Source organism: Neofelis nebulosa, chromosome 13 (genome assembly GCF_028018385.1).
Source record: "Neofelis nebulosa isolate mNeoNeb1 chromosome 13, mNeoNeb1.pri, whole genome shotgun sequence".
Taxonomy (NCBI): Eukaryota; Metazoa; Chordata; class Mammalia; order Carnivora; family Felidae; genus Neofelis; species Neofelis nebulosa.
Genome location: NC_080794.1, coordinates 22068892 through 22139965, shown reverse-complemented (window position 1 = coordinate 22139965; position 71074 = coordinate 22068892). Strand labels below are relative to the sequence as shown.

General features: G+C 49.6%; 1 protein-coding gene and 1 long non-coding RNA gene across 2 annotated transcripts; both read left to right on the top strand.

The window, feature by feature from the left end:
• Positions 1-15620: 15620 nt before the first annotated feature.
• On the top strand, positions 15621-30615 carry LOC131492392 (liprin-alpha-1-like). The gene is given in 12 exon segments (XM_058696020.1): positions 15621-15702; positions 17190-17389; positions 17661-17825; positions 18213-18551; positions 20078-20224; positions 21795-21968; positions 23160-23201; positions 23486-23569; positions 25789-25920; positions 27214-27276; positions 28506-28585; positions 30366-30615. Coding segments are annotated over 12 exon segments (1758 nt in total).
• Positions 30616-35219: 4604 nt separating this feature from the next.
• On the top strand, positions 35220-44053 carry LOC131492650 (uncharacterized). The gene is made up of 3 exons (XR_009252211.1): positions 35220-35367; positions 36036-36208; positions 43517-44053. It is a non-coding gene; the product is annotated as an uncharacterized LOC131492650 (long non-coding RNA).
• The last annotated feature ends 27021 nt before the right edge of the window (positions 44054-71074 follow it).

Below are 71074 nucleotides of genomic sequence, written 5' to 3'. Positions count from 1 at the left end.
ATATGACACTTGCCGTGGCGTTACTCGTAGATAGTTGTGTCAAAACATGAAAATTCTCCTCTGTTTTTAGTTTGCTCTGATATTTTAACAATCATCAAAGAAAGAATAATACTAAATTTTCTGAAATGTGTTTTGTGCATCTTTGGGGACAAGTGATTTGTGTAATGTTGTGGTTTAACTTAAAACAACTTTTGCCTTCTAGATTAATCCAAACCTGATGTCTATGCATTCTCTTTGCACTGGATTCCATTTGTAAATAGTGTGCTTTACATTCTTGCATGTGTATTCAAGAGAGAGGTGGGTGTTCCCTTGCACCCTCTTGTGCCGTCCTTGCTGGGGTTTGGGTTTAAGGTCGTGCTGGCCTCCTAAAACAACGTAGGAAGAAGCACATCTTGTGCTTTCCCAGAAAAGTTTTTGTGTGTGTTCTTTTCTTTTGGGAAGAAGTGCTAGGCCAACAGCTGGTGTAAGGTTTTCCTTGTGAGAAGGGTTTTCATTGCAGATTCCTTTCTTAAGGGGAAATAGGATTTTTCTGATTTCCCATATCTTCTTGTGTCTATTTAGATAAGGCATTTTGTTTTCTAGGAGTTTGCTCTGACCTCCCAAACTTTCCAAGGAGTAAGTGTCAACTGGTTTCTAATATCCCTCCTATCTGCAGCATCTGGTGTGATAGTTGCTTTAGAACTTCTTGATATTGGTACTTTGTGCTTTGTTTCTTTTTCATAGAACCAACTTGGGCTTTTTTGATTTCTGTCATTTACTATTTGTTTCCTGCAGCACTGATTTCTGCCCTTTTGTTTTCCATCTACTTGGTGATTGTTTGCTGTCCCATCTGGTAGTTCTTGAACTAAATCCTTCATTTGATTTTTAGCCTTTGTTCCTTTCCAGTATGTGTATTGTATTTACTTGCTTATTAGTGTGTTGATTCATTTCAGAAGGAGAGCATGAGCAGGGCAGAGGGTCAGAGGGAGAGAGAGAGAGAGAGAGAGACAGAGAGAGACAGAGAGAGAGAGAGAGAGAGAAAGAGAGAGAGTCTCGAGCAGGCTCCTCACTCCGTGTGGAGCCAGGCTGGGGATCGATCTTGTGGCCGTGGGATCATACCCTGAGCCAAAATCAAGAGTTGGTCACCAAGCAACTGAGCTATCCTATGATATATGTATTCTAAAGCTATGAGTCTCCCTTTAAGCACACCTTTCCTGATCTCACAAGTTTTGATAAGCCAAATGTTTATTATCTTTATGTGAAACTATTTCCTAACTTTCATTGTGGCATCTTTTTCTTAATTCATCACAATGTTTAGGAGCATAACACATCTTGATGTTTCGGGGGATTTTCTCGTTCTCTTTGTGCAGATTTCTAGCTTAATTCCATGAAGGTATCTGTCTCAGTGTTTTGGGGTGGTTGTAACAAAATACCATAGACTGGCTGCCTAATAAGAAACAGAAACTTCTTTCCTATAGTTGAGGAGACTGGGAAGTTCTCAAGATCAAGGCATCTGCAGATTCCAAGTCAGGTGAGAGTCAGCTTCCTGGTTCATCGACAGCCTGCTTCTCCCTGTCCTCCTGTGGTGGCAGGGGTGACGGTGCTCTCTCAGCCGCCCATGACTGGTCATTACCAGAAGTCTCCCTGTCTTCATCCCATCATTTTGGGCGTGATAAATTGTTGGGGGAATTGAACTGTGAATCTAATGCAATCTGTCAATATGCCCTGCAGTATTTCAGTCCTCTGAGATGAGCTGACTTTCCTAATGGCCTGGCATATGTTCGTTTTCATGAACTGTTCCTTGGGCACGTGAAAATAATGTGTATTGGGGGAATGCAGTAGTCTCTATTTATAGGTTAGATGAAGTTTGTTAATGACAGAATTCAGATTTTAGTAACCACTTGAAACCAAGTAAGGAATAGGCGAGAATGAGTTTAATAATATAACTAACAGGCATATCCAAAATATCATTTCAGTGTATAGCCGGCGTGAGAAAAAATTATGAATGATTTTGCATTCTCTTCTATCACGTTGTCTTTAAAATGTGGTGTGCATTTTATACTTTGCACACGTCACACTTTGAGGAGCCGCGCGCGGTTCAAGTACTTGCAGTAAAGCACGTGACCCCATATTGGACAGCCCCGTCACACTGCCTTGAGTTTTCTGTTGTCGTCAGTTCTGTCAGATACTGAGAGATGTATCGTCAAGTCTCCCATCGTGCTTATGGATGTGGCTCTTTTTCCTTTTCTATGTTTGTCAACTTTTCTGTATTTTGAGATTGCGTTATTATATGCAAGTTTAGAAGTCTTGTTCTCTTGGTAGATGGAACTTCCATCGCGAAATGTTCCTCTTTGTCTCTAGTAGAGCTTTTTGCTATAGAGGTTACTTTATTGGAGGGTCCTAGCGGCCACATCAGTTTTCTGTTCGGTAGGGTTTGCCTGGGGATCTTTTACTTCCACCTGTCTGTGATCTTACGTTTTAAGGTGTACCTTTGTGACCAGCGTAGGCTTAGTTTCCTTCTAACGCATTTGAGAGTCAACCTTTTGCTTGCAGTATTTGTGCACATGTAATGACTGATATGTTAGTTTACACGTACCGTATTATTAGTTTCTTCTTTGTCCCAGCTGTTCTGTGTTCTTTTGGTCTCTAGCCTTCCTTTAGAAGTAGGAGGGAGTTTTTATCTGTACACTGAGTTGTTAGGTAATTGGAATATATCTATTTCTAGAGGCAAGTGCATTTTAAACTGACCCCTGCCTGATTCAGGACTTGTACTGCTTCCCTGACACTGCTCTCTCCTTTTATCTTTTCTTTGTTTTAAGATTTATTTGTTTTTTGAGGGAGACATAATATAATCGGGTGAGGGGCAGAGCAGAAAGGGAGACCCAGAATCTGAAGCAGGCTCCAGGCTCTGAGTCATCAGCACACAGTCTGATGCGGGTCTCCTTCTCACAAACCGTGAGATCTTGACCTGAGTCAAAGTCGGACACTCAACTGACTGAGCTACCCAGGCGCCCCTGCTCTTTTCTTTGACACTTGAACCACAGTGAACTCCTCTTCACCTTTCGTTGGCTAATATTTTTACGTTTTAGATGGATTTTCCCCTGGTTGTCATTCTTTCGTGCACTTAATACTTGTTAAGGTTTGTTCTCATAGTTACCCTTTCTGTTGTCACGTTGTTCTGCAAGCCTTGTTTTTTTATATTTCTTTCAGAGACTACATTTCTTTTCTGCAACAAGCTGCTTTAATATTGATTTTAGTTTGTGTCTGTAGTTGATGTGTAGTCATGGTTTGTGTGTGTGAGTGTGTGTGTGTGTGTGTTGTTTTTGTTTGTTGTTCAGTTTTTATTTTTGTTTTTGCTTCTGTTTTGCCTGAAAAACATCTTTACTTTGCCTTCACTGTGAAGAATGTTTCTGTTAGGTAAAGACTTCCAGGTTGGTGGCTATTTTAGTTCACCTTTCATACATGCCAATCCATCATCTGGCTTCATTTGCTTTTCTTGAAGAGTCAGCTGGTAGTGTTGTTGTTGTTGTCCCATGGAAGGCGGTCTCTTTGTCCTCTCATGACTGTTAACATCTTTTTGCCTGAGGTGTTCCTTGTGGAGTCACTCTCATGGTTCTTTTATCAGTTTTGATTCTTGTCTTTGTAGTGAAGTGGTACTACCCATTCTGTGTTTCCTCTACTTTGTGGGTTCCTATTGGACCTTTGTACCATATCTTCTGTGTCTTTTGGGCTTGTGTATTTTCTTGACGTTTCCTCTGTGTATGGTCTAGATATATTTTTACCTACCCATCTTTCAGTTCACTGAGGTTATTCACCTGTGTCTAGTCTGATGTGAAGCCCACGGACTGAGTTCTTAATGCCATTGACAAGATTTTTTAGTCTTTTAATTATGTTGGAGAGCTAGACAGTGGGAGTAAGGGAAGAATAGAGAGAGAGGGAGACATAGATGCCAAAGCAGGCTATAGGCTCTGCACTGTCAATACGGAGCCCAACGCGGGGCTCAAACTCCCGAATCACGAGATCATGACCCGAGCTAAAGTCAGATGCTGAGCCACTGAGCCACTCAGGCACCTGGAGCCACTCAGGCACCTGGAGTGAGTCACTGAGCCACTCAGGCACCTGGAGATCTTAATTTTAGCTCTGATAATTTGCAGTTTGAGAATCTGTTTTGAGTCTCTGAAAATTTCCCATTTGTCAAGAATGGTTTTTGGACAGTTGACTTTTGCATCCAATCACTCCAGTCTATGTGTCTCCTCTTGGTCTGTTTCTCTTCTTTCTTCTTTGGGTCGATATGATGTAAAACTTTTTTTTTTTTTATGTTTATCTATTTATTTTGAGGGAGAAAGAAAGTGAGAGCAGCGGTGGGGGTAGAGGACGGGGGAGAGAGAGACACTGTTGAGGAGAGGCTCTTTTCTGTCAGTAGAGAGCCCAACACAGGGCTCAAACTCACAAACGTGAGCCGAACCCAAGTGTTGGTCACTTAAACGAGTAGGCTGAGCTATCCAGGTGCCTCTCTTTTTTTGTTTGATTGTTTGTTTCTTTCCTTTTCTTATTAAAAGAATTTTTTTTGTTAATATAATTTACTTTTGAGAGAGGGAGAGAGAGGTAGAGACAAAACTTGAGCAGGGGAGGGGGAGACAAAGTGGGAGACACATAATCCAAAGCAGGCTCCAGGCTCTTCACTGTCACCACAGAGCCCGACGTGGGACTCAAACCATAAAGCGTCAGATCATGACATGAACCAAAGTGGGATGCTTCCCCGACTGAGCCACCCAGGCATTCCTTTCATTTCCTTGCCTTGCTTTGCCTTTCCTTTCCTTGCCTTTCCTTTCCTTTCCTTTCCTTTCCTTTCCTTTCCTTTCGTTTCCCTTCATTTCGTTTCCTTTTCATTTTTTTCTTTTCTTTTCTTTTCTTTTCTTTTCTCCTCTTTTTTCTTGTTTTTTTCTTTTCTTTTCTTTTCTTTTCTGTCTTTTTTTTTGTCTTGTCTTATCTTGTCTTTTCATTTCTTCTTTGTTTTTATTTTTGTGCTGGACTGTATGGAGAAGCATAGAGGCTCTTCGTGTGCTTATATTCCTTCAGCATTTCATCCCACACACCCCGAGTGCGGCGGTTATTGGGCCCACTCAGGGGTGAGTGAGTTGAGACTGGGGCTCAGTCTTTGTAAGGTGCAGTGTGAGCTGGGCTAACGCTGTCCCCCACCCCCGTGTAGACCTCCAGGATCTCCATTTGGAGGCTGGAGTATTTCTGAGGACCCGTCCTTGATGCTAGGTCCCAAAGCCCAGTTATTTTCTCCACAGCACAATGAGATGATGGAAGAGTCAGCTTCTCAGGCGTGCTTGCCGAGTGCCGGGCTCATTTTCTGTGCCTCCCTGTGCTGTCCAGAGCTCGGTTCGCTGCGACTTTCTGCTTGCCTTTCTGTTAGGTTTCCTTTGCAGCTCGTTGGTATATTGCCTGCAATCCCTGAGGAAATTCAGAATCCTCACATGTCTTGAGGGAGAGAGAGGACTCTGAACATTAGAGTTGGCTCAGCGGGCTTCCCTTTTGTTGGGGTCTCAGTCCTTCCAGTTGTGACTGCCTCAGGGTCTCCTTGATGCCTTCAAACATGCTTCAAATTGAATTCATCTTTCCTAGTTCATGATGTGTTGATTAACAGGCTACTCACATGTATAAGAGTAAGCCAGGGAAGACTGAGAAGTCATAGTAAACATTTTGGTCATCAGCATTTGTTACAGGAGAAAACGAAACCCAGTAGTCCTTGCCTAGTACCCGTCGTTCTTCTAAAATGACCATCCAGTTTGCGCACGCTCAGCCAGCGTCCATGGAGTGGTGATGGTGTCAGCCTCCCAGCTCCCTATCCCCCACTGCCATGGCCGCCCTCCTCCCCCGTCAGGTGCCTGCCCAGGGCAGGCTTTGTGGTGACGGGCTGGCTATGACAGGGCAACTAGACGAAGTGGATTGCTTAAGTGACACTTATCTGGGAGTGTTTGATCAGTGTTGTTTGTTTTCTACTTTTCGTAATGTTTATTGACTGTTTAGAGAGACAGAGAGTGTGGCCAGGGGAGGGGCAGACAGAGGGAGACCCGGAATCTGAAGTAGGCTGGGGGTGGGGTTTGCCTCAAGTGTACAGGGTAGCCCCCACAAAAAGGGCTTCTGTGTTGGTGCACCCGAGTCATCTGCAGAGACACAACCACCCACGCTTGTTGAGCCCTTTTGTGACTCTGCACCATTGTGGTCACCAGGCTCTGGCTGCTGTGCTCCTCGGAGACGGTGGTGGAGGCCCATCTGAGAAGAGTGTATCTGGACGAGTGAAGGGGTTAGGAGGAAATGTTGCTTACTTGCGCACTGTGGTTCCGGAACGGCCTTTTCCGGAGAGGTGGCTCGGGAGCTGAGGCTGACCGAGCACTCTCCCAGCAGTCTGACTCCGAGGCCGAAGGCCGGGGTCAAGGAGGAGCTTGGCTTTGTTGTGAGCGATGGAAGCGGAAGCGGAGCCAGGTGAGGCACCAGGCAGCTGGTGTTGGGACAGAACCTACCCCGTGAGGAGTTGGGTTTTCAGATAAGGGCCTGGGGTCATTGTGTCCTCAGGGGGAAGGACTGGCATCATGTTGTTGAATATTTTATGTTTATTTTTTTTTTTCAATATATGAAATTTATTGTCAAATTGGTTTCCATACAACACCCAGTGCTCATCCCAAAAGGTGCCCTCCTCAATACCCATCACCCACCCTCCCCTCCCTCCCACCCCCCATCAACCCCGTTTGTTCTCAGTTTTGAAGAGTCTCTTATGCTTTTGCTCTCTCCCACTCTAACCTCCTTTTTTTTTTTTCTTCCTCTCCCCTAGAGGTTTCTGTTAAGTTTCTCAGGATCCACCTAAGAGTGAAACCATATGGTATCTGTCTTCTCTGTATGGCTTATTTCACTTAGCATCACACTCTCCAGTTCCATCCATGTTGTTACAAAGGGCCATATTTCATTCTTTCTCATTGCCACGTAGTACTCCATTGTGGATATAAACCACAATTTCTTTATCCATTCATCAGTTGAGGGACATTTACGCTCTTTCCATCATTTGGCTATTGTTGAGAGTGCTGCTATAAATATTGGGGTACAAGTGCCCCTATGCGTCAGTACTCCTGTATCCCTTGGGCAAATTCCTAGCAGTGCTATTGCTGGGTGATAGGGTAGGTGTATTTTTAATATTTTGAGGAACCTCCACACTGTTTTCCAGAGTGGCTGTACCAATTTGCATTCCCACCAACAGTGCAAGAGAGTTCCCGTTTCTGCACATCCTCTCCAGCATCTATAGTCTCTTGATTTGTTCATTTGGGCCACTCTGACTGGCGTGAGGTGATATCTGAGTGTGGTTTTGATTTGTATTTCCCTGATGGGGAGCGACGTTGAGCATCTTTACATGTGCCTGTTGGGCATCCGGATGTCTTCTTTAGAGAAGTGTCTATTCATGTTTTCTGCCCATTTCTTCACTGGGTGATTTGTTTTTTGGGTGTGGCGTTTGGTGAGCGCTTTATAGATTTTGGATACTAGCCCTTTGTCAGATATGTCATTGGGAAATATCTTTTCCCATTCCGTTGGTTGCCTTTTAGTTTTGTTGGTTGTTTCCTTTGCTGTGCAGAAGCTTTTTATCTTCATAAGGTCCCAGTAATTCATTTTTGCTTTGAATTCCCTTGCCTTTGGGGATGTGTCGAGTAAGAGATAGCTACGGCTGAGGTCAGAGAGGTCTTTTCCTGCTTTCTCCTCTAGGGTTTGGATGGTTTCCTGTCTCACATTCAGGTCCTTTATCCATTTTGAATTTATTTTTGTGAATGGTGTGAGAAAGTGGTCTAGTTTCAACCTTCTGCATGTTGCTGTCCAGTTCTCCCAGCACCATTTGTTAAAGAGACTGTCTTTTTTCCATTGGATGTTCTTTCCTGCTTTGTCAAAGATGAGTTGGCCATACGTTTGTGGGTCTAGTTCTGGGGTTTCTATTCTATTCCATGGGTCTATGTGTCTGTTTTTGTGCGCACACCATGCTGTCTTCATGATGACAGCTTTGTAGTCGAGGCTAAAGTCTGGGATTGTGATGCCTCCTGCTTTGGTCTTCTTCTTCAAAATTACTTTGGCCATTCGGGGCCTTTTGTGGTTCCATATGAATTTTAGGATTGCTTGTTCTAGTTTCGAGAAGAATGCTGGTGCAATTTTGATTGGGATTGCATTGAATGTGTAGATAGCTTTGGGTAGTATTGACATTTTGACAATATTAATTCTTCCAATCCATGAGCACGGAATGTCTTTCCATTTCTTCATATCTTCTTCAATTACCTTCATAAGCTTTCTATAGTTTTCAGCATACAGATCTTTTCCATCTTTGGTTAGAGTTATTCCTAGGTATTTTATGCTTCTTGGTGCAATTGTGAATGGGATCAGTTTCTTTATTTGTCTTTCTGTTGCTTCATTGTTAGTGTATAAGAATGCAACGGATTTCTGTACATTGATTTTGTATCCTGCCACTTTGCTGAATTCATGTATCAGTCCTAGCAGACTTTTGGGGGAGTCTATCAGATTTTCCAGGTATAGTGTCATGTCATCTGCAAAAAGTGAAAGCTTGACTTCATCTTTGCCAATGGGGATGCCTTTGATTTCCTTTTGTTGTCTGATGGCTGATGCTAGAACTTCCAACACTAGGTTAAACAACAGCGGTGAGAGTGGGCATCCCCGTCGCGTTCCTGATCTCAGGGAAAAAGCTCTCAGGTTTTCCCCATTGAGGATGATGTTAGCGGTGGGCTTTTCATAAATGGCTTTTATGATCTTTAAATATGTTCCTTCTATCCCGACTTTCTCAAGGGTTTTTATTAAGAAAGGGTGCTGAACTTTGTCAAAGGCCTTTTCTGCATCGATTGACAGGCTCAGATGGTTCTTATCTTTTCTTTTCTTACTGTGATGTATCACGGTGATTGATTTGTGAATGTTGAACCAGCCCTGCATCCCAGGAATGAATCCCACTTGATCGTGGTGGGTAATTCTTTTTATATGCTGTTGAATTCGATTTGCTAGTATCTTATTGAGAATTTTTGCATCCATATTCATCAGGGATATTGGCCTGTAGTTCTCCTTTTTTACTGGGTCTCTGCCTGGTTTAGGAATGAAAGTAATACTGGCTTCATAGAATGAGTCTGGAAGTTTTCCTTCCCTTTCTATTTCTTGGAATAGCTTGAGAAGGATAGGTATTATCTCTGCTTTACACGTCTGGTGGAACTCCCCTGGGAAGCCATCTGGTCCTGGACTCTTATTTGTTGGGAGATTTTTGATAACCGATTCAATTTCTTCGCTGGTGATGGGTCTGTTCAAGCTTTCTATTTCCTCCTGATTGAGTTTTGGAAGAGTGTGCGTGTTTAGGAATTTGTCCATTTCTTCCAGGTTGTCCAATTTGTTGGCATATAATTTTTCATAGTATTCCCTGAGAATTGTTTGTATCCTGAGGGATTGGTTGTAATAATTCCGTTTTCATTCATGATTTTATCTATTTGGGTCATCTCCCTTTTCTTTTTGAGAAGCCTGGCTAGAGGCTTGTCAATTTTGTTTATCTTTTCAAAAAACCAACTCTTGGTTTCGTTGATGTGCTCTACGGGTTTTTTTTAGATTCTATATTGTTTATTTCTGCTCTGATCTTTCTTATGTCTCCTCTTCTGCTGCGTTTAGGCTGCCTTTGCTGTTCTGCTTCTATTTCCTTTAGGTGTGCTGTTAGATTTTGTATTTGGGATTTTTCTTGTTTCTGGAGATAGGCCTGGATTGCAATGTATTTTCCTCTCAGGACTGCCTTCGCTGCATTGTTGCATTTTCATTTTCGTTTGTTTCCATGTATTTTTAAATTTCTTCTCTAATTGCCTGGTTGACCCACTCATTCTTTAGTAGGGTGTTCTTTAACCTCCATGCTTTGGGAGGTTTTCCAGGCTTTTTCCTGTGGTTGATTTCAAGCTTCATAGCCTTGTGGTCTGAAAGTATGCATGGTATAATTTCAATTCTTGTATACTTACGAAGGGCTGTTTTGTGACCAGGATATGACCTATCTTGGAGAAGGTTCCATGTGCACTGGGGAAGAAAGTATATTCTGTTGCTTTGGGATGCAGAGTTCTAAATATATGTGTCCAGTCCATCTGATCCAATGTATCATTCAGGGCCCTTGTTTCTTTATTGACCGTGTGTCTAGATGATCTATCCATTTCTGTAAGTGGAGTGTTAAAGTCCCCTGCAATGACCACATTCTTATCAATAAGGTTCCTCATGTTTATGAGGAATGGTTTTATATATTTGGGGGCTCCTGTATTTGGCGCATAGACATTTATAATTGTTAGCTCTTCCTGACGGATAGGCCCTGTAATTATGATAAAATGCCCTTCTTCATCTCTTGTTACAGCCTTTGCTTGAAAGTCTAGTTTGTCTGATAGAAGTATGGCTACTCCAGCTTTCTTTTGGCTTCCAGTAGCATGATAAATAGTTCTCCATCCCCTCACTCTCAATCTAAAGGTGTCCTCAGGGCTAAATTGAGTCTCTTGTAGACAGCAAATAGATGGGTCTTATTTTTTTATCCATTCTGATACCCTATGTCTTTTGGTTTGCGCATTTGGTCCACTTACATTGAGTGTTATTATAGAAAGATATGGGTTTAGAGTCATTGTGATGTCTGTATGTGTACGGCGTAGCCCCCACAAAAAGGGCTTCTGTCTTGGTGCACCCGAATCATCTACAGAGACACAACCACCCACCCTTGTTGAGCCCTTTTGTGACTCTGCACCATTGTGGTCGCCAGGCTCTGGCTGCTGTGCTCCTCGGAGACAGTGGTGGAGGCCCATCCGAGAAGAGCGTATGTGGACGAGTGGAGGGGTCAGGAGGAAATGTCGCTTACTTGCGCACTGTGGTTCCGGAACGGACTTTTCCGGAGAGGTGGCTCGGGAGCTGAGGCTGACCGAGCACTCTCCCAGCAGTCTGACTCCGAGGCCAAAGGCCGGGGTCAAGGAGGAGCTTGGCTTTGTTGTGAGCGATGGAAGCGGAAGCGGAGCCGGGTGAGGCACCAGGGAGCTGGTGTTGGGACAGAACCTACCCCGTGAGGAGTTGGGTTTTCAGATAAGGGCCTGGGGTCATTGTGTCCTCAGGGGGAAGGACTGGCATGATGTTGTTGAAGTTTTCGAAAGCTGGTGCTGGTAATGTGTGGATAGTGGGTTGGGGAGGAGACAAGATTGGATGCAGTGTAGACGTCGTTGGGTAGAGTGGCTCCTTCTAATGTGTGGGTTGAGTTCTAAGACTCGTTCTTTAGGCAACAGGTACAAGCCCCTCACACCACCCATCACATAAAGCACAGGACAGTGTGCGTCTTTATATCCTATACCGAACTACGTAATGTTTAAAAGCAGCGTGTGTAATATTTACGTGTGCGGTTACAAGGCATACACTAAAGTATTCACCTTTTCTGGAGTGCCTGGCAGGCACTGTACTAGGTGCTGAACACTATGTGCTGCAGTTACCTCACCCAGAGACCTAGGCGGTTTTACGGAGAGCAATAGAAGGGCATGGGAGTGTGTGGTTCGGTGGAATAGGAGGAACATGTGCACAGGGTGGCTGCAGGATGGCCGTTTTGTCCCATGGGTCGGCGTGGGACAGACTCGGGGAGGCGGTTTTCCTTGGGAGGTTCGGCTGCCCCGTGTTCTCCTTCATGCACCCCACTCTGTCTCCCGGACACCTTTCCAAGCACCTCGTTAGTGAAGCTCCATCTGGGCGGACTGTGGGCTCTTTGAGTTCCACACCGGCCACCACCCTCCTCCCCACACCTGTGCCTCCTCCTGGGAACAGAGCAGCTTGCTCCCTGGTCCGGTGGTCAGAAGCCAGGGAGATGGCTTTGCCTCTTTCCTGCTCTTCCCTCTCCCTGCTGGTCCGTGGGTCCTGTGGCGTGGACCTTGCCTGTCTCAGAGGCCATCTGTGAGGTCTCTGGAGATCTGTACCCTGTCTTCACTTGGGTGGACTCAGGGAGGGGCCGAGTCCTGCGGTCTTCCCTGCTCCGGCCCCACTCACCTCGCAGCAGCTTGGCTGTGGGGCGGAGGGCGCCTCCTGCTGTGCAGAGATGCTGGCGTCCTGCCCCGTCCGTGTACAATACACCTCGCTCTCTGAGAAGACGGCCTTTCTTTCTGAATCTGTGTCCTGTCTGCTGGCCCTCAGTGCTGGATGTTGCTGAGCAACTTGGTCACTAACTCCTTTGGGGAAACACGTATGCCTTGTGTACAAGGACCGTCTAAACTGCTCCTTTTCTGCCCCCAGGTTGCTCAGTCAGTTAAGCGGCTGACTTTGGCCCCGTCATGAACTCTTTCTTGGCGAGCTAACCCCCGAGACGGGCTCTGAGCTGACAGCCCAGAGCCTGGAGTCTCCTTTCAATTCCTTGTCTCCCTCTCACTCTGCCCCTCCTCTGCTGCTCTCCGTCTCTAAGAAATAAAGAATGACATTAAAAAAAAAAAAAAAAAAAAAAAGAATGACATTAAAAAATTAAAACAGAAAATCTATTTCTATTTTACTCTCTTCTGTTGTTCACAAAGGTCATGCTTGCTTCGTTCTTCCCCAAGGATGAGTACAGCTGACCGTAGAACAACTTGGTGTTCGGGGTTCCACCCTGCCCACAATTGAAAATCCATGTATAACTTTTGCGTCCCCAGAACACTTAACTGTTCAAACTCTCCTGTTGTCCAGAAACCTTACTAGAAACACAAACAGTGCATTAGCACTTGGATCTTGTGTGTGTTATATGCTATATTCTTCGAGTCAAGTAAGCTAGAGAAACAGTTTTACGTCACAGGGAAATAGATGCACAGCTCTGCGCTGTATTGATCCCTAAGTTTATTCTCCGTTTGTTACTAGAATGAATTGTCTATCAGAACCCACATCATTCCTGACTTAGGTGACACACTACGCTGTTGTTACGTGTATCATTAGCACTGTGCATCAGAAATGGGAGGAACCAGGGGCGCCTGGGTGGCGCAGTCGGTTAAGCGTCCAACTTCAGCCAGGTCACGATCTCGCGGTCCGTGAGTTCGAGCTCCGCGTCAGGCTCGGGGCTGATGGCTCGGAGCCTGGAGCCTGTTTCCGATTCTGTGTCTCCCTCTCTCTCTGCCCCTCCCCCGTTCATGCTCTGTTTCTCTCTGTCCCAAAAATAAATAAAAAACGTTGAAAAAAAAAAAAAAAAAAAAAAAGAAATGGGAGGAACTGGAAAGATTCCTGTGTATTTACGGATGTCACATTTCATGCATTACCAATGAAGGGTGAATGCTTCATGATGGCCTGGTGTAATCAGTACGATTGCTTCGTCATGGCCTAGGAGATACACGGGTGAATGAATGGTTACAAAGCTTTTCTAGCCTGCAGGTTTACAGCCATATTCCTCATACAGTCTGGACACATTCTTACATTACAAAAACGGCCTGTGATAGTAGGCTGGGAGGCATTTTCTCTGGGCGGGGACAGAGAGAGGCCTGCCAGAAGGTAATGTCATTTTTTGAAAGCCAGGTTATGGAACAACACGTTATTCGTTGTATATCAGATCTTACTGCCCTTATGCCCGTGTGAGGATAGGCCGTCCAAGTGCACACAATTCTCCCACACGACGTTCCTCCTGATGACCGCTTAGGTGGTGGTGACACACATGCGCCCCGGGCGGCCTGGCTGCACGCTCCCTCGATTTTCACGCAGAGACCTGTGCATGGCAGGCGAAGTGGTTCACTGAGCACCTTGGTGAGGATTTGCTGTCTGGAAAGTGGGGGTGGGTCCTCACAAATGTGCTGATATGCAGACCTGCATGGGGTCGGGGGGACCCGCTAGTTGGGGCAGTCTTGGGCCTTGGGGCCTGGCGGTATGGGGGTGGAGGTGGGCACTGTCTGTGCAGCTTTCCAGAAGGGCCTTTCTGTTCCTGGCCAATGTTTCCATAGACGGCTGGCTGGCTTTAGTCCCAGCGCCCTTGTCATGGAAGGGTCCATGTGGGAAAGGAGCCGAGACGCTGGCGGATCAGTCCTGGTGGCAGCGTGCTTTCCAGCGATGCCACTTCCATGCCGCCTTCCTCGCCATCCGTCTGCTTCACCAGATCTCCTCTCTGTGCTGTCTTCTTCTGTGACCTCCTCTGGGCTTTTCTCTGTGCTCTTGACCTTCTGTAGGTTACGCATTTTGAATCCCTGCATCCCCCAACTCTTTTTCTTTTTCTTTTGTTTCTTTTTGCCATATGCAGAGTCTCATTCATGAGTTTCCTGATTGGCTGTGTCATAGGTCCTGGAAATCACGCACGTCGTATGGACAGTCATCTCTAGCAGGGATTTCTTGATTGTGTTGGGCTTGATGGTTTTCCCAGAGTTTTTTGTAACGTCCCTTGGCATCTTCGTGACTTTCATAATGTTCCCTCTGTGGTGGTTCTCTTTGGTAGCATTGACTGTCCTTCTTTTTTTTTTTCAACGTTTTTTTTTTTATTTATTTATTTTTGGGACACAGAGAGACAGAGCATGAACAGGGGAGGGTCAGAGAGAGAGGGAGACACAGAATTGGAAACAGGCTCCAGGCTCCGAGCCATCAGCCCAGAGCCTGACGCGGGGCTCGACCTCACGGACCGCGAGATCGTGACCTGGCTGAAGTCGGACGCTTAACCGACTGCGCCACCCAGGCGCCCCTCATTGACTGTCCTTCTTGTAAAGTGCCTGTGTCATGAGCCTCACAGATCCTCGTGGCCCCTGGTCCGCAGGCAGACTTAGACCCGCTGCGTTCCGGAGCGAGTGAGCCGCCAAGACACGTTTGGTGGTGACCTGTGGGGTTCTGGGTGGCCACGACATTGTCCAATGTTAGAAGAACTTTAGAGGACAGTCCCTTGGTTTCAGCATACTTCCTGAGTTGAGGGACAGAGCCGGGATGGAACTTGTCTAGGGCAAGGGCTCTGGTTGTGCAGCCAGACCACTGGCCACTGGCTCTTGTTGCCTTCAGGACCCTGGGGTGAGCTTCCTACACAGGGCCAGCCTCCCTGATCACACCCTCACCTGTATCCGCTCAGTCGGTAGCTTCTTCACCCCTTCCTACCCAACATCTTGGTGCTCACTTGTCTTTCTCGTGAATAAATGTCGTTTGTGGCATTTTCCCCCCGACAGGGCATCTCCTTCTGCATGAAAACCTGTGCAGGCAGCCATGGTCTCCTCACCTGATTTTCTTGGGTTTTCACTCTTTGTGTTGGAGTGGTTGACATGCGGTGGATGGTGGTTCCTGCTTCTCTGCAATCTTCTCTGGGGCGTCTGGGAAACCGTGTGCTTCCTCTTTGTGGTAGAAGCTGCTTCTCCTACCGTCTGGACCATTTGAAAAGCCAAACCCCTTTCTAAAATCACCAAGCTATCCTGTGCCTGCATTGAAATGTGCCAGTTTTTGATCCTTCCCTTCCTTCTGCCTTACGTCGTGATGTCAGGTCTTCACTTGTCTTGCAGTTTGAGTTGAGTCTGCAGGTGTGCCCGTCTCACAGCAGTCCTACATCCACAGAGATGCCACATCTTCCACACGAGACACAAAGATGTCTCACAAAGAGCACCAGGTTTTTGCATGTGCTGGGGTAGCCGCAGCGAGAGCTTCGAGAATTTCCCTTTCCTTGTGCCTCCATGGTCCTCACGCAGGCCGGCTGGCAGCTGCAGCTGTGGACCTCAGTACATGTCAGGCCATTCAGCCTTTTCTTGTCATACCGTGAGTCTTCTCTGCATCGCGGGAGCACGTCCAGCATCCCTGGGGACACTTCAAACGGGTCCCAGGCTGTAATTAAGGTTCATGGTATTGCCCCTAACATGGTGAAAATGACGCAGGAACCCTGAGAAATCACTTCTCCTGTGGTGCTTGATTTACTGGAGAAAGGAAGTGCTTACCAAGAGCTGAGTAGCAGATTCGTGGATTCGTGCAACACTTGAGGGGACCTCAATAGCAGCAGGAGGTGGTGCACACTTCCCCCAGAGGACAGCGTCTGCTACAGTTCGTGTTATGCGGTTAGGACTAATCCTGCGTCTCCACATTTGTTTGCCTTTCTCTTGACTGCAAATGGCACCATGTAGGTACGGTCAGTTTCTGTGTGCAAAATGATACGTTTTATCTTGTTAGAGTAGGTTTGTGTATGTTTTCGGATAGGAAATGCTATAATAGCCTAGTATCTGCGTTTATTTCATGCACCCGTGGCCTCCCTTTTACTTACTAGTTTTGATACTTCGTAGCTGCTCAGCTCATCTGCCAGTCTTTCCAAAAGTCACACATCTCCAGAAAAGTTTCCAATGTATTTATTGGAACAAAAATCCCCACATAGAAATGGGCCTGCACAGTCCTACATCAAGGATCAGATAGGCTTCTGTGGGTTCACCTTGTCAAGTCAGATTGCAAGGAACGTGGTCAGTTCTGTGGTAACATTCCCGTTGATTTGGAACGGGTTAATTTATGAAGGAACTTGAAGTATGTCACCAGTTTGTCCTTGGATTTTCTAGAATGGCTGAAATCAACCACTCTCTCTTTGGAATGTCAGTTGTTAAGTTAACGTTTATCCCTTCGTTTGTCCTACAGAGACAAAAGCTCTGGGGCGCCTGGGTATCTCAGGGCGTTAAGCGTCTGACTCTTGGTTTCAGCTCAGGTCATGATGTTATGGTTCAGGGACTGAGCCCTGCACCGGGCTCTGCGCTCGACTGACTGGAGAGTGTGCGTCCACCTCCTTGGAGCCCACCTGTACCCCATGTCCTGGGTGGGCGCTCAGTATTGGCGGGAGAGAAGCCCCACGCGGGGTGGTGGGCCCTGGCATCACTCTCCTCAGAGACCCTTCATCCATAATATTTCCTGCTCGACTAAGGAAATAAGCCGTAAACTCGCCCTTTCGTCAAGAGTCCTACCATCATTTTTGAAAAGTCCATTGGGTATGGTTGAGTCTGATTGAGCCAGGTGTTCAGGCTAAGACAGCAGCTTTTGACTACCGTCAGCCTTTCCCCGCTGCCGCTCCACAAGCCTGCTTGCCAGATGAGGCCAGAGGCTGGGGATGGGCAGCAGGCTTCTCGGCCTGTTGCTCCCGAGTCAGCAGAGCTCCTGAGTCCTAGACCTGCCAGGCACCTGCAAACGTCTGTCCCCTTGAGTGTCGGTCCCTCCGAAAATCCCCGGGACTCCTGTGGGTGGTGAGGAGGGGACTGGTGTGTGTGATGCTACTTGAGGGTGGTGGGTGCTGGGACTCTGGAGGGCCACGGAGGCCTGGTGTGCTCTGGTAAAGACCCCCTGTGTCTCTCCACTTTTGTCCCCTCTCCGACCCCAGGAGTGTGCAGCTCTCGCTGCAGAGCTCCACACCTGCAGGGAGCAGCTCGTGCAGAGAGAGGAGGAGATCGCCAACCTGAAGGCAGAGAGAAACAACACCAGGGTCAGTAGGCGCACTGCCAGGGTCTTTCAACACGGGACACCATTCACTCCCCTTGTCCACATGTCCCCATGGAGTTGGCTGGGACCTATTGTTCTCAAACCTTGTTTGATCCGTGAGGAGGAGTGAGGCTATTTTAACACATTCGAGGGGATGGCTCCCTACCTGGGCACTGAATTGAAGGGATTCAGACTTGGTTTTGCATTTGGTGAACTTGAGGCCCGGAATTGAAGTTGTTCTTGAAACACGCTTTTCCTTTTGCCTCTCCCGCTAGGTGCTCCTGGAACACTTGGAGTTCCTAATCTGCAGACACGAGAGATCTCTCAGGAGAACATTGGTGAGGCGACAGGCAAAGACTCAGGCCGGTGTGTCCAGTGAGGTGGAGGTGCTCAAGGTCCTCAAGTCCATATTGGACAACGACCAAACGGAGGATGAAACGGTGTGCCTAGCCACGGTGGTTCTCAATTTGTGCACATGCTGTGTGTTATACGCACGCTTTGTGTGTTTGTGTGACTGGAGTTTCCTTTTCATCTTCTTGAATTCTTGTGAGAAGACAGGTCTGTATGGTTAAAAAGCAGTAGTTGGTGGAAATGTTGTGTGTATCGATTGGCTAGTACAAATTGCATAATGTGATTTATTTCGGGGAAGATTTGTCTCCAATGTAAAATGGAAAGCTGTTAACAAGCAAGTTTGTGAACAGGAGCATCCGTGAAAAACCTTACCAGCATTCTGTCATGTTATTTGAGGCGAAGGGGATGTTAGGGTAACTGTATAGTAAGGACTAATGAAACACCTCTGTGTACAAACTCAATCCCTTTGTTTCCAGGTGAGAGAGCAGTTACGCGTGGCACTGGAGGGGTGTAGTTTCGTAGAAGAAGAATTAGGGGCCACACGCAGAGTTCAGCTCCAGACATCATCACAGGATTTGATTGGAGGGGGTTTCCTTTTTATGCATTGTTTTTAAAACAACATATGAAGACTAGCAGTGGGGGCCCTCACATGTTGCTTCCCTTTCTGAGTTTCCAAGGTGCAGAGCCAGATGAAAGAGCTCCTGGCTACCCTGTGCACTCTCATGGCCAAGCTGGAAGAGGACCTAGCCATATCAAGGAAAGACCTCATCCGTTCTGAAGCAATGAACAGCATATTACAAAGAGATGTCCGTGAAGTGAGTGTCGTTGAAATGGCCACGCCGTCGTCTAGCCAAACGTGGGGTGTTTGGTTCGGCCTTGCCCAGTGTGTCCTTCGTCTCCCACGGGTTTTGAACGTTTGGAGTTGGGTAGAAGTAGCAGCAGAACGGGACGTGACTCCGGGGCCTGGGCGGGCTGCCTCCCCGTCTGCGCGGTGGAATCTGTCCTCCCTGGGCTCTCCCCTGCCGAGGCCTGGTGGGCAGGTGGCGGAGTGCCCTCGGGTGTGGAGTGTGGGCCACCTGAGCTTGGCCCATGCCATGCTCTCGGTCCGTTTTGGGAACACACTCGGCACGTGGGAACCAGCGTGGTGCTGCCAGGTCGCTGCCGGGGGCACGACCGTGCGAGGGCGGCTCTCCCGAGGGGCCGTCACGGCCGCCTCTGCCGCCCTGCCCTCCTGCCAGGGGTTCCGTGCTCCTGGTCGTGGCGGTCAGAGTGAGCGAGGGGCAGCCCGCTGGTCCCGGTGTAAGGTCATGGAGGAGTGCGGCCGCTTCTGCACGTGTGGTCGTCGTGGATGGGAATCTGATCCTTGTCACAGAAACTGGTAAGGGTGGGATGGTTGCTCTGTGCCACCTCCTGTCCCTGTGAGCTGCCCTTTGTGGACAGTCCCCGCACACCCCACCCCAGCCCGTCAATGCCACCTCGGGAAGACCCTTTCAGACCCTGTCAGACCCACGTGTACGTGCACGAGCAGTCTGTTTAGTACCTTAGTGTGGGTGAGGCCGTGTCCGAATTTAAAACAAAAGTATTTGCAGAAATTATATAACCCATTCAGTGAAGTTGTTGTTTGGCAAAGGTGGGGGGAGACCCCGCAGCAGAGTTCAATATGCAGAGAGTTTAGAAAATCATTTCTTAGGACTCATCACTTTCACTCTTGAGACTGCTGACATAAATTGCTTAGTAAACACAGAGGGCTGGAAGAGGAATCTCTCGGGTGGTGGACAAGAAAGGCAGGGCAGGACGGTCTGGTTTCATTTGCAGTGTCAGATACCATGGGATACAATGTTGTTACAGGGTTAGGCTATAGAAGATGACTTCCAGTTATATGCAAGGTGGAGTTTGGCTTCCTTTTGTTAACACTGCTGCTTCAACTTTGTGGGAATTGGATGAGATTTCCCCCACCTTTTCCCCGGAGAGGGGATGGTGTCTCATGGTGCGTGCCTCCAGAGGCAAGTCGCTGTTCTGTGGAAAGCTCAACGGTGTCCGGAGGCAACCGAGGTTGTGACTTCCGGGAGATTTTATTATCCATTTGTCTTTGAACACATGGGAAAGAATAAGCCTGGGTACCTGGCCAGAATCCCGAGCAGCCTCCGCACTGTCGGCACAGAGCCTGACGCGGGGCGCCAACTCACAAAGCGTCACCGGCTGAGCCACCCAGGTGCCCCGAGGATGCTACTTTTCTGTTTGTTTGGGAAATGAGAATTTCGCCCAGTTTTTGTGTCTGGAGTGTGTTAATGTGTCGTACGCTGATTCTTTCCCTGTTTTCCCTCTGAAATACCTGCTGTAGGCCATGGCCCAGAAGGAAGACATGCAAGAGAGGATCACTACCCTTGAGAAGCGCTGCCTCAGGGCACAGCAGGAAGCCACCTCTCTGCAGGACCTCAAGGATAAACTTGAAAACGAGATCGCAAAGAAGGACTCTCTGCATCGACAGGTCGTTGGTTTCGTTGAACTTCATTCCACTTTTATTAATTACAAGTCAGGTTAAGGACCAAGTGTCAATGTCAAGGTTTTAGGATCTTAGAATCTTGTGTTGACCAGCGGGGTTACTTCAACGTCCAGGGTTTAATTCTTTCGAATTTTATGGAAGCATGTTATGGGGCTACCCTCCTTGGTTCCTTCCTTGTCTTGTCTTAAATGCACGTTATTCTGTTGCCCGTTAGCACTGTTTCCAACGGAGCAGGGAGTAGCCGGGAATGTGTAGGCACTGGCCATTTTGGTTAGTACTTGAGATCGGGGGGATGGCAGGTGCAGAAGCACAGTCTGGTGTGAGGATGTGAGACCCTGTGTTTTGGGAAGCCGCACGGCTCTTCCTTGGTTGTCTCAGGTCATCCGGCATTGAACAGGAACACCGCATCCAGCTTCTTGGAAACAGAGTGAGTTTGCCTGGTGTGTTTGTCAAATGTGTCAGTCGACCCAAAATGATAATCAAAGTGAAAGACTAGGAAGCCATGAAAATGACATTGAGGAATGCTGTTTGATGGCACGTAAGATGTTCCAAATCATGAGTGTAAAAGGCAGATCGTGAAATACTTTGTGTACAGCATGTGATTTATATTCTGAGGGTTTTAAAGCATGAGACGCAGTCTGTATATACACACAGAGCTATATGCACTCAGAAGATGGAAGGAGTCTGTGGGAACAAACGTTAACCTGGCAAAAACCTCACCTTATACATGATTTTTAAAATGACTTTATATGTTTTTAATGCTTATTTATTTTTGAGAAAGGGAGCCAGTGTGAGAGAGAGAGAGAGAGTGAGCATGAGCAGTGGAGGGCCAGAGAGGGAGACAGGGAGACACAGAATCCCAAGCAGGCTCCAGGCTCTGAGCTGTCAGCACAGAGCACGAGGCGGGGTTGACCCCATGAGCTATGAGATCATGACCTGAGCCGAATTGGCCGCTTAACCGACTGAGCCACCTCGGCTTCCCTAAAAGTCCTTTAACAAAAAATCTCGTGTCTAAGTTTTCCACGTTGAAGTTTTCCACGTTTTTGGTCAAGAGGGAGAGTGCTTTTGTTGAATAATGGTACACTTCCAAAAAGAACTCAACTGGCATCAAGCAGGCTCTCAGAAGCTCTGTGCTGGCTGATGTGCCCACATCAGAATGTCCTATGGAGCGAGCCCTCGGACCACAGTATAAATATGTTCACGAAGGGTTAGGACCGAACCCTTCCCTCCTTAACTTGTCAGGAAGAACGAGCAAGCTCCTCCAGAAGATGGGTTTTCTTTAATGTGTGGGAACTTTGTCTTTTGAAAGACTTCTTTGAAGATACTGAAGAAGAGCAAAGAGTTTGGCAAGACATGTTTTGCGTAGTGAAACGAGGACCAAGGCAGTGGGTGACTCCTTGCAGACAGGAAAGGTTTACTCTGAAGCACCTCCCAAACTGTTGGCTTCAGTCAGAACGAACAGTAGATCTCTGCATTTAGCTTTTGTTTCACTTTATTAAAAATGGAAACGGAGAGAAGACTTGCTACACTTTGATGCTTTGCCTTCATTTCCTAGACTGCGGATCAAAACCGCCAGTTGCAAGAGCGCCTGGAGGTGGCGGAGCGGAAGCTGCAGCAGACCCCGAGGAAGGCCAAGTCGCTGCCCGAGGTGGAAGCCGAGCCGGCCCAGAGGGTGGCCACCCTCTGCAAGGTGGGGCCTGCCTTTCCTTCTGGGTCCCATGGTGGGAATGTCATTTTCATGGCGGTCCGTTCTTGTATCTCATTTCTCACCGGCAACGTCGGCGTGCCAAATTCCGCGACCCAGCTGAGATCTGTTTTCGGTGCTACTTTGTCTGAGATCGGAATGCTTTTCAAATGGCAGGCATCATCCTCAGTTTTGTTCCCTCCGGTTTTGTCCGATGTGTGCTGTGTGCCGTTGGCTGCATCTAAGACTCACTGCTTTTCAGAGTTAAGTCAGCGACTCAAAGCTCAAGGTAGTAGCCTTGGGTAAGAGAAGGACAGGGGTGCCTGGCTGGCTGAGTCAGTGGAGCTTGGGACTCTTGATCTCAGGGTCATGAGTCTGAGACCCCGTTTGGTGTAGAGCTTACTGAAGGAAAAAAAGAAACCAAAAAAGCATAGAATTTTTCCGAGAAATGAGAAAATCCTATCCTCTTTTCAACACAATCGTTTTTATTTAAAAAATTCTTAAATGTTCATTTATTTTGAGACAGACAGAGAGAGCGAGCATGGGCACATACATGAGCAGGGGAGGGGCAGAAAGAAGGAGATAGAATGCCAAGTAGGCTCCATGCTATCAGCACAGAGTGTGACACAGGGCTCGAACGCCCAAACCTTGAGTTCATGACCTGAGCTGAAGCCAAGAGTCAGAACCCGACTGACTGAGCCACCCAGACACCCCTGTAAGAAATAAATCTTTAAGGAATTCACTCGGAGGTTCAACAAATAGAGTCGAGGAACGTGCCAGACACAGTCCCTGCCCTCCCAGCTCTCATAGCCCTCACCACCCACAGAGGAAGGCAGCAGTTGAAGAGGTAGTTTCCAGACATGATGTGGTCGGTGCTGGGATCGAGTGATGCACACAGGACGAGGGAGCACATGACTGGGCAGCCAGTCCGTCCTTCCGGAACCTGGGCTGAGGGAACCTGTAGCAGGGAGCCTGTCGGTGCTTCTGTGTCACCGGTTCCAGTGCAGTGAGGGTCCCAGTGGGAAGGGGGTGGTGTCATCACGGGATGCTGACCCTCAAGGCTGCCATCAAGTCGGGCAGGCGGCATTGGGCACCCATAAGCCCAGGCTCCAACAGAGCCTCTCCTCCTTTGTGATCTGCATGTCAAGTCTCCGTTTGTTTTCTCGCCTGTCCTCTCTCCTGTCCCTGGTCAGCCGTGTAGCCCGACTGTTTGTCTTTGGACACTCTGCTGCTGAGGAAGCTAAATTGTTGGAAGTGACTTCCCAGCTTAGGAAGCTAGCACGCCTGTTTGCTCTTTCTGCTTGCTGCTTCCTCCTGTCCGTGCTGAGTGGCCAGGGGTGTCTCCCGGGGGACGAGGCACCGTCCAAGGATCCGGGACCCGGGGTGGGGACGAGACCGTTGCCTACCCCCGGTCACCAGCATGGCAGCCCACTGCTTCCCACTGGCACGCATGAGGCCTGTAGGGACTGTGAGCAGGCGGAAGGCCGCTCACAGCATGTCGTGCGTAGGCACAGCGTGTGGTGTGGGGCCGCCAGCTCTTCTGACCCCGCTGTCGCCCACAGGCCGAGCAGAGGCGTGGCAACATCGAGGAAAGGCTGCGCCAGATGGAGGCCCAGCTGGAGGAAAAGAACCAAGAACTGCAGCGGGTACGTGTGCGAGCAGAGCAGCCATGCACCTGGCAGTGGTTGAGGATGAGGCACAGGCTGGGGGTCTGGGGGTAGGGAGTGGTCCCTTGTTTCCCACTTCTCCCCATGTGGACGCCAGGCCCCTTCTCGGTCCCATCAGGGGTACAGTGGACTCTTGTGCGAGTTGGATGCTACTGAACACTCCTAGCATGTGGACAATGTTCTCTGGACGCTGGGGCCCCGGAGGCAGTGCTGCCTAGGGGTGGAGGCACCCGCACAGCCCACTGTGCCCACCAGCTCATTAGCAGCTACTCACGGTTGACGCGGGACCTCGTGGGTGTCCCTTGGCCAAAGCGGAGGTACTGGCCTGGGGTAGGGCAGCCTAGAGGAGGGGTCTCCTTCCTTAGGACATGACACTGAGGTCCTGAAATCAGGTCACGGGCCTGACCTTGGTCCCCACATCCTGAATTTCTACTTGAGATGAAAGGCACAGGTCAGGGTAGATGTTCCTAAGAAGAAGAATAGCGTAATCGAGCCTTGACGAAAGGGAGGCCCGTGTCCCTTGAATCCCCTGAGATTTTTCCCTGCGGTAGCTGGTCAGACGTCAACGTGAAACACCCAGGAGACAGAGCAGGCAGCGGCCTCCCCATCTTGGGACGTCCATCCAAGGCCATCAGGTTTTGTTTTCACCAGAAAACTCGAAACACTCACCCTTAACTTACACCAGAAACTCGTGTGCTTGGCCCTCAGGGTCAGAGAATAAAACATGAGTTCTCGCGGAGTGAAGCTTCTGATGCCAGCGTGAGGGCTCGTGTTGGCCGACCCCAGCCTGCCATGACACATGCACACAAGCGAGCACAACCAGACGCTAGCCTCTTGGGCCGAGAATTCGACCTCACCTACTTAGAGAAGCACTTCATTGCCTTTAGGACTGTATGGTAGTTTGGAGGGACAGGTGTTGAGATAAGGATTCTATTATAACTGAGACAATTCCAAGGACACTTTTAAGCTGTTTTGCTTGAAAAATACTTGGGTGCTGATCCCTTCTTGTGGGGTGACCAGGGTCTTTTCCAAGTGATGGCCGTTGCTGCGTGTTAGGTGAGGTGGTCGTGCTTTCTGTTGCCTGCTCCCAAGGAAAGAGGTGCCAGCAGGTGTGGCTTAGAGATGAGGAAGCCCGAGCATGGAGGGACTGTCCATTGCCTAGCCTGCGGGTGTGTCCTGTGGGCTCTTCCTCCTCCCTGGGCCCCCCGACTGCAGGGCACATGTGTAGTCCGTACCCCACGGCCCTCCGCCCGGCAGGAGCCCCTGAATCCTGCCGGCCTGTCCTCGGCGCTTCTGTTTTGGGTTAATTCAGGAGATGCGGCAGAAACGAGTTTTTAAACCAGACGATTGATGAGAGTTGTATATAACACAGACCCGTGAACTTTGCGGTTACGTTCGGAAATTACTTGAGGTAATTTGTTATGAATTTCTAATACAAGTTCCATTACAAAACGTTCAGGAGATGTGGGAATTTCACGAAAAACAGGTGAAAGTCTTTCTCACCACTGAATCTTTCCCAAAGTGGATTTTTTTTATCTTTCGGTTTTGTCAATGGATTCATTTCTTTCCCCCTGAGGCCAGATCCGAGCTTCTGTTTCCGCCCCGGAATATTCCTCCTCCTGTGTGTAGATAAGCTGATCCCCTTAAGAATATGCTCTTTAGGGGCGCCTGGGTGGCGCAGTCGGTTAAGCGTCCGACTTCAGCCAGGTCACGATCTCGCGGTCCGTGAGTTCGAGCCCCGCGTCAGGCTCTGGGCTGATGGCTCGGAGCCTGGAGCCTGTTTCCAATTCTGTGTCTCCCTCTCTCTCTGCCCCTCCCCCGTTCATGCTCTGTCTCTCTCTGTCCCAAAAATAAATTAAAAAACGTTAAAAAAAATTAAAAAAAGAATATGCTCTTTCCTGCATGTACATCTGCCTCCTGAGCCCATCTGAGAGCTAATAATGAGGACATTCGTGAGGGCCCATGTGTGTTTTGTTTCCCAGAAACAAAGGCACCTGCTAAGTGATGACCCCTGGGAAGCAGGTTCCTGCGTTTCTGTGTCCCGGGAGGTCGGTGCTGGCAGTGAGGCACAAGCACGCCCAAGAGTGCCGTGGGAAGGGGCAGCCGAGGATGGCGTGCGTGTGGGTCGCACCGCTGGTCATTCGCACGTCTGAGCCGATGTTCGCACTTTTGCTTCAAGCCTGCGTCTTCTCTTTCAGGTAAGGCAGAGAGAAAAAATGAATGAAGAGACTAATAAATGTCTGTCGGGCACTATTGACCAGCTCCTTTCCGAATCTGACGAGCGTCTTCAGCGTCATCTTAAGGAGAGAATGGCTGCTGTGGAAGATAAGGTAGGACATGAGAGACAGCGGCTGAGTGCCCCCGTCCTCACAGAGGAGACGCTCACGTTGTGATCCTGAGGAGCAGCGTGGAGCAGAGGCTAACAGCCACTGTAGAAAGTAGAAATGATTCTTTCACGCGGAAAACTGCAGGCTGTTACCCACTGTCTGTGTTAAGTTCCCAGTGTCCTGTCCCTGCCCGACGTATGTGTGCGGGAAGGTGCGTCTTACTGTCTAGAAGAGGAGTATGGTCTGGGGAGGGCCCGAGAGTAAGTATGTTAGGCTTTTACTAACTGAGAGGTAAGGAGTAAGCTAGCTTCATGCTAATCAAAGATGGGCCCAGAAACAGCCATAGGCAGTATATAACTAAGGGGAGGGGCCGTGTGTCGATAACCCTTTGTTGATAGGACCCGGCAGTGGCTGGATGTGGTCAGCAGGCCCTCGTTGGCCACCCCTGTGCTGGAACCTTCAGCCTGGTTCTTGTCTGGGGAGCTAATTTGTACCTCTTTTGTCCAGACGGACCGGTAGGAGTGCGCAGTTCTGTCAAGCATTTAAGCAGCTGAAAACAGAGTTTCTCCTGTTCCATCTCCTGCCTTCCCTCTTTTCATCTGGGTTGGAAAGAGTCTAAGCCTGGACTCTTACACCATCATAACGGATACACTTGAGGTGTAACGGGAGGGAAGCAGTATCATAGGATCTCTGTGAGAGAAGCTCTGGTGGTGACAGTTGGGTGCGGACCTGATACTACCGGTTCTGGTGACACCTGTGTCCCTGTAGATGAGCCCAGAATCTTCCCTAAGATGGGCACTTGGAGACACCAGTGAGCAATGCTAATTACACGACACACTTGTTTTGGGTAAAACCCATTATGAGGTGCGTTATTATACCCCACGTGAGGTTCTACCTTGATCACTGGGGCCAGCCTTTAGGTAGAATAGTTGTATGTGAGATTGGAATTCTATGTACGAAACTTAGGTCAGGTTTCCCAAGTGACTGAGGCATCACAGACCCTAAAAGCTAGTACGAACCAGTGTACCTGCTGCAAGTAAACTTAGGAACTTGTCATACTTACAGTCAGACAGTGATCCGTGAAGAAATTGTACATGGACAAAGCATGAGGAAAGGCTGTTACTGCAGTTTCACAGACAGCATTTCACTCTGTGGTCATGTGACCCTGTTCGTTGGTATGGCCATCCACTCCATGACTTTTCTGTGGTGCTGCGTTATTGTAAAGAGAAACGTAGGCGTGCTCTAGCATGTGGAACGTTTGAAAGAATCAACACTAAAGGACTGTACCTTTCTCAGAAGTCTCCGTTAGGAGAAGTGGGCAATTTGAAAAAACAGTTACAAGAAACGCAACGTGAGAAGGTATTTCCATCTCTCAATCATTCAGTGATCCCTTGAGACTGGAAAGGAGCAGGTGACCTCTGGGGCTGACACTTCCTCCAAGGCGAGCCACCACTGTGCTTTCGAGGGGCCCCACGCTGGCAAGTCTGAATGGCACGCATGTGGCGGAGTTGGAGCTGTGCAGCCTATGGGGTTCAGATTTCTGAGTCCCTTCGGGGGTCCGCTCGAAAGCTAAAATGTTCACGCAAACCTTTCGTTGAGTGCAGCGTTGCCCAGCAGGAAGGTAACAGGTGACACGGGTGTCATCCCAAGGATTCTCGCGGCTGCATTCGAAATGGTCAAACAGACGGGTGATGTTAGTTTTCATGTAGCCCGATGCAGGCAACGTGTTACTGTATCATGTAAATAGTATAGACATGAAGGAGCTACTCTACAATGTTTTTCCACATTCAGTCCTTGCAACCGACGGGGCGTCTCACAGTTCCATCCCCTGTGGTCGGGACCAGCCCCACTTTGGGCACTCAGTTAGCCACGTGCGGCGGTGTCTGCTGCCTGGGACGGCACTGCCTAGGGCGTTGTTGTGTGACCGAAGGTCCTCTTCGGTTTTGCTCCCTGGTGCTGCGTGTGCAGACGTGAGGCTGGGCTGGGGAGGGTCCACGAAGGAGCACGTGCCTATTGCACAGAAGGGCTATTCCCCCACCGCCCAGAAAGTCCTGCTCCTCTCTACATAATTAGGAACAAGTGTTAGTGGCTCGGTGTTTCTCCTCTGTAACCTTGCTAGGCCTGTGACCTAACTGTTCAGTAGGGTTTAGGACGTTCACTTGGTGATCCGGGTGTTTACTGGAGGACTCTTGGAGACAATGGTCTTGGGGTTTGTAACTGCTGAATTTCCCCATCGTGTAATGAACCTACAGTGTTGTATCAGTTTCAAGTAGACAGCATACCGTTTCACCAATTGCACGCGTAACTCTGTGCTCACCACCATCACTGTGGTCACCGTGTGTCACCATACAGAGTCCTTAGGGTATCATGCACCGTATTCCCTGTACGGTGCTTTTCATCCCCGAGACGGCCTTATTTGATATCTGGATGCTTATGCCTCCTAATCAGCATCACCTCTTTTGCCCACCGCCCCTACTCTCCTCTCCTCTGGCCACTACCAGTTTGTGCTCCGTGTTGAACGGACTCTTGAGGCAAAGAATCGTTAACCTTGCTTGCAGTGAGTGTCGTTGTCATTTGCTGCTTTGCAGGATCGGCTTCTACAGAGCATGGAAGCACTGAGGGCTGAATTAAAGCGGGCAAGACTGAGAGGCTCTTCGCTTCACCACGGGTATGACATTTCCCGGGTCACAGATGTGTTTGAGATGCGGCTGGGGGCGGCTTCCCTCTGTCACCAGTATGACCTGAACCAGCTCATGGTTCCAATGTAGAACCGTGGGTGTGCTATGGTATGACCCGAACCGGATCAGAGTTACACACAATAACCCTGAGCGTGTTGTAGTCTGATGCGATCCATTTTCCAGGTACCACCTAACTGATGATGGGGCGGGGCTGGGGGGGACACTGCCCTTCACCGTGCCTAACATGAACCACCTCACAAACACATATGTTAGCACCTGCTGTGTATCTTCCAGAGGAATCCTTTGGCCGAATGGGCAGAGTGACTGGATGTAGCTCAGGGAGCCGGTAGCTTCGTAGTTGGCAAGAAGGAGAAGTGAAACCTCATTGCAGAGGTTAGGTTTGGAATCTCAGGAGACCGGGAGGCATGACAGAGCTCACAGCCATGGGAGGAGGCGTGGAAGTTAGGGAAAGTTCTGTTCGTGTTTGGGTGGGTTTATTTGCGGCCTCCCTCCACCGAGTGTGGCAGTGATGGGGTGGGGCTAGGAGGGGTCCAGCGTGCCAGATTCGGACCCAGCGTCCCCGGAAGCTGTGGTCCCTTCGGTAACACCAGTGGGGTCACCATGGGAGTGGACACGTGGCCATGGTTGTGAAGGTCACCTTCACATTGGTGGGGTTAGCGCAGTGCTCCCAGTTTCTTAGCTTTTTGAAAAGAGTGGAGAATGACATGTAATCGCTTTAAGTCTGTTGGGACATTGGTGAGTCGCCTGTGAGGGAGCGGGTCAGCCGGCTTGTGAGCTGCGTCCTGCAGACAGTAATTGTCAGCAGGTATTAAAAGGTTTGCTTGCTTCTTTGTAGGAAATAGGTACCAGGTGAGAGTCATTCTGGTGTGACAGTGCCTCGAGTAGCTGACTGGGCCCCCTTAGGTGCAGGCTCCTGCTCCAAAAGCAGGCCCACTCAGGCCGCACTGGGATTTGTGCAACGGAAGTCAGCTTCTCTTCTTTTCCGGGGAGCAAGGAGCCACTGGACTCCCGTGCAGGGTTCAAGTGTGGAGGGTGAGCCCGTGGCTGAGGCCGGGCACGTGGGCTGGCGGGTGCTCCTTCACAGTTGCTGACCGCTTCGTGCCCAGAGCCTTTGCTGAGGGGAGCAGCTGACAGCCCAATTAAGTGACTCCACCCTAGGGGCTCGGGGCTCCATGGAACTTTTCTGGAGACTTCTGTGGCCAAGGGGGACATTTGTCTGTTAGTCTAACTGCACAGAGGCCAGAGACGCTTTTGCCTCCTGTGTACGGGAGCTGCGAGGTGTGGTTCCCAAGGATCCTGCCGCGGATGCCCCTGGGGCGCCCGAAAGTGGCTGGTGGAGGAAAACCTGGGGTCACCTGGCATCACAGCGAGGGCCTTGGCACACGTGGTCCGATGGCAGGTGAAGGCCAGAGGGACGTATAGGAGTGCTTCCCGGTCAGTTGGGCAGGAGGTGGTGCAGACACGCTGGATGACAGCTTGACTGGGGGCAGGCGCTGCTCCACCTCGGGGACGTCTGGGCCGCGGGGATGCGTTGCACCTGCTGGGCCCGGGAGACCCTGTCTCCACAGGACCCGGCTAGCGGGCTTGCACTGGAGCCAGGGGCAAGGATGCCTTCCTTGGAGACCTTTTTCTGTGACCTCATTTTCCTAATTGACGGGTTTTGGCCTGGCTGACAAAGTCCCCTTTTCTTTAGATAACAACCTCGGTGTGTGTGTGCGTGTTTGTTGATTGTTTCCCTCCGTATTTCAGGCGGACGCACGTCGGCAGCATCCCAGCTTCCAGGTTCCGTTTGGCGGACAGCCCCACGGATGCCAGCAGCAGCAGCAGCAGCAGCAGCAGCAGCGCGGTGTTGCAGCGCCGCCGGAAAGGCCGTGTGGCCCGTCTGCGACATGAGCCTTCCAAGGCAAGGACCTCCATCCTCTGGGGGCTCTCGTGGGACCCACCTGCCAGCTCCAATGTCACCTGCCTTTTCCTGTCTGTGAGGCTCTTCTGGAACTAAAGGACTGATAGGCTGCTTTCTCCTTGCCGCTTCCCCCATTCTTCTTTTGCTGCCTTAGAATTTACTTTTGAGAGCTTTTGTTCTTTCTTTGTATCAAGTAGCAATGTGGATTAAGATAGGACCTAGTGTTAAGTACAGCACAATGCAAATTAGTAAGGGTTTGAAACGCTAATGAAGGTTAAATGAACACGTGTATTCATCCTTAAACAACAAAGAATTCACCTTTGGAGTCTAAGTACTTTTGTCCTTTGTCTCTTCGGCTGCGTATATTTTTATATATTTGTGTAAGTTTTGAGCACCTGTAGTCATGGAACAAGTTTGGTGCAGACATCGTCCCAGAGCTAGGGTGCAGCATGACTGAAAAACCCAGATGAGGGGCGCCAGGTGGCTCAGTCGGTCAAGCGTCCGACTGCTGATTTCTGCTCATGTCACGATCTCTGGGTTTGTGAGATCGAGCCCCGGAGCCCCGCAGTCCCGCATGGGGCTCTGTGCTGACCGCGCCTAGAGCCTGCTTGGGATTCTCTCTCTCTCCCTCTCTCTGCTCGTCCCCCACTTGAAATAAAACAAAGAAAGCAATAAATAGATAAAAAGTCAGAGGATAGGCCTGCACCCCTATGTGTGCACAGTGTAGTGAGAAGAGACCAGCAGCGAAAGGGAAGTAAAGGCGATATGTGTGTTAGTAATCTATTTCTGTTTGGCAGATGATTGACAAGTACCTAGGTGGGCACCTGTGGATAGCCCCAGAGTCCAAGGGTGGGTCTCTGGGCACTGCCCAGTGTGGCAGTGGAGAGAGAGACACAGAACTGGCAGAGACCAAGCGGTCACGACAAGGTGGAAGGAGCTCAGTGAGCCAGGTGCTCAGGGAAAGGGAGAGCGGTGGCCTGGTCGTGCTGGGTGGGGCCAGGCAAGGTGGAGGCCGAGGAGCACGGTGGTCTGGTCCAGGAGCCCTTGCGCTAAAGCCCACTCGCCAGAGTTCCAGAGTCTGTGTAGACACAGTAGGGGCAGCTTTCTGGAGGACTTGAACTCTGGTTGGGAGCAGAGACGCAGTGCTAGCTGGAAGGAGACACAGGGTAAAAGTTCTGTGGTTTGTGTTTTGTCAGTTTGCTGTTTTGCCCTGGAGCGTCTGTGGTCAGTCGTGGCTGGCTCGTGTTGTTTCTCCTGCATCTTCATTTGTCAGTAGATAGTGGGGTTTTGCCCCAATAGTGATAAATTGTCGTTAGCGTATCACTGTATAGTACAGGTGGATACGGGTTTGATCTAGGTAATAATTTGTAAACGAAGTGTTTCTTCAAAAGACATAAGGCACTGAGCATAGCTGAACGGAAGCTCGATACAGACAGCACGCTTTGCGGAGCCGACGCTCGTGTTCAGGACTCCAAATCTCATGGGCTTACTGAGCACAAGTACTGCCTTCTACACTGAAACTCAGGACTCCTACAAGTGAAGCTGTCACCTGCCCCTAAGCCCGTTTTTATCACGTACCTGCCCAGGGCACCCTCCTGTAACCAGCACAGTGATTTGTGAGAGGTTGTCACTCAAATTCTAGGTCAGGATTTCACATTCACGTCCAGCAGGGCATTAACAGAGTGGGTTTGTTTGGTGTTATAAAAGGTGTTGCGGGAACTTCGGCATCCCCTAGGGTGATACTGTAAAGGTGTAACTTGGTTTTCAACAAGGAGAACAGTTACAGGAAAGTTTAGAATAGGCACCTGTTAGATGTCTTTGTTCGGCAGGATGCCATGTTTTAATGAGTTGTGTATGTTGTAATGGAGTTTTACGTCCCTGAGTGATAATTGGTAGCGTCTCTGGTAAACACACGTTTACATGTGTGGTGGCACAAAGTTCTGCTTCCAGTCGTGGTTGTTTCTAAATCTTCTCTCAATTATATCCATCCTGTTGTTCTCTTTAAAATATGTTTGCTCGTTTTGTCTTGGAAATTTTAACTTCCTAGTGTGCAGTAAATCTGATTTCTCTTCCTTTCTTTGCATGCCTCTGTCAGCCTAGTGATGTAAGGAAGCATCGGAGGAAGCGAAAGGGTTTCGTAGTGCAACCTAGCCGTGTTTGTCTGTGGTGTGGGGGAGAGTGCCCGTCTCTTCACAGTGAGCACCACAGCTGGGTAAGGACGAGCGGCTGGCGTGTGCGGGGAAGTACAGGAGCCACTGGGGACTCGAGCGTGGCGGCCGGTTTCCACGGTACCTGCGACGGCCACCAGAGCTCGCCGTTGTCTCTCGTTTGTGTCTTGCTCGCTGCGCTGCGTACTTAGTTCCATGAGACATAGAAGTTTCTAGGAAGAGAAATTACTGAAGCAGAGCCATAGAGTTTCGATTTCGGGATAACCGCTTTTGACAGCCGTAGCCAGTAGCATTCAATGAGCTCTTCGGGTTCGCCACCTGGTGTGTGCAGTGGTTTAGGATCCTGTTACCTGGCCCTCACAGACATCCCCGCGAGCCACAGCTTGTGTGGTTAGCCCATTTCCAGATGTGCAACCAGAGCCCGAGAGCCGGGGTCCTGTGCATGAGGACACTTTGCAGGGCAAACACTGGCCAAGAAACCACTCTGCCACATACCCCACCTTTGCTCGGGCGCCCTTCTCCCATTTACAGTGCCCCTCACTGGGACAGGACACCTCCTGTGTCCAGGGGACAATGATGTGGGTGTGCCCATTCTCAGGGGAAGCGCCGTGCCTCAGGTCGGAACCCTCGACCAGAGAGTCCGCCTCATAACTGGGATGCCTTGCTTCCTGGATCGTACCCCCATCCCAGACCTTCCCAGCCATGTGCTGACAGGGCCGTGCCTCTGATACAGAGCTGGGCGGCAGCTGGGGGAGCCCCTCCACTGCAGAGATGGTGTGTCCGTTCAGTTGAATTCTCGCGTTCAAGTGCCAGTTCGGTCACTGGTTGTTTTGTGACCGGGGTGTATTAATCACCGTCTTTTTCTCCTGCCTTGCCCTCCTGGTAAGTGAGGACAGCGAAAGAATCATGGCCCTTGGGGTGTCCACACACTGCCCATCGGTGCACGGTCCTCAGAGATCAGGAGCTCACATCGGCGACGGGGCACAGTGCACGCCCTGCATTCTGCTGGCTCGTGCTGCCTTTTCCTCTGTGGCAAGCCTTTCTCAAGGAACAGAGGGTCGTGTGATGAACACCCAGGCAGGACGGCCTGCTCCCCCAGCTCACTGATGGCTACTTGGAGGGCTCTTTGGAGGTTTTGGGGGATGAAGTCTAGGTGTATGTGCAGTGGGTGTCAGGTCCATGCGGACAGGGCCAGCACGGGCATTGCACTTCCCAGCCTTGCGGGAGTCTCCCGTTTTGGCTGAGACTGAATTGGCCCATAGGCACAAGTCTGGCAGGACCCAGTGCTGGGCGGGGGCCTGTGTGTGGACTGCGCTGCGACACAGGGGAGGGTGTGCTCCCGGAACCCTCCGTCTCTGCTCACCTCATAGCCTGGTCGCTAGTGTGGCTGCCTGTCCTGTTCCGTTTTGGCGTTTGTTTTCTCCATATCCTTGCTTCCACCTGGGTATGAAATCTACTTGCGTGAAGCAAGTAGCAAGCAAACCCTGTTTGGTTTTCTGTGGATAATTTGTAGCCTGTTAAGGTAGCCTTTTGTTGTCTGATGATTGTCATGGAAATCAGGAGAGGAGGCAGGTGTCTGTAATTGTTGGTTATGCTTGTGTCTTCCCTGAGCTCAGCTCCACTTGGTGCTGACCGCCATGGGTGTCCCGAGCCCCATGCAGCTTCGGAGGTCCTGGTACAAACCCAGTTGGCTGTGCCTGTCTCGCCCGTCCTACACGTGTGTCTCATGAGATCCGGCCCTGCCTCACCACCAGGACCTGTCAAGGGTCATAACGCTGGCGGGTCCGTGGCTCCACGGTCCTTTCCAGGGCCCACAGCCACATAGCCGCAGACCCACAACCTGTGACAGAAGGAAAAATGGAGTCAGAAGGGGTTCATTTGTCGTGACGGCAGCCAAGGGACACTGTGTCTCCACCGTGTCGAGCAGACTGTCTGTAAGCTGCCGATGAGTCCGTCAGTTTGTAACCTCAACCGAAATGTCCCCGAGAAGCAGAAGTCAGACCCGAGTGTGGGGTCAGGGGGTTGGGTGCCTTGTCATTTTACACACGTCCCTGTAGATTCCAGCCTTGCATCGCTACCAGAAGTGACAGTGGATTAGGCCACAAGCTCGCTCCATTTCCCCCAAACAAAGAGCTTTGCACAATCGTGCATGGGAGGGCTCCGTGCTCACCAGGGTTTGCCCTGAATGGCGTCAGGAAACAAGCACCTTCCTTCTCAGCTGGCCGTGGTGTATGGTGACATGGTCTGGGTCTCCGCCTCTACCTTCTGTGGCCGGGCTCCTGGTGGTTGGAGGTCCTGGGGAGGGTACACCCCTCGGTGCAGATGGGCTGGGGGTCTCAGTGGGCCCACTGCCCGGACGCGAATCCACCCTTTCGCCTGGCGTTATGTCGATCCTAGGAAGTCGTTTTGGACGCTGCACAAAGCACAGCTCATAGCTTTTCAAATGAGTTGCTGGCTGTCATTTCAGGGCTGTGCTCCTCTGTCTGGGTGCACAGTGAACTCATGTCACTCTCCTCTCCACCCCACAGTTGCTGCCTTTGGAGGAAGAGTCACAAGATAGTGTGGCAAGGACACGATGTGTACCATCAGCTCCTTCTTCCCAGAGGTCCCTGAGCTTGGACAGGCTGCAGCAAGGGGCACTGCCCAAGGCCAGCCACGAGGACATCAGGGACGCCACAAAGTAAGGGGCACAACAGGCATCGTAGGAGATATGCCTGTGGGCTGGTTTTCAGCTCTGAGAACCCTTTGATCTCTCCATGGGGGAGAAAGGGTCGGAACAGCGATTCCAAAGAAAGGCCAATGAACTGAGTTTACGTGCACGGTGTTCTTGGGATACCTGCCTGGGTGCCCTGGGTGTGGCCAGCAGGGCAAAAGGCAGGTGGGAAAGACCAGAGTCTTGTGATGCTGGTGGCTGTAGGGCAACCTCGTTTGCTCAGATCCTACACACCAGCAGTCCTGAGACCTGCCTTTTCCTCCCGGTGGATCCTGGGTGACATGCTCCCTAGGGCTCCTCTCCTGGGCTGCACTGTGCCCTGTGGGGTTGTCAGGAGCCATGCTCTCTTCCCCCCACCCCCACCAGGCAGCTCCAGCAGCCTCTCTGTTACTCGCACCACGTCCTGGGGTGGCTCAGGTGTGCATGTCCTCCGTGCTCCCGGGTCACGGCCAGGGAGGGGTGCTGAGCGTTCTCCACCCAAGGTGCTTGGACTCCAGATATACTTGGGAGGGAGACAGTGTCAGCTCCCAGGGCGCAGCCCTCCCTAGAAGCTGGGGGATTGTGCTTCTAATCACGTGGGGCGGTGTGTCGTGCGACGAGCACGCGTGGAAGATGCTCTCCTGTGCGTCCCCCAGATCCACAGCCTCTCAGGATGGCCCCTTGAGCAACCTCAGCAACACTAGCAATAACCAGGACTCACTGAACAACGCCCCCAAGAAGAAGGGCATCACAAAATCCATCCGCTGGTTGCTCACCAGAAAACAAAAGGTCCACCCCAGCCACGCTAGTGACGAGCCTGCATGACCAGGTTGGTGTCCCCTGCGTGTTTGCAGCGTGTGGGTGGTCTTACTGGCCTCATTCCTCTAGATCCGTGGTGTCTCTGCCTGCAGACCCCTCCCCGTGTCGGGAGACCTCACGTGGCCGTTGACACCCCCCACCTCCCCTTTCATCACTCTGCTTCCCCACAGCCACTGAATTGGAGCCACTGAATTGAAAACCCTTCCCAAGGTGCCCTGGGACTCAGCAAATTGGGTGGACAAGCTGAAAAACACCAAAACTTTAAAAAATAAGCATTGTGTTTCTTGTCACCTTGCTGAGCACTTTTCAGCTGTACCTGTTTTGAAAGCAGTAGCTGTTCGTTTGCTCAATATAGTCTATAGCTGCAAAGCAGTATTATGTCCTCCACGGACATAAAAAGGCCTCCAGGGCCTTTTGCTCCTGGAACCATGCTGGGAAAATTCGGTCCCTTGGATGTTGCCAGTGTGTTTTCTTCCACATCCTTATACTTTCTGTAATGAAAACATTAAGATTCGTGGTAGTGCCGTCTGGCTCTCACACCCACTGCTCCCAGAAATGTGTATGTCTTGTAAGTCCAGAGGTCACAAAAATTGGCCAAAACATTTCACTGTGTTTCCTGCGTTTATTTTGTCATCTTCAGGAGGTATGGGTTAAGTACTTGGTCATATGAGGACAGCGTTTATTGAGTTGTTTGCCCCAGCATTTGATTCAGTTTCACAGAGTGTGTGTAAGTGACTTTCTCCGGGGCTGAGATGTTCAAATTGCTCACTTGGGTTCTGTGTTATCATAGGTATAACGCAGTGTCTGAGAGTGGATCATACTGTGGTCTCTGTGGACACGCATGGCCAGTCCCAGAAACATACGGTTGACCCTTGAACAGCCAGGGTTTGAAGATCAGGTCCACTTATAGGCAAGTTATGTGTTTCCATCCAGTAGAGTGATGTAAATGTATTTTCTTTATGGTTTTCTTAATCACATTTACCTTGTTTTATGAAGGAATGTAGCATATACACGTCACTTATAAAATATGTGTTAACCGACTGTTTCTGGTAAGGCTTCTGGGTACAGTGGGCTATGAGGAGTGAAGTTCTCAGGGAGGTGGCGGTGAGGTAGAGCCCCATAAGGCTCCACGAAAGGTGCCTAGTGTTGACAATGTCCGCCTGGGAGAATGAGTCTCAGTCACGGCCGTGGTCACGTCGTATTTGATGGCACGATTCTTGTTACGAACGACCACCTCACTGCTTCGTTTACGTCCTAACTGTGAGATGCGTGTTGTCAGTCACAGGTTAGGAGACCTCATACGTGTGCCTACTCCCTGTAGAATTCTGCAGATTTCTCAATGTCTTTGAGTGGGCTCTAACTGTAAGGCTGGGAAGCACTCACCTGAGGTTTCCATTGGAGCAGGTGATTGGAAAATCTTGTGTGGTGTCGAGAATTGAGTCCTTGAGGGAAATCGGGACCCTGTTCAGTAGGCCTGGTCCCTGGCGGCCACAGTGCTCGTCCATCTTACCGCACGGAGGAGGCAGAGTTCTGTAACCGGGAGGGGCGCAGCCACAGCAAGGAATTGGGTGTCTGAAAGCTGAGGAAGGAAGTAACTAACCACAAAAGGCAGACGAGTCTTCCATGCCTCCAGGATGTGGGCTTGTAACTCTGGTTCCTCAGCACAGAGTTCGGTGCTGGGGGCCGATTGAAAATCCAGAAGCGAGGGGCGTCTGGAGGGCTCGTCCGGTTAAGGCTCCGACTTCAGCTCAGCTCATGATGTCACGGTCCGTGGGTTCGAGCCCTTTGTCGTGTTCTGCGCTGACAGTGTGGAGCCTAGGTTGGATCCTGTCCCTCCCTCCCTTCGTCTGCCACTCCCCCACTTTCTTGCTGTGTCTCTGTCTCTGTCTCTGTCTCTGTCTGTGTCTCTCTCAAAAATCAATAAACTTGAGAAAAAGGGGCAGCGGGGATGGCCCAGTTGAAGGATAGCCTAGCTGTGATTGAGTTATTGTGAATCACAAGAAAAGCCAGAAGCCAACCTTTGTGATACACGTTGTGTATATACATAATTTAATTATAAGGTATGTAACAGAGAAATGTAATAAGGATCTGCAAGTGTTTGAAGCGTGTCCATGCGTTTGAACAACTGCTATTTTACCTAGTGAAAGACCTTGGAAATGAATTGGGTAAATGTGTTTCCTGTAGTGTGTACTTCCTTTTAAATCTCTTCACAGTTGACAGAAGCAGTCTTTCACCAGAAGTAACTAGTGAATCATCTGGTGATTTTTCCATGTCTCCTAAAGCAAATGCAATCTTTGTTACTTTGCATGAACGTGAGGTATCCCGTCACAGTCTCTTAATATGCTGGGGAGTCTTTTCAGGTCTCTCTGATTTTCAACTGAGTCCACAAAGCGGGCTTTGCGATTAGAACTGAGATGTTTGTGTTGAAGTGACAAGGTGCCCAGGCACGGGGCCAACAGTGTTGTCTGACGGGAGGAAGGTTTTCCAGAACACCCGGAGTGTGCAGCTGAAGCATAGGCTTGGGGCACACAGCAGAGATCCTTGTCCTGCATTACAGGGTGTGGTTGTGATGGAGAGAGCTTTCGGCAGCCACCGTGGCCATGGGTGTTGACTGTCGGCAGAGGTGCTGGTTTGGAGGAAGGACCCAGTGATTCGCTGGGTCCTATCGATTGGCCTTAAAGCGGATGCCAACAATCGCGTAGACAGTGGAGTTCACGGCACGTTGATGGCCTCAGATGGGACCTTGGATGTCACCGCCCTGGCGCTTCTGGTGCAGAACCCGACCCAGAACACACAGGTGACACCTGGCCGTCCGCACCCGCCCACTGCTCTCTTGCTGGAGACCCTGCAACCTGTATTGTAGCAAGGCAGCGCGTAGCTTCACCGCACAGCTAGTCCTCTCTCCCCAGGCCCGGTCTGTGCTGTGTGGCACGGAGTCCTCGGTGCTGCCTCCTCCTGCCTGAGCTCTGCCTGTCCCTTCCCCTCACAGGCTCGTGAGACTGGCGTGCATTTAGCTCTTATGTGGAGAGAGAAACACTCTTACTTTGTGTGCCACGTGGAAGTTTCATGGCTTCTGTTTCTGATTTCCCAGTGGAATTCTGTTTGACTCATGGGCTCAATGGAGAATCAGGAATCTTTTGATCCTTCTACAGAACACTGAACACCTTTGGGAATGCCCTCAGTGTCCCCAGTGCAAATCCCCCTCCACGGCACCCTTGTCTAATTTCCCGGAGAGCATGGACCCCTCTCCCCAAAGGCCCATTCCTGTGGGCTTCCTGGGGGGCTCAGATGATTCGGCGCTCGACCCTTGCTTTGGGCTCAGGTCATGATCTCATAGTTGGTGGCGTCGAGCCCCAAGTCGGGCTCCGTGCCGACAACGTGGAGTCTGTTTGGGATTCTCTCTCTCCATCTCTCGCTGCCCCTCCCCTGCTCGTGCTGTCTCTCTGCCTCTCAAAGATAAGTAAATCAAGCCCATTAATGGACTCCACGTTAACATCTCTTTTTTTTTTTTTTTTTTTTTTATTTATTTTTGGGACAGAGAGAGACAGAGCATGAACGGGGGAGGGGCAGAGAGAGAGGGAGACACAGAATCAGAAACAGGCTCCAGGCTCTGAGCCATCAGCCCAGAGCCTGACGCGGGGCTCGAACTCACGGACCGCGAGATCGTGACCTGGCTGAAGTCGGACGCTTAACCGACTGCGCCACCCAGGCGCCCCTCCACGTTAACATCTCTGATTGAAAATACACTATTAGGATTCAATGGATATTGTTTTGAGTTTGAAGTCTTGGTTTCAACGCAAGTGCAATATGTCGTCATCCTTTAGATTGACATAACTTTTGGGGTGTTTGCTCGCGATTTCAGGCTCGTGCTATCTTGGAATGGGAGTTGAACCACCTTTTGGTCATGGGGACTGACCAAAGGGTCGGTGAAATAAGTTTTCGGCCTAATGATATCTAAATTTGCGTTAACTGTTAAGTATTATATTTGGGGGTGCCTGGCTGGCTGAGTCGGAGGACAGCGTGACTCATAATCTCTAGGTTGTCACTTTGAGCCCTGTGTTGGGGGTAGAGATTTCCTGAAAGTAAAATCTTAAAAAAAAAAAAAAAAAAAAAGGAACGTAGATTATTATGTTTGTAGGAATCATGTACCAGACTACTCTTCCAAATGTGGAGATAATTTTACCTTACAAGTTAAGCTTCACTCTTAATTTATTAACAAATGAGTTTTGGGGCGCCTGTGTGGCTCAGTTGGTTGAGTGTCTGACTTTGGCTCAGGTCAGGATCACACTGCTTGTGAGTCTGAGGCCAGCATTGGGCTGGCTGCTGTCTGCGTGGAGCCTGCTTTGGGTCCTCTGTCACCCTTTCCATCGGCCCCTCTCTCGCTCACACACAATCGTTCTCTCTTTCTCTCTCCCTCTCTCTCTGAAAATCTAACAAACAGGGGCGCCTGGTAGCTCAATCATTTAAGCATCTGAGTCTTGCTTTCAGCTCAGGTCGGGATCTCACACTTCGTGAGTTTGAGCCTCCCATTGGGCTCAGCGATGACAATGGCGATTCTGCTTCGGATTCTCTCTCTCCCTAGCTCTCTGCCCTTCCGCAACTCATACTGTTTCTGTCTCTTTCAAAAATAAATAAATGTACCTACAAAAACTTAAAAAACTACCAAACCAATGAGCTATTGAGAAACCAATATTTTAACAGAGGTGAGGAGTTTGGTTTCTTTCCTTTTGATATTTGACTTTTGATAGTCTTGAGAAATATTTTTCACATCATAACACGTTGATGGCAGCCTGGCAATAGAGCCTGTAAGTTGTGTTTGGGGGCGGCCGGAGGTCTCTCTGCAGTCCAGGGCCCTGTGCTCTGGGGGAAGGTTACAGTCGTTTATTTAAAAAGACACGAAGTGTTGATTTCTCCTTATACAACAGCAGGACTGATTTACTCCCACACCACTACTTAAGACTGTCTTCATTGCCATAAGAACACTCAAGTGTGACGAGAATAGGACATGTGAAAGGGTGTGGTGGGACCGTCCTAGCGTGTAGCACTGTCCGCAGCTTAAAGACTGTTTTGAAAACCAAAAGGTAGTATCTTCTATAGCAGGAAGGTGATTTCACAAAGACAGTGCGGCAGGTCCAGTCAGCCCAGGAGTGTCCTGACTTGTGCCCAGTCAGTGTCCTGGCACAAATACGGCCCTGCCTCCCTTTACCGCCTGGGGCAGCCATCTGGGCAGGGGGCCCCCAATGGCTGTCAGGAATGGGGGTAAACAGCTGTAAACAAACTTGCAGAGTGCGGTCATTTTAAAGGGCTGGTAACCTTACTATATATTTTTGGTTTTTATTTCACAATGTGTCCTGTAATTTCCCAGGATGATGATAGAAGCTTCAGGAGGGCACCTTCTTAGAGATAGCAATGTAGATCAAGACACTCTTGACTTACCTGCTGAGTCAGCAGAGACTCTCCCTGCAGACTTCTGGGTCACTTCCTCTCTGTCCTCTATGCAGCCAAAGAAGATGCTGCCGGTCTGTATGTGACGTGCTGCTCTGCCCCAGCCTCTTGGCGGAGGTATGGGAGGCTCTTGGGTTGGAATGTGAACACTGATGGAGAATGGCCGACTTAATATGTAACAAGGCGTTCAGATGCTGTGGCATGCTCAGGCTCGGATGATCTAAGATTACTCCTGACTTCTGCTTATCAAAGTTTCACAGTGATTGAGATTTTTTTAACATTTCTATCTAATGGAATATTAGCGTATTCTCTCCACTACTACAACTAGGCATCGTGGGTGTCCTCAGAGCGTTGGACCAGCCTCAGAGCGTCACTTGCAGAGCTACGTATGTGATGGGCAGCCCTGGCCCCTCTTTCACAAGATGGCAGATGGACACGGCGAAAGTGTTTTCATGGCCTCTACTGCCCCTTTGCTATTTGAGAGTGAACTCCCGGGGACTCCCCCGGCTGCTTGCGGGTGGAGAGAACCCCACTCAGAAGTGCCCCGGGAGCCCTCAGTGGTTGCTGCTGTGGTTTAGAATGTGTGGGGCTGTATTTGTGCCCTCATGTGCTATTTTAAGACTAACCGCATGCTGCGTTTGCACGCTGCCCCTTGTGTTGCTTGGAGCAGGCATAGTATCTGCACCACAGAGGCTGGATTCAGCCAGTCGTGTCTTAATCCTGCCGACGCCTCCTGTTGGTGAGTAGAGGGCACCGTCCGTGCAGGCCACAGTCGGACACCCTGTGTCCTGTCTGCGCAATGTCCATGTGAGCCAGGAGAGCCGCAGCAGGCTCACTTAGGGACTTTCAGAAATACACAGACACGCAGACGCACATAGACTCACAAACACACACACATACACACACGCACACACATACACACACGCACACACACGCACACACACACACACACACACACACACACACACGAGCTTCTCTACACCTGCTAAGAGGATTCTGGTTTTTGTGTGCTTACACTTAAAGAGGTTGGTGTGTTCTCAGTTTTTCCAGAGAAAACTGTATTTCCACTCTTTTCGTAAAAAAAGAAGTTTGGGTTCAGTGTCTGCTAATGTCTTTTTTGGTAGGGAGGCAGGATTGCTGTTGGAGCAGTAGGAAATTTTCCAGGTCTGAGCTGACCTTCCCGGTCGTTCGGGAGCAAGTGGCACTGGCCTTTGCCTGGTCTGGTGGAGCTCCCGGGTCAACAGGCCCTGGCTGGCTTGTTTTACGCACACCTTCTTGAATGGACCAGGCCCAAGAGGATTCTCGTCCTCACATGAGTGACACTGGTGGCCTCTCAGTTGAGAGATTAGCTTTTGAAAGCGGAAGCACATTGCCCTCTGAGGCACTGAGTTTGAACATGGAGATTTCGGGTGTGGGCCCCGGAGCCCGGCCCTCTTCTCCCTGCTCTGAGGACCTCCAGGGGTGGGCTTTGTTCTGCTCTCATCCTGTTTTCCTGTCTCAGCCACAGTGTTTGATTGTTGGGAGCTCCTGGCTGGAGGCCAGGTGGAGCCTATGACACTTGAACTTAGGGTAGTGAGTTTGAGCCCCATTTTGGAGTGGAGATTACTTAAAATCCTGACAAAATAAAAGAATAGTTGATTGATTCCTTCATCTTGTTTTTTTTAATTTGGGAACTTTCAGTCTTAAGCCAGTAGGAACTCAATCGAATAATTCTCATTGATAATGCAAAATGCTTCATATTTTCTCTAGATTCTCAAATCTCTTCAGCCAGGAAGGTCTTTGGGGAGGGGGGACACGCGCTAGGCCCCACCTGGCGCCCCGGAAGGTGCTTTTCGGGCTGTCTTAAGACTGATTCTTTCCTTTTATCTTGCAGTTTACCCACACTGCTTCTCCCGATGGTCTTGCAGCACGCTGAGCCCAGCAGTGACTACATTTGAAACTTCAACCAGATCTTTCATCTGTTAATCCTTGTTATATGGACCCTGAGATATTGTATTACAGTGTTTGATTACTGAAAAATTCGTGAATAGGATAGAGAAACTCATTTAGCATTTAATGTTTCGTACATTTCTGTAAATTTGTCACTCCCTATAGAGAGTTCCTGACTTTCATGTATATCCGGGCTATAAATATCCTTTGGAATCAATTGATGTTCTTATATCTCAGTTTAGTCTTTCAAATGAATGTACTGTCATGGCTGTATGTATGAATCCTACGACAAATACGGTCTTTTATAACCTGTGCATGTATTGTAATTATCATTGTTTAATTGTTTGTTAAGAAACCCTGACAGAGAAAAGGATTTTACCATGTTTGTAAAATCACCGTGACACAGCCTGCATTATCCTTTACGAATGTCCCTTAGCTCTACAACCATGGTTTTGATATAAGCAGACTTAATTTGCAGCAATTGTCGCTGTATTTTTTTTTTTTTCTTTTTTTATTTATTTATTTTTTTTTTATTTTTTAATATATGAAATTTACTGTCAAATTGGTTTCCATACAACACCCAGTGCTCATCCCAAAAGGTGCCCTCCTCAATACCCATCACCCACCCTGCCCTCCCTCCCACCCCCCATCAACCCTCAGTTTGTTCTCAGTTTTTAACAGTCTCTTATGCTTTGGCTCTCTCCCACTCTAACCTCTTTTTTTTTTTTTTTTTCCCTTCCCCTCCCCCATGGGTTTCTGTTACGTTTCTCAGGATCCACATAAGAGTGAAACCATATGGTATCTGTCTTTCTCTGTATGGCTTATTTCACTTAGCATCACACTCTCCAGTTCCATCCACGTTGCTACAAAAGGCCATATTTCATTCTTTCTCATTGCCACGTAGTATTCCATTGTGTATATAAACCACAATTTCTTTATCCATTCATCAGTTGATGGACATTTAGGCTCTTTCCATAATTTGGCGATTGTTGAGAGTGCTGCTATAAACATTGGGGTACAAGTGCCCCTATGCATCAGTACTCCTGTATCCCTTGGATAAAGGTTCCTCAAAAAATTAAAAATAGACCTACCCTATGACCCAGCAATAGCACTGCTAGGAATTTATCCAAGGGATACAGGAGTACTGTCGCTGTATTTTAACGACTCACCTTAACTACACTTTTTCTAGCAAGAAATGCTTTCTTGTGCAGTGTGAAGAGATTAAAAATATCTGGTGTTGACTATCAGCTAAAGAAACTTGGAGTGGAAAGCTGATTGAAACACTGTGAAAATCTCCCAGGGCCGGTATGCTCTTTCTGAGCCTGGTCCCTGGGGGCCTGGGCGGTTTGCCTGGAGTGACCCGCACAACCTGGGAGCCGAGGCCCCAGAAAGCCTGGGTGGGGCAACCTGGCCACCTCTTCCCCGGAACCCTGCCCACCCCCTTCTCTCCCCCAGCCCGAACCTTAGACCCCTGGCAGCAGAACTCTCAGAGGACCAATCAGGGTGCACTGGTCTCCCACCTCGGGCCAGGGCGCTGGGTGCTCAGCACAGAGCAAGATGCAAGATCCTGGAAACGATGGAGTGCAACTCTAATAAAGGCCTTATTGTTCTTACGGAAATCAGCTGTTTAGATTTGTTTGTAAACAAGTTTAAGGAGTGGACCTCATTCTCCATTTGTAGATTTTATTTAATTTTTTTTATGTTTCTTTATTATTGAAAGACAGAGAGAGAGACAGAGCATGAGCATGGATGCCGCAGAGACAGGAGAAGACACACAATCCGAAGCAGGCTCCAGGCTCTGAGCTGTCTGTCAGCACGGGGCCGGGCGTGGGGCTCGAACTCACGAACTGTGAGATCATGACCTGAGCTGAAGTCGGACGCGTAAGTGACTGAGCCACCCAGGCGCCCCATCTCCATGTGTAGATTTTGAGGAGACAGCCATTTCAGGTTAGAGTAGCCAACGTAACTTATAATTTTGAGGTGGCATATAAAAAAGCCACCAAGGAATGTGCTCAGATCATGGAGCCTTATTTCTTATGCAGCTGGGACAGAGATAGAAACGACACGTCTCTTTACATGTCGTTTCTGCTTTTCATTGGACGTTTGACAGTTTCCCTGTGTTTTCTATTCATCTTTGGTGAACTTCCTGATTGTATGACAGAGTAGGTACCGTCTACTTTGAACTATTTTTATCACGGCATTATTTATTGCTGGCTTTCAAGGCAGTAGTGGAGCGTTTCTCACTGCCAATAAAGACTAGTGAGAATAAGCTGCCATTGACTTGAGAAGTGGCTGCCGTGGTTTTCTCTGGTGCTCGGGGCCATGAAGGCACTTCTGCCACGTGGAAGTAGTAGTGTGGAAACCAGCTGATAGAATACCACAGCTGGAAGTGGCAGTTCAGGACAGAGGTGTCCTCCACAGGAGGGCCAAGTGTCCAGACCCCAGGGTAGCGGCCCCGGAATCAGTGCAGCCGGGGGCCCAGGCAATAGGCCAACAGGGCAGGGCGACTCTTCCACGGTCAGGGCCAGCTGAGGCTGCTCTTCCTCCAGGACCCCAGGAGACTGGAGTGTGTGCGTGTGCGCATGTGTGTACAGGCGCGTGCTTTCCGCCCAGTCTCCACTCCTCTTCCACCCTCTCTGTGGGCTTTCCTGTCCTGCTGCTGTCCTCTCAAGGTCCCAAGAAGTGCCCAGGGCTGCATCCTTCCCCATCGTCTCAGCCCCTGGAACCCACTAGGCTGCTTCTCCCGAAGCTCAGACCCAGTGCTGAGTCTTATACCAGCCAGTGTGGCAGGCGGGAGGGTCTGCCCGCACTGGGGGCTGGCAGCCACCACCAGGCCAACTCAAGAGGCTCTGGCACAAGATCCCTGTCGCTCAGGCGACCCTGGGACGGTTCCTTCCCTCCCCGCCACGGAGAGGCTGCACACGGGGTTTCGGAGACACGCACCGGGGCACATCCAGCAGTTAGAGGGTACGTTGGCCTCTCCTGTGCAACCGGTGGCCACCGTCCCACTGGCTTGGAGTGTCTTTGGTGTGTCCGGCCAGCCATCCTCAGAGGAGGCGAACAGAACCTTTCTCCACTGATGCTGAGGGGCGGCCCACAGCCTAGCCTCCAGGCCTCAGAGCCATGGCTCTGGTTTCCAGGCCAGGATGCTCTTGGAAAATTAAGTAAAAGCTATTTTTAAACTTATAATGAGAACAAAATAATGGAAGTTGCTTTAAAAATCATTAACTAGGGGTGCCGGTGTGGCTCAGTTGGTTGAGCATCTGCCTCTTGATCTCGGCTCAGGTCATAGTCTCATGGTTTGTGGGGTTTGAGCATGGCATCGGTCTCTGCGCTGACAGCACGGACCCTGCTTGGCATTCTCTCTCTCCCCTCCCCCGCTCACGCAAGTGCTTGCTCTCAAAATGAACGTAAAAAAATAAAAAAATTTAACTTGTAATTAAAGCAGTGACTAAAGGATTGTCACATTGCACAAATAGAGGGTTGAGGATGTCTTCATCTCCAACACCTTATTTTCTTTTTTATGTTACCTTTAAATTTTGTAAAAGTTGTGTTCATTTTGAGAGGGACAGAGAGAGAGAGAGGAGGGGCAGAGACAGAGGGAGAGAGAATCCCAAGCGGGTTCCTCACTGTCAGCACAAACCCGACATGGGACACAACTCTCACCAACAAAAAAGATCATGATGTGAGCTGAAATCAAGAGTCAGAAGCTAAACAGACTGAGCCACCCAGGTGCCCCTAATTTCGATTTATTTTTTAAGATTTGAAGCAACGTCTGCACAGACCCATGACCCTCCTACAAGAGTTGTATACTCCCCTGAGTGGCAGCTGAGTGACCCTGGTTTTCTTACTTTTTCAAATGTTTTAATGTTTGTTTATTTTTGAGAGAGAGAGACAGACACACCCACAGAATGCGACTGGGGGAGGGGCAGAGATAGAGGGAGATATAGAATCCAAAAAAGGCTCCATGCTCTTGGCTTTCAGTACAGAGCCTGACGCAGGGCTTGAACTCACCAATGGTGAGATCATGACCTGAACGGAAGTTGGACACTCAACTAGCTGAGCCACCCAGGGGCCCCTGTTTTTAACGTTTTGCCCAAAGTGCCACCACACTCATTATTTCCAGAGAAACTGTGGCTGCCCCCACCTTGGTTTTTACTCCCCTCCCTACCCCATGTGATAGTATTCTAACCGTTTCCTCCCCTTGCTTCCCTAGAAACTCATTTGTGGCCAGTGTGAGCCCTGGCACATCCACTTCAGATTTACCCGGTGGCATCTAGGTAAAGAAGCGATATGTATTGCTCAGCCACGTGGATTGCAAGGAGGACAACACAAAGGGCTCACGGTGCCACCGTATGTCCCAGTATTTACACGTGACCTCACCCACCCTCTGGGAATGCGACGCCCTGGGTTAGGTCAGGGTATGCATCAATGATTAAGTGACCCTGTGGGTTGATACTGGTGGAAGATGGGTGATGCATTCATGAGGGTTTACTGTACATCTTCCTTTGGCATTTGTGCAGAAGTTTCTAGAATAGAAAACGTTAGTGGTTGTTTAGGGATCCCCTCCGTGCGATAGATGGTCTCAGCCTGGAATGACTGCTCCCTGGCCCTCACTTTGGAACGTAAAGTAGCCCGGGTTCAAACTTTGAGCTGCACCGGCAGCGGAGACACGTCTCCCATCACAAACCGGCGTGCAAGTGCCGATTCCATCTTGACGCTGCTTTCACATTTTGATTCCTGTGACATCAGGATGCGTCCTACAAGTGGTGACATGGTAGACTTGCTGAGAGGTGGCCTATGATGACATCAACGTCGCGATGGGAGGTAGGGGCTTCGCTACTACTCCCTTTGAGAGGTGGAGTCTAAGGCCTCCCCTTGAGCCTGGGTCAGCGTCAGTGATGTGCTTGTCGACATGGATGTGTAGATGGGATGCCGGGGACCCTGGGGTTCTTGTGTGTGACAGAGTGGTTCGTGGATGTAAGTGGCATATGCTTGAGACTGGCTTGTTTCTAGGCAAAGAGGGCACTTTATTTCTCTGCTCTGTAATGTCTAACCGTGGGGTGCCTGTCGAGGCTGCTGTATCATTTCTGGGAGTTGGTGGGGAGTCGGTGGCTTGACGGATTGGTGTCTTGATCTCTGGGCAGTAACCATTACTATTCATTAGAATTGCAGCCGGCCTCTCCCTTTGCTCCCAGAAGCTCCCTGCTTTTCATGCAGACAGCATTCCCTGTGCTAGGTTGTCTCCCAGCTGCAACACGGTCCCTTCAGAGAGGTTTCCTTGGGTTATGTAATTATTTATTTATTTATTTATTCATTTATTTATTAATGTTTGTTCCTTTTTTAGAGAGGAAGATGGGGTGTGAGCAGTGGCGGAGCAGAGAGAGAGGGAGACACAGAATCAGAAGCAGGCTCCAGGCTCCTAGCTTACAGCACAGAGCTGGACGAAGGGCTCGAGATCGTGACCTGAGTCGAAGTCAGACGCTTAACCTACTGTGCCACCCTGGTGGCCCTTTTGTGTGTGTGTGGGTGCGTGTGTGTGTGCGTGTGTGTGTGTGTGTGTTTGCGTGTGTGAGTATGTGTTTAACTCACAGTAATAGAATTTTATCACTTGTAGCAAAGTCCTCATTTACAAGGAACAAACACTGGAGGCCATGAGGAGATGTATGCTGGCAGGTTGCAGCAATGATTTCTGTTTGCAGGAAGAGAAAACGTTATGCAGCTACAAATCTTTGGAAACGTGTTATTTTCTGTATTTTCTCAATGTGTCTGAAAACCAGTTGAGCTATTTCGTTAGTCAAATGCACTTCCTCCTTCCCTCCTTCGGATGTCTTCACAAAGCCGTGTGAAGTGTGGGAGGATGTCCTGGAGTCCTGAAAAGTTCTGCACGCCTGACGACTTGCCCTGGCGGCAGACGTCATCCTGACGTTTTTACTCTTCATCGTGTTACACACGGATCCCTCCAGATGCCTGGGATTTCCTCAGTGGATCGCTGGGTTTCAGAGAGAGACCTGTGAACAGCCTCACCTTCCGCCTGGAAGAAAGGTCTGTGCCTTATCAAAATGAATGAAATCTTGCCATGTGCAGCTACATGGATGGAACTGGAGGATATTATGCTAAGTGAAATTCATCAGAGAAAGAAAAAAATCATATGACTTCACTCATATGAGGACTTCAAGAGACAAAAGGGATGAACATAAGGGAAGGGAAACAAAAATAATATAAAAACAGGGAGGGGGACAAAACAGAAGAGACTCATAAATATGGAGAACAAACAGGGATACTGGAGGGGTTGTGAGGGGGGTGATGGTCTAAATGGGTAAAGGGCACTAAGGAATGTACTCCTGAAATCATTGTTGCAGTATATGCTAACCAATTTGGACGTAAATTTTCAAAAATAAAAAAAATAAAATTATAACAAAAAAGAAAACAGAAAGGTATGTCCCTTGTCACCATTGTGTTCCCTCCACCCAGAACACAGGAGTGAGTCCCTGAGCAAGGAAAGGGAGGAGATTCTCCCTTTGGGTGTGCGAAGATCAGATCAGGAGAGAAATTTTCTGGGAGGACATTTTGTTGTTTGGAAGGTATAATCAAGAGGGCGCCTGGCTGGCTCTGCTGGAACAGCCTTGACTCTTGATTTGGGGGTCATACGGTCGTGAGTTTGAGCCCCACGTTAGGTGTAGAGATTACGTATGAATTTAGTAAATAAATAAATAAAACAAATGATTAATTAATTAAATCACATTTAAAAAATCCAGCCCGGTTTCCAGTGTTGCCTGTAGTTTCCAAAGAGAACTCTGGAGCTGGGGAGCAGGAAGCATGTGGACGGTGGGCAGGGCTGCCAGGCCGGGTGTGAGGAAGGAGGCACAGGTGCTTCCCCTGTCCATTCGTGTGACCGTTTCCTCCGGCCCGAACTGCAGGTGGCTGAATTCCTGCAGTTGGGTGGCCTCTGTCCAGCTCAGGGCCGTGGGACCCACTTGACTGGAGAGGCAGAGACTGTGGGCAAATCACACAACTTTCGGTTAGCCGTTCTTTCATTCGCGAACGGGCTCCCTGGGACGACACTGTCTGGGTTCCCCTCCCAGGGCTGAGAGTTGAGTCTGTTGGCTGTCTAAAAGGCGGCAAGAGCAGATTACATCTGGGAAATTCTTGCTGGTCTTGGGGCACCTGGACAGAGTGGAGCATTGAAGTGGTGGCTTTGAAGGGACAGTGTGGATCCTGTCTTACCTGCTGGCAAACTGTTGCCCGTTCAGGGGACAGTGACAGAGGTCCCACCAGGACACTTGACAGCTGAGCCCTGATTTGCCCCTCGCTGCCATCCCGGATTTGGACTTGGAAACCCAGTGGAGCTGGAGGGGGTGGGTCCAGACGGGCTATTGTTCTGACTGAATTCAAACTACCAGAGCACAGGTGTGGCACCCCAGAAAGCACCTACTGGTGTCCCCGGATCAGACACGTGGGTGGAGCTTCAGCTTGATCGACTTCAAATAGACTTTCAGTTGCTTCCTGGCCCCGGTGGAATTTTACCAGCACTGGTGTGGAAGACGAGTCGGTTCTCATACATAGGCTTCTCTTGATACCCTTAAAAGTTCGATATTACATTTGCGCGTGGGAAAAGTCTTGTCCTGTTTAGGTGTGAGGCGGCTGTCCCTTGTCTCTGTGCCAGATGGACCCTTCCAGCTCTGATGTGCTGGTCGGAGAGCGGACAGACCATCCTCTGAGCTACCCAGTAGGAGAAAAGTCTGCATTGTACGAGCCCGATATTTCCCCAGAGGTGTTGAAGCAGCCCTCCAATAAATCACTTGAAACAATGGAGGTGCCAGAGCCCGAGTTATGGACGTCACTATTACCCTTCCAGGAAGTACTTGAAATCAAAATGGGTCCTGTTGTTTCTCTGAAGTGAGAAAGGCCATGTAATTTGGCATTCCCTCATGTTGTTGGGCTCCTTCCTGTTTGGGTAACACTGTTGTTAGGACATAGTGAAGGCGTGAATTCTTTCCTGCTAGCTTGCTTTCTTGCTTTCTTGCTTTCTTGCTTGCTTTCTTCCTTGCTGATTTCTTGCTTTCCTTTCTTTTTGAATATTTATTTTTGAAAGAGAGACAGAGAAAGAGAGAGAGAGAGCACCACACGGTGGAGGGGCAGAGAGAGAGGGAGACAGAGGCTCTGAAGTGGGTTCTGCACTGATAGCACAGAGCCCGATGGGGGCTTAGGACTCACGATTGGCGAGATAATGACCTGAGCCCAAGTTGGACGCTTAACAGAGCAAGCCTCACAGGTTCCCCCGGAGGGACGTATTCTTAATGGATGACTTAAATGCACGGGTGACTCTTTGTTCTCCAGAACACTTTCCCACTCGAATTGAAACTGGAATGTTTCTGATGGTCTCAGATGCCCTTTGAGAGCAGTATTAGAAATCCCACATGATGTTGCTTTTGTGTCTGATGTAGTCATTCCCACACAGGGTTGTGCGTGTGCATTTGCTGGCCCGGCTGCCCAGCCCCCCGAGCTTAGAGCTGACAAGCTGTGGCCAGAGAGCTTGTTGGGTGGCCTCTGAGAGCCCTTCTCCCAGGCGTCCCTGACCCTGGGCCCTGCTCTTTCAGATGTGGAAAGCTTTGGCAGGCCAAACCGTGTCCAAACCCCAGGATGATGGATATGCCGATGAGACCTCTGGGAGACCAACCCGATTTTGTGGTATGAGTCACCAGTGTCCTTCTGTCTCCCTTTTCCCAAAGGTGATTTTCCTTTTGTTTTCATTTGGGTTGTCTGTGTTTCTTACAGTCCCCTGTGTGGGCTTCACTCCTCATTGGCTACACTTTTCTGAATGATGTAAGTGGAAAAGAGCAGAGATGGGGGCCAAGACCGTGAAAGTTTCTGGGCACCAGAAGCACATCTCTTAATGTTGGTGTGAAATTGGTCTTTTGAAGGGCAGAGACAGACCAGGGGGGACAGAGCTTTCCTGTGAACCCACACGGGCACGACTTGGTCTGTCTTGGGAGCTCATGTTCCCACAACACGCGACTCCGTGCTTCTATACGTGTGTTTGCATAGGTACGTGGAGGCTTAGAATCTCCCATCACAAACAGTTCCTGTATTGACGATTCTAGCATCTTGTCTTCAATGGTGGAGATTGCATCGAGGGACGTGGTCACCTATGCTCTCTGCAACGGGGGCTCCTGCCACACACGATGTTTCTGAATATCTTCGAACTTAAACACCCCTCCACGACTCTAATTTTCCCGCTTTGTCACTGAGCATGGGGTATACTGGAGAGCTGGGTTCTACGTACTGTGTTCTCATGAAAAGCCCCAAATAGGAGAGCCGAGGGATTGTCCCCTGGGAGAGCGGGCCCTGCTCCTGACTCGGCATGGCCTTACGCTGCCACCTCTCCCGGTGGTGTCTCCTAGTCAGGAAGTGTAGGTAAAAGGAACCCTGAAAGTGTGCTCAGAATTTTATTTAGGCCGCACCAGCTCCCGTTTTTTGCCTCCCGTCCCTACTGTGAAGGACTATCCCTCTGACCTGTTGGGTCACCTGCGGTGCTTGTCTTCCTTGGCCCCAATATCTTTCAGGAAAATGAAGCTGTTCTTGGCTGAGGCAGTGCCAGGAAATCATCCCCAAAAGAGGGTGAAGTCTGTCGTGTGGGTATTTTAGACACAAGTGTAGGTTCCTCCCTGACTTGCTGAGCCCACACCTTCCACAGAAGCCACGTGAGGATGTCGAGGCCCTGGGAGCCGACTCCCGAGCTGGTGAAGTCACCGTTGCCCTCATCGTCGTTTCTGTTCCCGTGGCTTTGAAACATGCTGGATGTTGGGAGAACCCCTGGGACAGTTGTGGGCACCCTGTGGCCGTTCCAGGTGTTGGAGCCGATTCTACCCCCAGCACCATTCCCAAGGACACTGGGCAGTGGCCAGGGCTGGTTTGCAGGCTGGTTTGCAGGGCAGGCTGCACCCCAGGTGGTGCAGAAACAGGAGGAGGGGGAAAGAGAAGGCAGAAAAGGTGAGGTGTCTGCCTGAAGGCCAACAGAGGCACAGAGGGCAGAGAAAAGAGTTCACGTGGTTCTAAAGCGTGTCAGCTCAGTTAGATGAGCAGACACCATGTTTTGTTTTTTTGTTTGGCTTGGTTTGGTTTTCCAAAAGGCAAATTAGGCAGTCCATGTCAGGCCAGAGAAGACAGGGAAGATCCCTGAAACAAAAGGGGTTTCGGCAGCAGCTTGGGAAGTTTCCTTCAAATCTTCATCCGGAGGTAGAGTAGCCAGAGACCATTTGCTCTCATCATCCTAGTTCTTAATCCAGGGAATGAATGAGAGAGAAGCCCACACATATAGGTACAGTAAGCAGAGTGTATAGGGAGAAACAGTGAGAGAGAGAGTCAGAGTCCCTATATCGTGGATGGCCTGTGGAAAATACACCGCCCAATTTCAGTGCATGGATTTATTGACAATCATTGGAAGCTGGCCTTGCTGCCTTGGTTGGGAATACTGCCCTGTAGCCGACGGTCATTCCAAAGACACCACAATAGCAGTGTCAAAGCCCTATGTGCCTTAGAAGACACTGTCACTTCCTCCAAGTTAGTCTTAGGCCACGGCAGGCATGGCAAGAGTGCCATAGCTAAGATCTCATGTAATTCACCTAGTCAATGAGTGGATAGGTCCTCATTTAATTGTCTTGCTTTTTCACAGTGTCTTTTCTGTTTTTGTTTCTTTAATGCCAGTTAGTGAATATGAAGAGTTATATTACTTTCAGGTCAACTATTCCATAGATCACTCTGTGTTCATCATGACAAGGACACCGTTCAAACACCATCACCGATTTCACCACCCCCCAGTGCATCCCACCACCCCTATGGTACTATCAGATTGTTCTCTAATCTTAAGAGTCTGTTTCTTCATTGTCTGTTCTCTCTCTCTCTGTCTCACTCTGTCTCTCAGTGTTTCCGTTTGCTTGTCTGTTACTTCAATTAAACATATGAGTAAAATTACTGGATGGTACTTGCCTTTTTCTGGTTGACTTCTTTCCCATACCATCATATTCTCTACCTCCATCTGGGTCCTATAGTTGGATGTATATCTATATCAATATCTAAATCTATATCTATATCTATATAATCGATATATATTGATATATGAATAAATGTATATGTTTACATATATCTATATATCTATAGATTCATATAAACATATAGAGATGTAGATACATTCATGGATATATTCATGGATATATATGTATAGGTATGTAATTATGTATATAAATATGTAAAGACGTATATGGGTATATGTGGATATATAAATATATATATACACATATGTTTGGATATAAATGAATACACATATGGATATATATTTTGATATATATATATATAAGTACATGTATATGGATATATACAGACATATATATGAATATATATATATCAATCATATATATCCATATATATATCCATATATCCATATCCATGTATATATATACATGTATATCAGTGATATATATATATATCCATATATATCAGTGATATATATATATCCATGTATATCAGTGATATATATACATATATATACATATATATGTATATATATCAGCAAAAACAAGGAATGAATACTTTCCATTTGCAGGGACATGTTTGAAGTAGTTAGTATTCTGCTAAGCGAAATAAGTCTGTGAGAAAAAGACAAATCCCATGCAATACTTCCACTCATATGTAGAATTGAAGAAACAAAGAAGCACAGGGAAAAGGTAAGGGATAAATTGAAACTCTATTAGGATTCACTGCCACGGACTTTTGAGAAATTCATTACGGAAACTGTCTCTCCCCACAACAGAAACAATTCATTCGTATTTTACAGACATTGGAAAATGTGGCCAACACTATCCCCAATCAGAAAGCAATCCTGGAATCATTAATGATTACCCAGCAATACTGCCCTTGGTTCCCCACACAAGGAACTTGTGGTCTTAACAATTGGGAACAAGTAGGGAAAACATTTAAAGCTGGGCATTCTGAGGGGGTAACATTCCCCCTGAGGTCATCCTCGCTTGGTCCATTGTTGACACTGACCCCTCCCCTTGCGTTCACAGGATGTCTATACAGATGTCAAATTACCCCGAATAGAGGAAAGACCTGAGCTTTTGGACAGTCAGCCTGTGCCTTTGGTGCCTTTGCAGACAAGAGACACTCTCCCTCCCTCAAAGGGTGGGAGGATGTGGAGCCTCTAAAAACCTCACCGAGCAGTTCTGACAAAGTCCTCGCCCCCATGCAGAAGAGAACACACGAAGGAACCCCATAAGGCTGGTCAATTCCAGCTGTTTCCGTCGTCAAGCAACATGGGCAATAGGTCCGTGAAGGCCTGCTCTTTCCGATAGGAAAAGAATGGCAACAATCAGTTCAGCTGCATGTCCATCACAGCCCTTTTACCACGGGCACTTTTAAAAAATACTCGTGCTACTTACTCCACGTGGCCCGGACTGGGGCTCTCTCATGAGCCTCATTTTGACTCCAGCCCAGTGTGCCGTCTGTGCCCACAAGGTTCAGGCAGCTTGTGTGGTTCCTGCCCTACAGACCTTTGATGCTGCTATTGCCGTGTCTTTCGAATGACTGTCTGCCACAGAACAGTCTAGCCAACCAAGGCAGCAAGCCCAGCTTCCACTCATTGTCAGAAACAATGCAGTGACATGGTGTGGTGTATTTTACACAGGCGGTTTCTACTCCTACATGCCACGTCGGGGAGAGAGTCTGAACAGCACTGAAGAAGATCCAAGACAAGGCCCTGATCAGCAGGGTGCACGGCGGGCAGAGGGGCGTGGGTAGCAGGCAGGGGGTGCGCACTCCAGGGCCAAGTCCACCGCCTCACGACAGACGGGCAGGCCAGTGACAGGAAGTGTCCCGCGGGAGCACCAGCAGCTTCCCTGGGCAAATGCCGAGCTGGTGGTGTTTCCAGTCGTGGGGTTTAATTCATCTTTTAAAGATCTCTGGGTTTTTAATTCCTACGTGAGCTCTCTATTGTTAACGGTTGGCAATGATTTTCAAAATCTGAAACGTGCACGGGCACCTGGGTGGCTCATTTGGTGAAGCATCAGACTCCTGGTTTCACTCAAGTCATGATCTCGTGGCTTGTGAGTTTAAGCACCACGTCAGGCTCTGCACTGACAGTGTGGAGCCTCCTTGGAAATCTCTCTCTCTCCCTCTCTCTGCCGCTTCCCAGTTTATTATAAATAAATAAATAAATAAATAAATGCATGAATACACACATACACACATACATAAATGAATAAATAAACAAAGAAAGAAATAAATGAAGAAAATCACACAAAAATTTAAACGTGCATGAACTCCTGGTGACTCAGGTGTGCGAGCTATTGACTTGTGATATAGGGGTTGTATGTTTGAGCAGCACACGTGTGTACGGATGACTTCAAAAAGATAAAATCTTTATGAACATTTGTAACATGCACGCGAAATAAAACATTGCAAAAGAGCCAACAATCTGCAGCCTCTGCGGGAGGGTACTGCGTCTCTAACACACCCCGCATGCACACATCAGTGTATAACTGATGCCTGGCAGGGATTTTAACGAGGGACAGGAAAACCAGCAGGGCCTGCAGGGACAATCTGGCAGCATCCACCAAAATTTTACATTCCACCTTCCGTGACCCGGCAGTTCCTTTTCTAGGAATTTACGCTTCTTAATAATCACTAATGTCTATGACACAAGAGAACAAGGTTTTTAACTTCAAAAACTGCATAGCGCCTGGATCCCATGGTCCAGAGAAGAAGGAAGTAGCTTGGGAGACTTGGGCCCTTCACGGGACTGGGGTTGAGCTGGCATCCGAAGGACGACAATCCCCCTAAACCCATGGAAGAGACAGGAGTGCTCTCACATGTTCAGGTAAAAAGGCTGGGAGTGTAATGTGGGCCTGTCTCCCTGGGTCCTATTCTGGGGACGCAGGAGGCGTCCCACACGACGGGGCCCCAAGCAGTGAGGACGTGCTGCCATAGGCTGACCTTTCTGTGACTCGTGTCTCTCGGTCATGCCCTGGAAATTGAAGTCCACGACACTCTTGTCCACGTGCTTTGCCTTGAGGCTGTACTTGATGCCAAAGTCGCTCGAGTAATTTGAGGGGACTGGACAGGGGTCGGGGACAAAGACCGACGATGGACTGGTCTCTCGTCTATCACTCACGACAGCAACATTCCGGAATTAGGAGTCACCAGGACATGACGCACACGTATGAAAACACCACCCACGGTCACACATCAGTGAGCCGGCCTCGGCCTACAACTTGTGCCCTGGGCAGCGAGGACCCCAAGCCTGTGATGGGTACCTGCTTCTTGGGGCAGAAACGAGCCGCGTTCCCACTCGGGAAACTAACCCTTTGGAAGCTACTCACTTACCATCCCTTTCCAAAGGGACAGGAAATGCCCACACCTGGCCACAGCACCCGCGCCCTGGCTCATCTGATGACAAGCAAGAGGCGGAAGAAACCGGCTTGCTCAAGACACATCAAGTCCTCTGAGAAGGTGACACTCTTTCATTGGTAAAAAAGGTTCTACAACATGGGCACAACTGAAAGGTCAGCCAGTGACGTATTCGAGAGCACCCGTGTCCAGTAAAAGTGAACCATCATTAATTGAAAGGCTCGGGTTTACACTGTTAGGGGAGAAGATAGCTCTTCACTGACCAGGCCCCAGAGCCGACTGTCCAGGGAACACTGCTCAGAAAGACAGCTTCCGTGGCGGTGACACAGGACCCACGCACCCGGAGAGCACAGTCTCCCCCAGAGGAGACACCGCACTCCCCAGGAAACCACCTCCGGGGACATTGGCTTCTCCCCCTGCTCGACTGGCCTCAGGCCTTAGCTTTCTGAGAGGCGTGTTTCTCAGTTTTCCCCTGGTATTCAAAACCCACAACAGAGTGCAATTACCACAAGAAGGGAAACACGTTTTTAGAGGTCTCCAAAACAGGTCATCTGATCCCAGAATGCGTGTGAAAGGTTTGAAACCACAAACCGTGTTATTTTTTGACCTCTGCCTTCCTAAGCCATGGGCAGGCCTACCTCACGCGCAAAGCTCTGGGGATGGAAACTTTCGGCCAGGAAACATTCTGCAACGCCCAGTAGGCAGTGCGGGTGGACCGGTAGCCACCTGCAGGCCCTGCACGGCAAGTTGTGCTCGTGGACTTCAGCCCCGCAATGCCAACCCTCGGCGACCCCCTCCCGCCACAAGCACACCTGCTTTTCCATGAGCTCTTCCAAGAACAATACTATCATCAGTAACCACAACGGGCATGGTGGGGGGGCATCTGCGCACACGGCCCTAGGAGACATGAATCCCCGTCGCCCCGTTTTACAGGCAGGTAACGCAGAACCGCAGCTGACATGTGGTAAAGCCTGAATGCAGACAGAGGGTTAACTCCAAAACCCAACTGCTGTGATGTAAAACAGGGTATACACGGCCCTCAGTCAGAGACTGAGAGACTGAGGCCCAGAGGCGCCAGGACACCGGGCCTTAGCCCTGGAAACGGGCATGTGTGCGGCACTCTGCCATGTCTGCCCTGAACACCACCGGGTCACAGTGATACCCATGCAGGGAGCCTGGTTAGAAATGGTCCCCACGGGCACGGTCTTAGGCAGTGGAAGGCTGTCTGTCCCTGGTCTATGTGATCTGTAGATACCAATGTGGGGGATTTTTACAAGAAACAGTGTTCCTCTTCTCACTTGTTAACCTGGAACATCATCTGAGTCAGGGACTGGGGCGGGGGGCTTCTAGAAGCTCTGCACCTGGACGGCACCCCACAGGCCTGAGTCGAGGTGCTATCTCGAGAGGCCCAGTGCATTCCCTGGTCTAGAGGGAGGGGCTCCGTCACCTGCACTCTGGTTCCCATGACGCCTCACTCACCTGGTCAACTCTGCCCACCTGGACACCAAACTTGCCTCCAATGCCCCTGATGGACTGGACCTGGGACGAGTGCTTGGAGAGCTTCGACTGATACTCGTGGCCGACAGCTGACTGAAACAGGTCACAGAGCAAAGGTGTCAGCTGCCGGGCATAGCAGCTGTATCAGACACCCCCGGGCATGGTCCTCGGGGAACAGGCCCCCACCTTTGTCCACACCAGGGCTCCTCCTGGGAACAGGCTCTGTGTGCAAGCTGGTGGAGGAAGGATCCCCGAAGCCAGCCAAGACCCTACCAGGGGGGGATTGTGATCTGAGGGGCGTGGGGAAAGGGCCACGAGGCCGGGACCCTCCCCAGCTGAGTCTGACACCTGGCACCCACAGATGGCGATACAATCGCTAGCTCTGTAAAGCGAGGCACTTGGCCACCGTGTGGCATAGGAATGAGGACCAGAGATTTGCGGCGACAGGCGGAGACAGACTCACGCTCTTGGTGACACCATGCACTCCACCACTCTACACAGAAACTGCAATTGCAACGCCTGCTCTATCCACATACAGGGTCTGCCACGCAGGAAAGTCTAGGCTTCCCGCCACTCTGGCCTCGGTGGGACCAGCTACCCGGGCATCACAGCACTTTGCAAACAAAGCTTCTGGAATGCAGCCCCCACCGAGCATTTATATACAAGCCCGTTTCTGAGATCTGCCCACCAAATTCAGTAAATGCCAGATGTCCCACATCCTCCAAAGCTGAAAATATGGACTACCGAGCTCCCAGGCAGCCCCCGGCCCTGCCTGGCCTCCCAACACCAGGCTCTGTCCCCAGTGTGGACGGCCCAGACGTGTGACCCAGTGCGGGCATCTGAACCTTCCCTCTTACTGCCTGGGACACGGCACATACACACCCCTCCACCTGGTCTCTCCAGGGCTGTACAAGATACCTGGGTCAGGAGAGGCCGGGGTGAAGAGGAAATCAAGAGGCCCTTCTCAGCACAGTTCAAGGGAGAGAGTGGCGAGGTTTATTCCAAACTTCGGAGCCCTGCCACTCTCTCCCCTCCCCGGCTCTGCTCTGATGTCCATCCTGCCTGGAGACCTGAGTCACACTGGCCTCCCACAGCCTCTGGGTTTCTACTCAAAAGTGCTGACAAAGCTCTCCTGGAGGACAGCCTGCGGAAGGGACTCCCCAGCACAAAACTTACCAGAAAGGAGCTGTAAGAGAGCTTTTCTAAGAGTACTGCCAGACAGGCAGAGTGGCAATTTTTCCAAGTTTTTTCTTTAATCAAAACAGGTTGATCCAACTGAGAAAATCATGCCTATAACTAGGCATCAGCACCAGGGAGGGCGTGGTCTGGAAGCCTAGTCTCATGGCCCAGGCAGCAGGTTTGGCTGAGGCCAGGAACGAGCTGAGGAGCGAGAGCAGGAATGAGGTCCACCTCACTGGCTCACCCGCAGACAAGGGTAGGATGCCAGACAGCAGTGCACACTGGGCCTGGCGGCTGCCACACCTGCCCAGGCCACACTCGTGCGAACAGTGCCTGCCTGAGCAGAGTTTTCCTCTCCAAGACTCCATCACATTCTCCTCAAATCTTAACACAGGGATCTCAGGGCTCTTTCCAACTCAGAGAGGACAGGTTACAAAGAACTTCAGAGATATGTGTTTTTGAATCTCATTTTTTAAACTTTATTTTTTATTTTGACTGAGACAAAGACACAGCATTTCAGGGAGTGCAGAGATATTGAGAGAGAGAGAATCCCTAGGAGGCTCTGCACTGACAGGAGACAGCCCGATGCAGTGCTCAAACCCAGGAACCGTGAGATCATGACCTGAGCCGAAACCGGGAGTCAGACACATAATAGACTGAGCCACCTAGATTTCTGACAAGCTGGTCCAATCTGGAAGAGCTGGAAGCCAACTTGCCTACAGGTGCAGGGAGGCACGGAGAGAGGGGCTGTGAGCCCATGGCAGCACCCCACCAAATTCATCTGTAATGGCAGTCTCCCCACTATACCAGGTGTAGACACCTGGGCAGTTCCGTCAGCTGTCTGGGTACCATCACCGAAGCGGCTGGTAACTCATGAGATATCGCTGAGCGCCTGCACGGTGCCAGGCCAGGCACGAGGTAAGGAGGACAGGCCCCAGCCCCAGAGAGCCTCCACGGAAATACAGTAATGTCCAGGGTGAGTGAAGGACCACAGGCAGAAGACACGGGGGAAAGGCAGCTGGAGACAGGCTGGCGGGAAGGAGGGCTCCTCAGGGAAGCTTCGGGGCCCAGTAAGGACAGAGCCCAAGGTGTTGAGAGGACAACAGAAGCAGAGAAGCCAGCAGTGACAGCTTTGTTGTTACTGCCATCAAGCTTCTCCTTGATAGATTCATTGTTTGCCCCAATGTGTCATTTTGCCAACCCAGAGCTAGAGACCCAGACAGACCATGAATTTCTCTCCGTTTCAAATCCCTACAACCCCATGGGCACAGGCTTTGTTTCAGGAAGGAAAGGCCTCTACCTGTTTCTCTCACTGTCCCAAGCACACGGGCGGTGACGGGTTGTCTGTTTGTACTGCAAAAGGCAACCAGGCAACTTTGTAGAATCCAAAGATGATTCCACTCCCCACTCTGCCTGTCTAGGTATCTCCGGGAATGACAGTCACACCAGGAAACGTCCCTGTCTGTTTCCTGTAGCTCACTCTTGGTCCAACCCCAGCGTAGGCAAATTCCAGACCTGGTGTTCGGTGCCCTTAGGACCCCCTAAATATCTGCTCTGTGTGAACACAGTTCAGCGTGGCTCACTGTGACCCAGTGGTGCAGTTCTGCACTTGGCTCAACACTGAGTCCAATCTGAGCAGCATCTGGAATTACAAGGGATAGGTGAGAATTATAGACCAGAACTTCCGTATCAGCTGATGGCTTCCCTTCTATGCATAACAGAGGCAGACATCTCTTGGGTCCGAATAAGAGACACTGCTCAAACTGGGAAATTCACATCTACAGGGAGGTCTGCAAATGTATACAGGTACCTCCCTGGAGAAACATGTAACACATCACCCCGCTACACCGTAGTCTCTTGCATGTGGCGTGGAATAGAGCGGACGAACTCCGGGTGTCTCAGGACAGAGGATGCAAAGTGCCACCAAAGGCTGATGTGTGCAGTCAACCATGCTGAGCCCTATAGCTGGATGGCAGAGGAGGCTCGCCCACTGTCCTCAGTGAGTGCTCTCTCCTGGACTCACGGGAAGTGACTCTACACAGAGGGCCAGGTTAGACTGTTCTGTCAAGGTCGTCACTGCCTGAAGGACAGCAAAGCACCTGCTGGCTGAAGCCTCGCCCGCACACTGAAGGACAGCCCCAGGTCTGGTTCTGGCACCAGCTGGCTGAAGGCTCTCCTATGCCGTGAAGGAGAGTCTCTGATCTGGTTCTGGTCTACAGACTGGCACAGATTAGGCTCGTGGTGAACTGGGGGCAGCAGTGACACCAACACCCACACTCAAGATGCTTCTGGGCTTCTGTCCTCCACCCAGAGCCCCCCCACCACCCCCCAGTAAGGCCTTCTGCCACATTGCCCACACCCCGGCACACATGAGAATCCTAAAAGAGCTTCTAAAATGCAGGAACACCTCATGAGAAAGGTCAGTCAACAGAGGAGGATCTCACCTTCAGCGCATGGACTCAACGCTCTTCTGCAAGAAGTCTGAGCCCCTACTTCGCCAACTCTGTGCCCGCAGTGAAAAGGCACATGATGCCAACACTGACCTTGTCCATCCAGTCCTGCCACATGCCGAACTTCCTGCCATAACCATGAGAGGCTTTTGTTCCTCTTTCAAGCTCTTTTCCTTGAGGGTCTGGTGTTCTTAAAAATCATTCTCTCTCAACTTCTGTATGCTTGAAGGGAAGGAAGGGAAGGGAAGGGAAGGGAAGGGAAGGGAAGGGAAGGGAAGAGAAGAGAAGAGAAGGGAAGGGAAGGGAAGGGAAGGGAAGGGAAGGGAAGAGAAGAGAAGAGAAGAGAGAAGAAGAGAAGAGAAGAGACAGAACTGGGAAGGTGGGAGGCTGTCGGTGCCTTCTAAGATGACACGTGAGGTCACGTGGTGGGATCTCTACACCACTAGGCCCCATTCCTCCACACCCCCAGTCCCTGCCTTTGCCAGTCTCCCCTTAGTCTGCCAGGCCCATCTTGTCAGTAGGACTCAGAGGCAAGTTTACAGGGAAAACAGAAACTAATGTGCTCCGCCCGGAGCACAGAGGGAGTCATCCCAAATCCAAGAGTAGCTGTACTAAAATGGGAATTTTCTATATTCTTATGGAGAAAAGGTTCTCTTTCATCAGGTAGCGGGATTAGGAGAAGCACTTTGCAAGCCTCAGCTCATAGCAGAGGGGGAAAGCAAGTCAACAATCCCACATCGCAGAGACTCTGAGGACACTAGTCAAAGACAGTGAGGCAAAATGTTTAGACAGCATCTCTTTACTTGAAGTACTACTGGGTTTACATATTCTTACATATTCGAAGGTGACCTAAGAGACTATCAGAATTTATCATCTAAAGCCCCTTTCTACATTTAACACTGGGAATAGTGAAGCAGATCCCAAGCTGTGGTCAAAATATGGCATGTCAAGAAGCCTTTAGAGCTGTCACAATCAGGGGACCACAAAATGGCACAAAGACCACCCCACAGGGCTGTCCAGGGGTCACCACGTCCACACATCTGGATGGCAATCCCAGGGTATAGCGAAAAAGCAAATGAGCCCTGGCCACTGCCCAGTGTCCTTGGGAATGGTGATGGGGGTAGAACCGGCTCCAACACCTGGAACGGCCACAGGGTGCCCACAACTGTCCCAGGGGTTCTCCCAACATCCAGCATGTTTCAAAGCCACGGGAACAGAAATGACGATGAGAGCAATGGTGACTTCACCGGCTCGGGAGTCAGCTCCCAAGGCCTCCACATTCTCACGTGGCTTCTGTGGAGGTGTGGGCTCAGCAAGTCAGGGAGGAACCTACACTTGTGTCTAAAATACCCACACGACAGACTTCGCACTCTTTTGTGGATGATTTCCTGGCTCTGCCTCAGCCAAGAACAGCTTCATTTTCCTGAAAGATATTGGGGCCAAGGAAGTCAAGCACCACAGGTGACCAAACAGATCAGAGGGATGGTCCCTCACAGTAGGGACGGGAAGGTCCAATCGGAAGTCGGTGCAGCCTAAAGAAAAGTCTGAGCACAGTTTCAAGGTTCCTTTTACCTACACTTCCTGACTAGGAAACACCACCGGGAGAGGTGGCAGCGTAAGGCCATGCCGAGTCAGGTGCAGGGCCCGCTCTCCCATGGGACAATCCCTCGGCTCTCCTATTTGGGGCCTCTCATGAGAATATGGGACTTAGAAAGCAGCTCCCCAGTATACCCCACGTGCAGTGACAAAGCAGGAAAATTAGAGTCGTGGAGGGGAGTTTAACTTCGAAAGTATTCAAAGACATGGTGTGTGGCAGGAACACCCACTTGCAGAGAGCGTAGGTGAACGAGTCCTTGATGAAATCTCCCCTCTTGAAGACAAGATGCTGGAATCATCAATATTGTTTGTGATGGGAGATTCTAAGCCACCACGTACCTACGCGAACACATGTATAGAAGCACAGAGTCATGTGTTGTGGGAACATCAGCTCCCAAGACAGACCAAGTCGTGCCAGTGTGGGTTCACAGGAAAGCTGTGTCCCCCTGGTCTGTGTCTCTGCCTTTCAAAAGACCAATTTCACACCAGCATTAAGATAGTCTCTTCCTTGATGTGCTCATGGTGCCCAGAAACTTTCACGGTCTTGGCCCCCATCTCTGCTCCTTTCCACTTACATCATTCAGAAAAGTGTAGTCAATGAGGAGTGAAGCCCACACAGGGGATTGTAAGAAACACAAAACCCAAATGAAAACAAGAGGAAAATCACCTTTGGGAAAAAGGAGACAGAAGGACACTGGTGACTCATAGCACAAAATAGGGTCAGTCTCCCATGGGTCTCATCAGCACCCCCTCTCCCTGGGGAATGGACATGGTGTGGCCTTCCTAAGATTCCACATCTGAAAGAGCAGGGCCCGGGGTCAGGGACACCTGGGAGAACGGCTCTCAGAGGCCACAACAAGCTCTCTGGCCACAGTGTGACAGCTCTAAGCTTGGGGGGGCTGGGCAGCCGGGCCACCAAATGCCCACCCACAACCCCGTGCAGGAATGACTACATCAGACACAAAAGAAACATCATGTGGGATTTCTAACACTGCTTTCAAAGGGCATCTGAGACCATCAGAAACATTCCGGCTTCAATTCAGTTAAGAAAATGTTCTGGAAAACAAAAAGTCACCCATGCAGTTAAGTCATCCATTAAGAATGCACCCATCCAGGGGCACCTGGGGGCCTCAGTCTGTTAAGCATCCGACTTTGGCTGAGGTCATTATATTGCCACTCATGAGTCCCAGCCCCACATTGGGTCTGCGCTGTCAGTGCAGAACCCACTTTGGATCCTCTGTCTCCCTCGCTCCCTGCCCCTCCCCCGTTGTGGCTCTCTCTCTCTCTCTCTCTCTCTCTCTCTCTCTCTCTCTCTCTCTCTCATTAATAAACATCAATAAAGTAAAGAAAGCAAGCAAGTAAGAAAGAAAACATGCCTTCACTAAGTCATGACAATAGTGTTGTCCAAACATGAAGGAGCCCAACAACGTGAGCGATTCCTCGGTTCCATGGACTTTCTCACTTCAAAGAAACAACAGGAATCATTTTGATTTCAAGTACTTCCTGGAAGGGTAATAGTGACATCCCTAACTCAGGCTCTGACAATCGTGTCCGTTTTTTCAAGTGATTTCTTGGAGGGCTGCTTCACACCTCGCGGGGGAAATATCTGGCTGGTACAATGTGGACTTTTCTCCTACTGGGAATCTCAGAGGATGTGCTGTCCCCTCCACCTCCAGCACATGAGTGCTAGAAGGGTCCATCTGGCACCGAGACCAAGGACAGCAGACTCACACCTGAACAGGACAAGACTCTTCCCACCCGCAAATGTAAAATCGAACTTTCACGGGTTTCAAGAGAAACTATGTATGAGAACCGACTCGTTTTCCACACCAGTACTAGTAAGACTTCACCTGGGCCAGGAAGCAAATGAAACACTATTTTAAGTCGATCAAGGGGAAACTACACCCATGTGTCTCAACTGGGGACACCCAGTGGGTGCTTTTTGGGGTGCCACACTGGGGTGCTCCTGGGGCTTGAATTCAGCCAGAACAAAAGCCTGTGTGGACCCGCCCCCTCCAGCTCTACTGGGTCTCAAGTCCAAATCCGGGATGGCAGCGAGGGGCAAATCAGGGCACAGCTCTCAAGTGCCCAGATGCGACCCCTGTCACTGTGCCCTGAAAGGGCAACAGTTTGCTAGCAGGTAAGGCAGGATCCACACTGTCCCTTCAAGGCCACCTCAAATCTCGCTCCCGTCTCTCTAGGTATCCTAAGCCTGGCACGAATTTCCCAGATGCAATCTACTGTGGACGCGGTTTTAAACATCAGACTCAAATCTCAGTCCTGGGAGGGGAAACCAGGCAGTGTCTCGCCGGGGCGCCCATTCACAAACGAAACAATGGCAGACCGGAAGTTGTGTGATTTGTACACAGTCTCTGCCTCTCCAGTCAAGTGTGCCCCATGGCCCCGAGCTGGGAAGAGGCCACCCAACTGCATGCACGACTTAAGCTGCCTGCAGTTCGGACCAGGGGAAACTGTCACACAAAAGGACAGGGTCTCTGGGGAGGGCCGGTGAGGCTAAATCTCCCGGAGGGTGAAGGTGAAAGAGGGCTTTGCCTGTTGTTCTAGACTCATGAGGAAATCTCGGCAAGGCCACACCATTCCTGGCCCTTCTGGAAGCCAGCCTCATCAGAGGGCAGGGTGAGCACCTGTGCCTGATTCCTCACATCCTTCCTGGCAGCCATGCCCACAGTCCATATGCTCCTGCTCCCCAGCTCCTGAGTTCTCTTTGAAAACCACAGGCAACAGAGGAAACGGAGCTGGATTTTTTAAATGTCATTTATTTATATTGATTGATTGATTGATTGATTGATTGATAGGTAATCTCTACACCTAACGTGGGACTCAATCTCACGACCCTGTGACCCCGAGATCAAGAGTCACATGCTGGTCCAACAGAGCCAGCCAGGCGCCCTCTTGACTTTACCTTATAAACAACAAAATATCCTCCCAGAAAAAATTTCTATCCTGATCTGATCTCCGCACACCCAAAGGGAGAATCCCCTCCCCATCCTTGCCCAGGGACTCACTGCTGTGGTCTGAGGGGAAGGAATACCATGGTGACAAGGCACAGACTTTTCTTTTTTGTTTTAATTTTCTGTTTTTGTTTTGTTTTGTTTTGTTTTATAATTTACCTCCAAATTGGTTAGCATATACTGCAACAATGATTTCAGGAGTACATTCCTAAGTGCCCTTTACCCATTTAGCCCATCCCCCCCTCACAACCCCTCCAGTATCCCTCAGTGTGTTCTCCATATTTATGAGTCTCTTCTGTTTTGTCCCCCTCCCTGTTTTTATATTAGTTTTGTTTCCCTTCCCTTATGTTCATCCCTTTTGTCTCTTGAAGTCCTCATATGAGTGAAGTCATATGATTTTTGTCTTTCTCTGACGAATTTCACTTAGCATAATATCCTCCAGTTCCATGCATGTAACTGCAAATGGCAAGATTTCATTCATTTTGATAAGGCACAGACCTTTCTTCCCGGCGGAAGGTGAGAGGCTGCTCACAGGTCTCTCTCTGAAACCCAGCGATCCACTGAGGAACTCCCAGGCATCTGGAGGGATCCGTGTGTAACACGATGAAGAGTAAAAACGTCAGGAGGACGTCTGCCGCCAGGGCAAGTCGTCAGGCGTGCAGACCTTTTCAGGACTCCAGGACATCCTTTCACACTTCACACGGCTTTGTGAAGAAATCCGAAGGAGGGAAGGAGGAAGTGCATTTGGCTAACGAAATAGCTCAACTGGTTTTCAGACACATTGAGAAAATACAGAAAATAACAAGCTTCCAAAGATTTATAGCTGCATAAAGTTTTCTCTTCGTGCCAACAGAAATCATTACTGCAACCTGCCAGCATACATCTTCTCATGGCCTCCAATGTTTGTTCCTTGTAAATGAGGACTTTGCCACAAGTGAAAAAAATCTATTACTGTAAGTTAAACACATACTCACACTCGCAAACACACACATCCACACACACCCACCCACCCCACCCCCCCCCCCGCCCAAACACACACAAAAGGGCCACCTGCGTGACTAACCAGATTAAGCGTCCAACTTTCGACTCAGGTCATGATCTCGAGGTTTGTGGGTTCGAGCCCTGCGTCCACCTCTGGGCTGTAAGCCGGGAGCCTGAAGCCTGCTTCTGATTCTGTGTCTCCCTCTCTCTCTGCTCCTCCCCTTCTCACATCCTATCTCCCTCTCTCAAAAATAAATAGACATGAAAAAATATATAAATAACCCAAGGAAACCTCTCTGAAGGGACTGTGATGAAGCTGAGAGACAAGCACAGCACAGGGACTGCTGTCTGGATTAGAGCAGGGTGACTCGGGGAACAAGGGAGAAGCCAGCTGCACTTCTCATGAACGGTCACTGCGACTGCAGAGAGACCAAGACACCAATTCATCAAGCCACCGACTCCCACAAATGATACACCAACCTCGACAGGCACTGCATTGTTAGGAATTACAGAGTAGAGAAATCAAGTCCTCTCTTCCCCTAGAAACAAGCCAGTGCCAAGCACGCACCGCTTCCATCTGTGAGCAACTCTGTCACACTCAAGAACCACAGGTTCCCGGAGCATCCCATCTACACATCCATTTGGTCAAGCATGTCACTGAGGCCGGCCCAGGCTCAAGGGGAGGCCTTAGACTCCACCTCTCAAAGGGAGTTGGAGACAAGCAACTACCTCCCATCGTGACTTTGATGTCATCATAGGCCACGTTTCAGCAGGTCTAAGACATCACCACTTGTAGGAAGCATCCTGATGTCACACGAATCAAAATGTGAAAGCAAGGTCAAGGTGGAATCGTGACGTGTAGGACTTGCACGCTGATTTGTGATGGGAGACGTGTCTCCGCTGCCGGTGCAACTCAAAGTTTGAACCCGGGCTACCTTACGTTCCAAAGTGAGGGCCAGGGAGCATCCAAAGTGAGGGCCAGGCTGAGACCATCTATCGCATGGAGGGGATCCCTGAACAGCTACTAACGTTTTCTATTCTAGAAACTTCTGCACAAATGCCAAAGGAAGATGTACAGTAAACCCTCATGAATGCATCACCCATCTTCCACCAGTATCAACCCACATGGTCACTTAATCATTGATGCATACCCTGACCTAACCCAGGGCGTAGAATTCCCAGAGGGTGGGTGAGTTCACGTGTCAATCCCGGAGCATAAGGTGGCACCGTGAGCCCTTTGTGTTGTCCTCCTTGCAATCCACGTGGCTGAGCAATAAATATCGCTTTAGTACCTAGATGCCACTGGGTAAATCTGAAGTGGATGTGCCAGGGCTCACACTGAGCACACATGAGTTAGCAGGTAAGTAAGGGGACAAAACGGTTAGAATACTATCGCATGGGGAAGGGAGGGGAGTAAGAACCAGGGTGGGGGCAATTCGGCCACAGTTTTCCTTGAAATGATGTGTGTGGTGGCACTTTGAGCAAAACATGAAAAACAGGGGCACCTCGGTGGCTCCCTTGGCTGAGTGTCCAACTTCGACTCAGGTCATGATCTCACGATTCATGAGTTCAAGCCCTAGGTCGGGCTGTTTGGTGACAGCTCAGAGCATGGAGCCTTTTTCGGATTCTGTGTCTCCCTGACTCTCTTCCCCTCCCCCAGTTGCGCTCTGTGTGTGTCTCTCTCTCCCTGTCAAAAATAAATAACCATTAAAAAATGTAAAAGAAACAAAAACCAGGGTCACTCAGCTGCCACAGTCAGGGGAGTATACCACTCTTGATACCTGGGTCGTGGGTCTGTGCAGAAGTTACTTAACATCTTTAAAAATAAATCGAAATTAGGAGTACCTGGGTGGCTCAGTCAATTAAGCACCTGACTCTTGATTTCAGCTCAGATCATGATCTCTCTGTTGGTGAAAAAGTTCCCATATCAGGTTTGTGCTGACATTGGAGGCCCTGCTTGGGACTCTCTCTCCCTCTCTCTGACCCTCCTCCCCTCTCCTCTCTCTCAAAAGAAATCATTTTTGAAATTTAAAAATTAACATGAATAAAAAAGAAAATAAGATGTTGGAGACTAAGACAACCTTAGCCCTCTATTTTTGCTATGTGACAATGCCTTACTCACTGCTTTAATTACAAGTGAAACATTTTTTTAATTTTTGTAACTTTATTTTTATAACTTGGAGACAGAGCACATGCATGAGTGGGGGAGGGGAGAGAGAGAATCCCAAGCAGGGTCTGTGCTGTCAGCCCAGGGCTCGAGGCGGGCCTCAAACCCATAAACCATGAGATCATGACCTGAGCCGAGGTCAAGAGTCAGACGCTCAACCAACTGAGCCCCCCAGGCTACCCTAATTAAAAAATTTTAAATTAATGGACATTATTTTATTCTCCTGAAAATGTTTACAAATAGCTTTAACTTAAGCT